At 40.5% G+C, this 72089-nt stretch overlaps 1 protein-coding gene across 1 annotated transcript; it reads left to right on the top strand.

The window, feature by feature from the left end:
* The first annotated feature begins 36097 nt into the window (after nucleotides 1–36097).
* triqk (triple QxxK/R motif containing) lies at nucleotides 36098–68996 on the top strand. The gene is made up of 4 exons (XM_022197822.2): nucleotides 36098–36303; nucleotides 40897–40971; nucleotides 56728–56813; nucleotides 66537–68996. The coding sequence occupies exons 2-4, from the start codon at nucleotides 40911–40913 to the stop codon at nucleotides 66642–66644; spliced, it is 255 nt and encodes an 84-aa protein (XP_022053514.1). The 5' UTR covers nucleotides 36098–36303; nucleotides 40897–40910; the 3' UTR covers nucleotides 66645–68996.
* Nucleotides 68997–72089: the final 3093 nt, after the last annotated feature.

Here is a 72089-nt window from a genome sequence, read left to right as displayed (position 1 = left end):
TACCATCCCAGACTGCAAGAATTCGAAGAACACTCTTGAAGTTTTATTGCCTGCATTCCCACGACAACAATCGGAGGAAAAGATTTCTTTTTACTGAGATACGTTGTTAAAAATGGAATCAGCAGAAGCAGCAGCAGCAGCAATGACTTTTAGAAATAAGGATCCCAACCCAAAGGGGGAATGTTTTTAATGGTTACCCATGTAGCAGGAATACTGGAGATTTTATAGCTGTGGCTGTAGTATGGCCCCGTTTGATGAAGTCTTATCAAGACAGTTAGGACGCATCCTGTTTTAAATGACGTTTACTGCGGCGCAATTCTTCAAGGCGCAGTACAGTTATAGATAATAAAAAGTTTTTCCCTCTCTGAAGCCATGCGTTCAATCGATAAGAGTTACCCAACTTTTCAAACTGTATTTCTGACTCGATCACTCCTCCCTATAGACAAAAATCTCTCTCCACTCTCTGGCTTTCAATCCTCACTTTACCTGCCTCCCTGCACACAAACTTGAATTAATCTCCAAAGTCTTCTCCTCATCGCTTTGTGTGTGTCGTGTGTGTGTGTGTGTGTGTATGTGTGTATGTGTGTGTCGTGTGTGTGTGTGTGTGTGTGTGTGTGTGTGTGTGTGTGTGTGTGTGTGTGTGTGTGTGTGTGTGTGTGTGTGTGTGTGCTTTAATGTTTGTGTTCTGGTGTTCGCGAGGGTGTGCGTATGTGCACATGTCTCCTCCTTTCTGCATTAGAAATTCACAAGCTCGACATGATATTGTTCCCCTGCCTGGAGCTCCGGGGGCTCGGAGGGTGTGTGTGTGTGTGTGTGTGTGTGTGTGTGTGTGTGTGTGTGTGTGTGTGTGTGTGAGGGGGGCTGTTTGCATAGCAGAGGCTGTACACTCACTCATGTAGGCCCCGCAGGGATTTTTCTTTTGACACTGTCAGCCCTTTGAACTCCCTGTGACATCAAGCATCAGGTCACTTGTGTACAACCTCCACACAAAGAGAACTCACACTAATTGGCCTGTGTGCACCTGAGAGACAGTTGGGACATCAAAGTGCTTCGCGGCCCGGTTGATAGCAGCTTTGATGGGGTGACTTTGAGACTGTAGATTTGCGGTTTGTACACTAAAGAACTGTTAGCTGTGCCTTATGTGATCTTTTAGGGGGGGGTTAGTTATGTGTACTGCTGTGAGGTTTTAATCAGCCTCAGTTTACGGTAAAGAGAGACATGAATCCAATGTGTTGTGATCGTACAGTGCTGTCTTCATATCTGCATCCTGCTCCCTGTGCTGCGTCTTTTCCATTCTCTCCTCTAAACGACTCCCAGCTCGTAAATATGTAAAGCAAAAATTATTTGTATACGGACAGAAATGAAATAAAAACTGAGCCCCGGCTTGTGTGGAAGTGTGGAAAATCAATTTAGCTCAGAGCAGCCTCTTAGGATCTTATTCTGCCTTCCAGACTTATGGATGTCCGCTGCGTCTTTGTCTGACCCTTCATCTAATGGAAGGTGGACAGGTGGCGACTACTGGTGGGCCTGGAGGCTCCTGTCAACCCCATACAGTCCAGCAGCTGACCAGAGAGAAAGGGAGAGGGCAGAGGGAGTGGTGAGGCGACAAAAGGGCTCAGAAATTAAAAAAGGAAAATAGACAAGAAGTGAAGGAGAGACCTAAACCGGAGTCCCACGTCCGAGCCTGAGCCAGCTCTGCCCACTGTTTCAACAGGAGGCTACGTCCCCTCTTGACTCCAACAGGCGTGGCAAAGCGATTGGTTTCGCTCCAGTATAATGGCCGGCTATGAATGCTGAGTGCGACTGCGGGGGACCATTAGGGCCACAATGGTCGACAAGACACTAAGCACTCCCCAGAGGTCTGAGGGGCCCTTTCATGCCTGTCCCGGGGCTGGGAGGGCTGCTGGGAGCTGGTGGCCAGCTGGGTCTCTGGCCCCAGTACAGCCCTAATGCCATCAGCGCTCTGTGCTCGTTTTAAGCTGCCGGCCGTATGGAGGCACAGGGGTGTAAGGTCTGTGGGACACATGTGAGCGTATAAACACACATGCATGGCGACACCTGTTTTTAGCATTAACCAGAGCAGCGCTAGATGGTCCTGATGCTGCAGCAGAGGGACTGAAAGAGCATTTGTGCCTCGAAATACTGGTTGAACAGTTTATTTGTGCATTAATTGAACTTGAAATAATCATCTAGATTCAACAAACTCATCCTGCCGTCTTGTGCAAAGAGAAGCAGGTTCATAGGTTATCTTTAGAGCACCATATGGGGAAAAAGATCCCTTGATGCAAATGCTGTCACACTTAATTCGAGCCGTTTCAGAAAGATGCTGTGACTGCCGTGTCTTCCTCCCTCTCAGGTCCTAAATAGCTTGCTACTGCAGGCAGAAAACTTGTTTTGTCGACAGCCTGTTTGAAAGGCAAGCGTAATAAAAGGCTTTTCTTTTTGTGCCGGGCGGTGGCAATTTCACAGAGTCTTTTCAGAGCTGAAAGAGGGCGAGAGAAAGAAAAGTTTTACTAATTGATGCGGTAGCAGAAATTTAGCCGCCATTTCAGTCAGCCACGATGAAAAGCCTATTAAGGAACGTTTTGTCAATTACTTCTGCTCACTTCTATACGCCGTGGCTCTTTTTAGAGGAACTCATTTGTGTCTTATTTATTTCCTTTGCTGGCATGTTTTGCTGGCACAGCACACAATGACAAATTAAAGCTTTAGTTTCATGGCAATGACATGGAAGGTCTTTGGCTTTATTGTGGGCTTTGAAAGAACGCCAGGGAAGTCAATAGTTTAGAACTCGTCCTTGCTTCAGTTTTGTTTCGATTCAATAAAATATCTATTGAGTTATAACTCTAGTCAAGCTTTTTACTCTTAAGTTAGAACACATCTTTAATGAATTACAGTCTAAAGTAAAATACAACTCAAGGTATCTGTCAGTACAATTCATCTTGTTTACTGTCACACCTAAACAAAACTGGTAATCTGTGATTTAAATAAATCTTTTAAGGCAAATAAAAGCATTCATACATTAAAAAAAAAACAGAGTAATTGCACTTGTACACAGCAAGGGAAAGAGTAATAAAACATTTTACACAATGGTGCTCAGGAAGAGAAAAAATGTGACAAATGTGTTAGCTTCGGTTTTGCCAATCCAGTTTAAAGGAGAGTCATTTTTGCAGAAGTTGTCAAAAAAATGAATCTTTGGTAGTCGGCAATAAGCACCGTTGAGATCAGCAGTTTACCTGAAATAGTATCTCGTTCCGTCTGGTTCAGCCTCGTCAAGACCAACTTAATGATATATGCTTTTTTCTACTCTCTCAATCCTGACAAGTATTATTTAACCCCACCGTTCTTCGGGAAATAGTTTCTTGGAGCTTTTATGATAGAGTTCCTTTGAGCGTGCCTGTTTTGCCTTCATCTGCATTGTGAAATCCTTGTACTTTTAAAACACCTCCATACAAATTTGAAATTGATGCCTTGCTCCCCTCACACATATGATTAGTTACCTTCACAAGCCTTGAATACACAAAAATGGCTGCTCGGTGCGGTGAATTTTAGGGGGGAGACTTAAACTGAATCGCTTTAGCTGTGATTAACAAAAAAAAAGTGGAGTTCAGCTGGAGAAAGAAGCTCACTACATGTATCAGAGAAAGCGTCGGCAGACAGAACTATCTGACAGAGGTCAGCTGATGTCGAGGTACATCAATTTTATGAACCTTCACCCCCCTCGCAAGCTCGCTGCCACTCATGTGTTAAATGGGTCTTGTAGACAGAAGAAAATGCCTTTGTGCTGAAATAAATGGTGGGGAGAGAATGGGGTTAAGATGAGTCCTTTGAGGTGCATCAACCTACATCTGCTCATCCCCTCTTCCTCTTTCCTCTCTTTATCTTCTCTTAAAACCGCACGAGACAGAGATATTTTGTTGATAAGAAAACAGTCAGGTGTAGGGGAAATTATACATTTTTTATCCGTGCTATGTAAATTAATCTATTTTTAGCTCCTTTTGTAAGACACAGTTGCCATGGTCGCTTTCTTGTTTTAAAAAATTATACAAGGCACATTCATGTGACACTGACTCTCGGTTGATTACAAAGTGAGAACGAAAGGAGAAAAAAACCATCCTTGACATTAAACATTTAGACATGTGGCAATTTATGAGTTTCTGTACGTGTATACCGCACGCGTAAAATATCATTCTCCTGCTAAAAAGCTGTCAAAAAGGGAATATTTTTATTTTCTTTCCAGTGGAGACGGATCGACCTGAGAGCAGGCTGTTGTGACAGATGTTCAGCTCGGCTAAAGCTGTGGTTGCAATAACACACACTTACAAAGACACACACACGTACCGTATAGACACATATGTATTTCAGAAATATCCTTTTTTTTGCGCACACGAAGGAACTCGCACAAAAACACACACGGCGCTCGGAACAAACCCTCTAATTTACTCTCTCTTCCCACCCCACACATACACAGCACACACACACACACACACACACACACATTGAGAAGAAATTACTTTGAACTTGGTGTCAGGCAGCGTGAATGCAGCTGGGAGCAACAGGGTCACAAAGCTCTTTGAGAGGTGAGATGAGGTCCAGCCTTTCCACTGTCCACTGTCTGTCTCCGCTCTGATGTGCTGATGGCCGACAGGAGTCTGGTGGGTGTGTGTGTGTTTCTGTGTGTGTGTGTGGTGGGGGGTTGGTGGTATACGTTGGATCAGGCCTGGCCATAAGGCTCTCTTTGTTACGGCTGGCTCTTTTCCACTGCAGAAGGCTTTGATGCAGACTATATTCAATGTCACACAGTCTCCACAGACCAACAGCAGATAGTGACAGTTTTGGCATCGTCATGTTTAAAAAATAGAGCTTTTCCCCACTGTCTTTGTTGCATATGACACACTTAAATTAGCTGGTATGTAGTTTAGATATGTAACAATATGAAGCCCATGCCTGATCTTTAAAGCATTTTTGTAAGAATTATCCTTACTAAGTTCTTGATCTGCTTTAGTAGTATCAAAGCATCTCTCCAAAGTGACACCGTTTAATGATGAAAGATGTCGCCGCCGCCGCCGCCGCCTGCAATGGTGACAGTAACAGCGAGCCTTGGCTATTCTGGGACTTGCTATAAATTAACAAAGACTTTTAATTAAAGACGTGTAACAAACAAAAACACAATCAAACTGATGACTTAATTGATTCTAACTGTGAGAAGTTGGAGTGTTTCATTCCAGGGTTGGTTAGCCGAGCTGGAACCGCTGCCAAGATGTGTAATCATGTTTAATAAATTGCAGCAGACAAGACTGTATCTAATCTATTAATAGGCCCACATCATTACATTGTGATTTGCATCTGGAAAGAGTCCAACCGCGGACACACTGCTATTGAACCGAGCTGGAAATTCTGTGCGAAAGCAAAAGCAGCCTTATCTCGTCCAGTAGTGTTATGTTACCTACCAGGGGGATGGAAATGTGATTAAAAATAGCAGACTTTTCCTAATGCATTATCTATTGTGCTCAAATAAGCCCACATTGCCTCCATTTATGCATATGCAAAACTGTAAGCATGCAAATAACCGATTTTTATAGAACAATGTTGTCGAATAAAAACACAAGGCTGAAGATTAGCAGGGCCAAACCAAAGGGAGCGTCAATAAAAAAAAAAGGGAGCATGTGTGTTCATCGGCAACCCCCGAATCACACACATACACAAACACACACACACACACACACACACACACACACACACACACACACACACACACACACACACACACACTCACACACTGATTAATTGTATTCTTCATTCATTGTGAGGCAGCCTGCTGCTAATTAGCTTAGACATGGTTTTGCATATTGTATTTATTTAATTTCTTCATGGGCTGCACCAAAAGAAGGTGTAATTTGGGATGAGAAAGGGGCCATTTCTTGCCATGGTTTATACACACAAAGGGCTGGGAGTGCTGGGGCTGATTGCTGCTACTACGAGGACTGTTTCTTTCTGTGCCAAATGTGAAACAAAACCCAACAACATCCCACTTGTGTTCCACTCTTGCTTCTTTGCGCGAGAACAATACTGTAAATCTAATGAACGAGAATGAGATTAGGTTCACAGTTTCTCTTGTCACTGCATTTTAAGATTCATTTTAACATCAACAATGCTTTCTTATTTTGAAAGTTTCGTCTCCTCTCTTGACATTCTAGAGAAAATATATTGCGGGACTCTTTGGAAGTGCATGAATTCAAACAGCAGCAGGCAGAGCATCGGGAGATGGAGCTTTTTCTCGTGGATATGGAAAATCGGTCCTTAAAAGTTATTTTTCTGGCTGAAGTTGGCAGTTTTGCAGAAGCAAAAGAAGCCACTTTTCAGGTGATTGGGCATCCAGCTGAGTTTGGGTGAAAACACATTCCATATGTATTGAGTCTTATCATTGAGAACAACTCTAAGCCGCTCCCATTTCTACCAGATTGCAGACTTTCGACATCAGACATCAAATCCTGTTGGGACTCTACTTTGCATCTCTGTGTATGAATGTTTACTTGTGTGTGTATCTGCCATATGTGTATGCTTTGCGTGTTTGTGAGCATTGTATGCGCATAGATGTTTGCTGGCGTATAAATATACCTACATGTATCAGTCGAGGGCACAGTTTCATCTGTGGAACATCTAATTGGGAGCCATTTTTCCAGCCATGCTCACATCCTGCTGCAAGCAAGCAACAGATGGCCGGACTGGACGCTGCGGCCGATTTAGTCCAGTCGTGTTTGCTAGGAAGTAATTGTGTTTTAACCTGGAGAGAAACTGAATATTACTGTCGTGCAGGCAAACAAATTATAGTCACCTCACTGGCCGGCAGATGACTCTATTTGTCTCATGTCCAGATGGAGTTTGAAGAAAATAAATTGGCCTGTGATGCTGAATGAGCAGGATGCACTTGTGTATATGTGTGCGCCCGGCTGTTTGTCTGTCTTTCTATCCGTCTCTCTACCTGTTTATCTCCTCAACAGCTGCCTGTCTGTTTCCTCATATATCAGCCTGTCTGTTTTCGTATTGTGGCAGATGTTTCAGTGCTGCAGGTCTTAATATCAGAAAAGAGAGAAAAAAAACTGTTCAAGTGGATTAGAGCGTCCGTACACTCACTTACCATTGTGCCACAGATTGCCTTTTGATGCCAAACATTGCCCTGCGGGGACGTAAATACCTACTAGAGATTGGTATGGTTTCATTGTAAGCATTCATTAGCATGAGCGTCAACAAAAGATCTGCCACGCTGATCTCTCCACAAATTAAGTCACTTTGTCTATTTCACATCTCTCCGATTTTCAACACTCGCTGTTGCTATAAAACATTCTTGAATGAAGTGTTCATTCACTGTCAATTCCGGCACCATGTGCCAACTGTGTGCATCAGAAAATCCCCTGCAATCTTTGTTTTGGCTAGTGTGAGGCAGAAAGTGATTACCCAGAGTGCTTTGGGAAGTTAATGTTCATGGTCTGCACAGCGGGATTCTAGGAGTGATGACAGAGGAAGTGCCTCAGGGTGAGCGTCTCTTCCCTGCCATCTCACTTTCACTGTTTCTGACAACACGTTTACCCCAACAGATGGCTCCAATACTCACTCGGAGACACTGCGAGGCGACGAGGAACTGCGTGGGCTGATACAACACAAAGATGTGCAGAGAATCCAAAACCAACTAGTGTGTATTGAAGTAAAAGGAGATCTTAATAATGACTAATGTGTTGGAATAAGTCGGTCAAACTTCTTCGTCATGCTTAGTTTTAAATGAAAGCAAACAAGGCACTGCATCCATCATCAGTTGGTTATTATATCATCAGATCATTCCCTGCATTTTGCTCAAATTTTAATGCAGAGAAAGACAGCCGGTGGTTTAAAGTCTGCAAAAGTAAAACCGAGAAGAACTTCAAGGACTGAATCCCAGCGCATATGTTCGTAGGAAGAATGTGTGCATGCAGGGAATAAGACTTGGCGACACCTTGGTCCCAAACCGAAGCTCATCATCAAGTATTTTCTTTGCATGTCAGCTTTGCCTCCAGGCGGCTAAAATGACACACAGCGCAGCGTCAAAATATGACTTACTGAGCAGTTCAGCAGAATGGAAAAGTGTATGTGTGAGTGTGAGAGAGACCAAATAATCATACTGCCAAAACCCAAAATTGCTTGTCACATTGGACTGCAACATAGTTAAAGACAAGACTGTGCATACACCAACCATTTCAAGTCCCATTTAGGTCCCAAGGAACATTGCATTCATCTTCTTATTCCTAAAATTAGAAATTTTTGAAATAGCAGACACCAAAGTTTTACATTTTATAAGTCTTAGAAGAGATGATGATATAACTGTGATATCTGTGCAATATGTATTTAGCAATGTCTGAGCCTGTCTAGTTATCTGAATTCCCTGAATGATACAGCTCTCCACCAGAAGAGAAAAAAACCTATTAATGGAAAAAGTACCATCAACTTTAAAATCTGCTTTTATGGTTTGGGAGCAATAAAATAGGGGTGCGTTCAACTATCCGTATTACCATACTATGCAGTACGGCAGAACAAGATTTAGCTTGTCCCAGTACACAATATGTCAAATCTGGTTTGCCAGAAATACACAGATGCTCTACTACATCTGGATAGATTTCGCAGTATGCAAGCCAGCATGCTTTCCTGGCCACTCTGATTAACAATCCTCTGTACAGTTATGTTTCTTACATCACTGTGGCTCACACAAGCATAAGCTAATTTTGTGCTATAGATTGCAACGGTTAAAATTTAAGGCAGCTGCAGTATGAACTGAAAGCATAAAGAAAAAAATATGCAGCTCAAATTTCCTACAATAGTAGATAACAAAACTTACCATATCGATGGTGTCATATTGTTCACCATTTCTTCTATTTAAATCTAAAAACTGCTCTTTTAGCTGTAGGATACAGCGCAGTACTCCACCAAGGCTGCTCAATCGTATCATTTCTGATGGCTGAAATCTTGAAAAAAATCGTGGCAGAAATCACAGCACTACAGAATGTGGCCATTTCATATAAATGTACCTACAAATAAAATGACCTTGCGCTGAGCACAGACATGTGTTATGCATGTATATGTTATGTACCAACCCGGTCTCACGGGGATTCGTGAAACTGTCACGTAAGTTTTAGTTTCGGTTTCGTGCGCACCAACACGATTTCGTCATGTTTTTCGTACCGCTCACCACGAAATGTTTTTCGCTGTGGTAATCACATCTGAAAGTGGTTTATACCGGCGGATTCATGACGATCTAAGCTGTCCATCGGCGTATACTGCTTGTGTGATCGCGTTTGCGGCCGCCGGCCGCCGGACATTCTTGAAATTCCTATGCAAATTGGTAAGTGTACCACCGGCTTATGGTTAGGTTATGGTTAGGTTATGGTTAGGGTTATGGTTAGGGTTATGTTTAGGGACGATGTCATGCAAAATATAGCGTTGGATTCGCCACGGTTTTACATTAAAAATATAATATACACATTCTTTTGAAATACGTTCTGAGTGGCACGAAAAGTCCGCCGTTTAAAATACATTGGTGCGCATTTCGTGGTGAGCGGCACGAAAAACATGACGAAATCGTGTTGGTGCACACGAAACCGAAACTAAAACTTACGTGACAGTTTCACGAATCCCCGTGAGATCGGGCTGTATGTACGGATACTAAATCGCATCACCTAAATATGTAGCGGGCGGCAGGAACCGATGAGATTTGGAAACACCCGAACAACTTAATCAATTGTTCCTTGTATCATTTCTGACAGATAGGTCCCAATAAATCCTCAACAGTCAGTTTGTAGTAGGATCGCAATCATGTTATCAGCAGGAAGCTGGCATAGTCTTCGTAGTTACAGCGACTCTGTGCTGTTTTCAATGATACAGAAATTGTGGATCCAGACTGTAAGCTGCATCCGTGCCAAAATCTAATCAATTGCTCCTTGTGTCATTTCTGACATTCCCTGAAAATTTCATGTAAATCCGTTTGTCCTGATGAATGTTGCTAACAGACGGACAAACCAATGCCGATCATCACATATCTCCACTGCGTTCCTTGCCACAGTGATAAGCCTATAGTTTTCAGATTGGAGCAGGTACCTGGGAGCACAATTGAGCCCTGCTGCCAGAAATTCAATAAAAAAAACCTTAAAGAACCTTGACTTTGTAGTCTTTCTCACTTTCTAGCCCATTACATCAAATATAATAAATGTAGAAAGGGTGGAAAACAACACCTTATGTTTTTTGGGAGGGAGGTTAATCCAGAACTACTTCTTGGTTGAGAACAGTAACTATGATATGTTCTGAGCTCATAAATGGCCATTTTGGGTGTTTCAGATAGGACACATTGTATCTAGGAGATGCATCATCATCCATTCTGATCAGAAGTAAACAGAAAGCAACGCAGATTACATAGGTGATCTCTTGCTGTATTGTGAATAAGTGCATGTAAAATCTTGTTGGTGTCCTTCAGCCCAGCATCATAGTAAACTGTCCAATGCCAGTGTTCTGTATGTTGCTGTTATGGCGTTATAGAGTGAAGGTTTGGGGTAGAGCTAAACTTCTCAATATGCACCATTTTTGTACAAGGGAACACAAATTATCGGGACACCAGTTCATTACAAAATGCCAAATCAGGCCTGAAAACACCGCTTTTTTTAACGGAAAAATGTCACCCTAAACCATAATATTTTCCTAAACCTAACCCAGTAGTTGTATTTTGGTGTCTGAACCTAACAAAACAGCAACTGAAAAGTGGAAAACTAAAGTAATACAAAAGTCTAAATCCTACAAGGGATATGAATATCAGTCTCCTGGGTAAAAGTTCAGCCAGTGACTTATGCCACCACCGACATCAGACTCTAAGGCTATTTCGACAAACGCTCATATACTCAACAAAAATATAAACAACCCTTTTTTTTTTCTCCCATTTTTTATGAGATGAACTCAAGTATCTAAAACTTTTTCCACATACACAATATCACCATTTCTCTCAAATATTGTTCACAAATCTGTCTAAATCTGTGATAGTGAGCACTTCTCCTTTGCTGAGATAATCCACCCCACCTCACAGGTGTGCCATATCAAGATGCTGATTAGACACCATGATTAGTGCACAGGTGTGCCTTAGACTGCCCACAATAAAAGGCCACTCTGAAAGGTGCAGTTTTATCACACAGCACAATGCCACAGATGTGGCAAGATTTGAGGGAGCGTGCAAATGGCATGCCTACAGCAGGAATGTCAACCAGAGCTGTTGCTCGTGTATTGAATGTTCATTTCTCTACCATAAGCCATCTCCAAAGGCGTTTCAGAGAATTTCGCAGTACATCCAAGCAGCCTCACAGCCGCAGACCACGTGTAACCACACCAGCCCAGGACCTCCACATCCAGCATGTTCACCCCCCCGCCCAATAAAACAAAACTGCATCTTTCAGAGTGGCCTTTTATTGTGGGCAGTCTAAGGCACACCTGTGCACTAATCATGGTGTCTAATCAGCATCCTGATATGGCAGACCTGTGAGGTGGGATGGATTATCTCAGCAAAGGAGAAGTGCTCACTATCACAGATTTAGACAGATTTGTGAACAATATTTGAGAGAAATGGTGATATTGTGCATGTGGAAAAAGTTTTAGGTCTTTTAGTTCATCTCATAAAAAATGGGAGCAAAAAAAAAAAAAAGGGTTGCGTTTATATTTTTGTTGAGTGTAGGTTCAGTCTCTGACATAACCCCACTGCACTGTTGAATCATGCCGGAGACTCTCAAGTTTCTGTATTAAATGACAAAAGTTACAGTTATAAATATCTGTTGTTATGCAAATGTCCAGCTTTTCTTTATTTTTAGTTCTGCTTAATTCAGCTCTGACATTCACAAAATCAAAACAGACTGAAAAGACACTACATTTGTTGTTGGTTGCCAAGGAAGCAGTTGTGAGAGAAACAGAAATCAGACAAGGTGACAGTTTCCCTGCATGGTTGATTGAACACTGTACTGTGTGTGTGTGTGTGTGTGTGTGTGTGTGTGTGTGTGCGTGTGTGTGTGCGTGCGTGAGGATGTGTGTGTCTGTGAGTGAATGACCACAGCGGAGTGTGAGGTGAATGTCACACCCATCAAAGTGCACAGGTAATGATGCACTGTAGCTGGCATTGCTACAAGCCAATAACCTGGATGTCCACTTACCTGCCCACACACACACGCACACACACTCATGCACACTGTGTCCCTCGGGCTGCCTTTCACACCAACCTGGCATCCTTTCACAGGGCCCAGTGGAGCGTGCTGGTGTGACTCCACTCTCAGGCTATACTGACGGAAGAAGTTGCTGCAGAGAGGAAGAGAGGTGGTGGGAGGTGGTGGAGTTAAAGGTTATGGGCTGCACACGGAGAAGCATTGGCAGGATAATAATTGCCCATTGGCATTTATATTTAGTCCGACATCCTTTCATTGTCGAGTTCAGTTTCAGTCTACATATTTTCTGTGTTCAGGAATATGAAGTTACCAGCATATTGGACTGCTTTAAAAGCCACATCCAGCTGTTGAACGATATTAAACAAAAAATTGCTGATAAAGGTCAGCAAAACCGCACAAAGGTAGTGAAATGTAAAAGTTAAAGTTCTCATCTTTTCTTTTCATATGATCATCAGCATTTTTAGAAGATTGCAAAAGAGATTTAGACAGTGGTTTAAGCAGAAGAGTGATTTTTCAGTTAATAAGTTTTGGCAGTTTGGAATATCCAGACTGTGAAATATCAACACGCTTACCTCACGATAGCACACTTGTTACATCAGGATAACAAATATTTTTCTCGTGATGATGATAAACCTTTTCATCTGTGTCCACTCTGGATTTTTGAAGAAATGAATCATTTTTTTGAAGTCCTTCTTGGCAGTTCTTTTATCAGTTTAATAACATCTGATTATGTAGCTCACACTGACATCCAAGCAATGAAAAACCGCACGTATGTGTGTTTATAACAGATAAACTTGCGTGTGTTTGCGTCAGTTTTTTTGAATACCCATGTCAACTATGTGACATTTGTGTGTTTGCATGTTTTCAGACGTCTTTAGACGAACTGACAGCTGTCCTTACCAGAGGGTACAGAGAGAGAAACAGCAAACTTGGAAAAAAAAGTAGTTGGACTTGTGTTTTTAACGAAAGCACACGGTGATAAGAAAGAATATGAAAGGAGACCTACGTAGCACAGCGAGTGGACATTCACAGCTGCTATAATTACTCTCCTGTGCTCTCTTGCTGTGAATCACAGTGGGGTCAGTGGCTGCTGTAATTATTGGACGTCAGCCTTATGGACTCGATTCCATTTTAGATCATTATTGTTACTTTGTGTGGAGGAATTGTTCACTTCTCACTAGTCCTTTTTACAGTGGGTGCACATTGCATTATACATTATACGACATGAAAAACTGAACATTCAATGAGCTGCAGAGACAGTAAGCACTGAGTTATTGGAGATTGTTTTTGTTGATTCAACTCACTCATTGCTTCAGGGTTGAATATCTCCTCAGACATATATTTTTCATGCTGTTTGCGTCTACTGTTTGACTGTTTAATTTTCAAACACTGTGGTCAAACTCATGTTCTATTAGTCTCCTCATTCCTGCTTCTGGCATGACTAAATAAGCCTCCGAATTGGTTAACCGGGCTGAAAACATTGCCCATTAAGGTAAACAAGATTGTACTTTCTCCTATCTCCCATATGACTCTGCCTCTAACCAAATTAAGAGAGTCATTTGCATAAGCGAGATGGATGAGATAGGAGGAAAAGACTTTCTCTCCGGAAAATAAGTGCACTGTTAGACAGAGTGGGAATCTCAGATGAGATGTCGCAGCCTATTAGACGGGCCATGCTTCATCATTTTTTCATACAATGTATTCCTGTAATAACTTTTAAGTGTTCGTAGCCGTTGATAAAAAGCTCCAAGTGATAAAAAGAGCCAGAGCGTGATTGTACGATGTGACTTAGACGGAGGCATTTTGTTTCATATCAGAGCAAATCAGAGCCATATGCAGCGCTTTCTTTCTCTGTAAATTTCATTTTCAGCATATTGGAGTATTACAATAATTACATATGTATGAATTTAGCAAAACGGTTCTCTTGGTTTAGTTTCACGACTACACCCACAGCATTAAGTAACATATTTTGCAACAGTTTCACACATTACTCGTGCCATTCGCTAACATAACAAAATGAAATACATACACAACACGCACTTTGCTGCAATTTTTACATTAAAACACTAATAAGCGCCAATATTCTCCTCTGCCTTTCCTCTGCTCTTGACAAACCCACTCAGTGAACGAAGCAGCCAGACGCACAGTGCGGTTTGTTTGTGTACTAAAAACAGCACCACAATTTACTGCAATCAGACACTGTGTATAGGCCAGGGCACCTGGGGCGCTCTGTGTGCGCTCCTACCCTGCGGTGAAATTGCTGTCAACACTTTCCCCCTCCTTTCAGCAGTGGTAGACTCTGGTAAGCAGCCTTTGCTCTGTCCACTATTCAGCGCTCTCCCACTGAGAGGAACACCATGCCATGTTCACAACTCCACATTTACAACGCTCGGATCTCCAGTGCTCATTGAGAAAACTGTTGTGGTTTTCTTCACATTGTGTCTCTCTTTCTATAGCATGCCGTCGTTCATTTCTGGGTTAGACTTGGCTGCACAAAAAAACAACAACCCACGTTTCTGAAAATTGGTCTTACAGCTTGCTTTAGTTTGCAAGTAAATTAGGGAGGGGGGTCCGGCATGTTTGAAACATGATGTCTCTGTTGTTGTCTCTGAATAGGAGATGCACTGCAAAAACGCAAAATCTTACCAAATTTATTTGTCTTATTTTTAGTCAAATTACCTCATCCCACTTGATTTAAGATAAATTCACTTAACAAGTGACATTTCAGCAAGATGGAGGGACTTGTTTTAAGAGAATGCATCTTAAATGTCTTGTTAAGTCAAACAATCTTGAAATGATCTTGTTTTGAGTTGTATTTTGCAAGAAAACTCAAAACAAGTCGAATACATCTCAAATTAGGAGGTTACATGAATGCAAAAATCTATTTTTGAGTGAAAAACTACTATTTTTTTTAAGCATGTTTGGCTTATTCTAAGACACCTAAGCTTGATAATCCTGGTAAAATATAGCTTAGGATAACTTTTTCCAGCTAATTTTAAGATCTCAATATTCTGAATATCATATCTTATTTCAAGAAATCTTACCAAGCCATTTTTGACTTGTTCTACTGGCAGATTTTTTTTTCACTTATTTCAAGGTAAAAGCTCCTTGAAACAAGTTTTGTTTTTTTCTTGTTTTGAGAGGGGCATATTTTCCCAGTGTGCTACTTTACTGCAGGCAGCTGGAAGCAACAATAATTTGCCTAATTTGTCCTGACTTTTTCTCAACAACCTGTACGAATGTGTGGCTCTGACACATGCGAGTGTAAGAGCGACTCATTGATTCGGACCATTAGTGTGATAATGCAGACAGCTGTCATGGAGAGAGAGCTGGACAGATAAAGAAAGAGAGGAAGAGAGAGATCCCCATTTTGCATAACACCCCGGCCCCCTCCCTGAGGAGAGTGCAGAAGTGCCGTCATGAATAATGTATAACCGCTTAATTTATGGCCAAACTTTAAATAGCGCTGAAACAGGAGGCATCGCTACATGAAAATCCATCCTGCTACGTTATTTGCTTTGCAGCTACGCTTTGAAAGCCATCTAAGGCGGTCTAATTAAACAATATCCCCTCATTGATAAACAGAATGATTTCACATGAAGTGTGTCTTGTTTTGACAACTCATAATTGAGATACGGATGTTTTGATTCCTGCATCATTTTATTCTTCATACGCATCGCTTTCTGCTCATCAGTGCTGCCCCAAGTGAGCTGTCTACTTACTGTATAACCACCAATATGGATTGCAGGAGAGTTATTTTGCAGCCTGTCTCCTGGAGTGACAATCTAAATTACGCTTAAAATGGCTGTGATCTTGTGCGCACAACGTGACACAGCCCCACACAGATGTACGGCATCAAGGCATTCATATAAAATCAATAACAAGTCCTTTACCTGTCGATTCAAGTTTGTGGTTCACAGCAGCTTCATCAAACTAAGTGTATTTTTTTTTTTTAAATTGTACTTGTCAGCTCAGGGTAACTTTTATGACTGGAGGCTATGGAGCATGCAGAAACTAAAATGTGATATGCAGTGTGTGGAAAACAGCAACAGGGAGCTGATTGCAGTCTGTGCAGCCTACCTTCACCCATCCTCTGCTCCTCTCCTCCATGGTAATGAGGCGATGAATGGCAGCATGTCTACAGGCAGGGGAAGCAGACGCGCCATGCAGCTGTGGACTCCTACGCATGAGGCACACATACTCGTTTCATTTCTATCCCCGCGGCTCCCACCTGAGGGCCCGCTACTTAAATGACAGAGGGGTGGAGGTAGGTAGGCTGGATTGGTAGAGGCTCTGATGTCCTACAGTGGCAGGATAGAAGAAGAAAAGGAGGAGGGGGAGGTGTGTTGTTGTTGTCGCGTGTTCTGTTGTCTTTCTTGCAGGATAAAACAGTATATTTTCCATATTCTGTGTTTCCATAATGCTTAGCCGTGTGATTATTCTTTACATTTGTCCATGTTTGTGTAAAGGAGCATGAAGGAGATAGATATCCTGCCACCAAACCAGCATTCTGTTACTTTAGTAATAAGGTCGCGTGATCTTATTTACCTCACACTTGAGCCAATTAAAATGATGGATGCTGTCGGAACGTTAGTTAAATTTAGAGCCGAGAAGACCTGCACTGACTGGAACAAACTTACAATCCTTTACCTTGCTGGTATTTGCAGGCACATTAGGTTTTCCGTGCTTTGTGTTCAACCTGCATTTTAATAGAGAGCTTCATTTACTATCTGTTTGATATCTACCAGATCCTGCGATACCAACAATGAATTTCTACATTTGTTCTGTATCATGCTACACAGAGTAGAACATGAAGCGCTCTGGCTGTTCTGCTGCACAGTGGGAATCCTGTCACTACGCTTTTCTAATTGTTGTGGTAGGTGAGCAATGAAGGGGTGAGTGGGTTGCTAATAGAGAATACCTAAAAGGCTTGAACCTGCAGCAAAAACAGCAAAACAGGAAAAATGGAGATTATTGAAAAGTGGGAACTATGACACAGTTCACATGGTGTTTGTATAAAGTGAGACGTGACTCCACAGCATATTGTTGGTGCTAGGAGAACGTTTACAAGATCTTTTTGCCGTGCAACTCTTTCCGTTTTTGACATCAGAAGTAAAACCCATGGAGGTATGTTTGCCCAATTCGGCTTTTTATGTTTTGAGGAAGCGGAAATGTGAGAGTGGGAAATGTGGACGAGAGACCAAGCCAAGAGATCTGGAATTAGAATAACAACCAGGCGGTCTTTAAAGGCGCTTTTCCACTCGAACCTACACAGCTCGACTTGACTCAGGTTGTTTTCTATTACAATTGAGTACCACCTCATTGAGGGTGGAGTCGTCATAGGACAGGTAGCCTGGAAGTCCCGTAACGTCATTTGTTTGCAATGTGCACCGTTGAGCTCTCTCTGTATTCTTTGGTCTGCCACCAAAGGCAGAAAAGTCCCGACCTCTTTATTCGCCCACGGTACAGGTCTGGTTGCCATATTCAAATTTTGCCAACTTCCGTGAAGAGCAATGCGTATGGTCACTGTTGCCAGTTTCTTTCTTATTTTTAAAATGGCGGGTTTGGATTTTGTGAAGGAGTCGCTCTGGTGTGTCGTCACTCCCTGTCCAATCAGTGGCCTGCACTCTGTAAACGTCACATTATCGGCTTGACTCAGCTCGCTTGGAACCCCATCCGAGTAGGTACAAAAATAGTACCGGGTACCAGCTACTACATCCTAATGGAAAACCTCACAAACTGAGTAGAGTCGAGCCGAGTCAAACCAAGTTGGTGCTCGTGGAAAAGCGTCATAATAGTTGTGGTAGCAGTTCTTATGGACTTACAAATTACTGAACTTATACTGTATTGTAGAAGAACTGTCGTCTGCTCCAGAGCTTTTGCTGAAACTCCAGTTCGATCTGGTATTTTGAAATGCATTCAGCTTTGGTAAAAGCACCATTTTTTTAATTTCTCTTTTTCACCCAAGTTGAGCCATGGGCTCACACATGTCTGCTTCAGTTTACCCATGTTGTCTAGAGTAAAATACATTAGCATGAGAACAGGTGCAGGTGCATTGACACAGAATGTACTTTTGATTTTCTTCTAATAAATCAATGTTTTTTCCTATTTCCATGAACCGTTCTGCTGTGCGCATAGAGCAGCCGCTCAACCTGTGGAGGTAAACAGACGAAAACAAATGGTCCCTGAATAGAGGAAGTATTGATGCAACAACAATAAAAGGGTGAATTAAAAACCACAAAGTAAGTGGCAATCAGCCTGTACTCATTATGCCGGTATGTTTACCATTTTTTCCTTTCCGTTGAACAGTTTTGAGTCAAACAAAAGCTGATGAGCTTGTTACAGATTCAAACATGCTCGTTTATATGGATAATGCTGTTTTCCATGCTGTGATATTAATTCAGGCTTCAGATGTGTGGCCATGAGCATGCTTGTGCGGTATTTACAGCAGCTCCAGCTAATGTAAATATATCCCCTTGCACAGGATCAATTCCTGTCTATCTAAATATTCTTTATTGATTAAGTATTTAGTTGCTCAACATCTAAAATGTCTTTCTTCAGCATTATTTTCAGCAACAGTAACAAACCAACTTATATTACACACCATTTTGAGACAAAAGGAAAACATAAGAACTAGCAATGAATACTGTCTAAATAAACACCACCTCGATGGAAGTTTACTGAAACTCATCCCATAAAGCAGGAACTTGTAGAGTATGAACCTGGGCAGATGTTGCATTTAAAATCTTCCTTATTTATATTTCAGAGAGTTGACATTAAAGCTAGAGATGAGACGCACCTTTTTAAGACAAACCCTGCATAATCACGACAACGGCAAGCGATAGGATGATGAGCAAACCAAAGGAACAGATGGAAACTTTACCAGTTCAACAAAGAGTACATTAAAAACAGCACGACATGACAAACCTGTCCATCAGGAATAGAAGTCCTCTCCTTACAAAGGTAAATATTGCATCAAAAGATACACCCACCATGAATCAAACATCTCAGGAGTCATCATATTTTATACACGGCTCTTTTTTCCGCCCCTCTGTCTCCCAGTGATGCATTAAAAACACAAGATTCTCTGAGGGGAAACCTGTGATCTCAAAGAAATATTTATTTTCTCATGCTGCGAAGCAGTTCATCTGAGATGCTTCAGAAAATTGCTTCTATTCCCCCTCAGTGAAAAATGTCTAAAAGACCGTATACATCTTGCTACATTTGAAAATACTTGCTGCATTTGAAAATGTATCCCCTGTGGGCTTTTTGGCCACTCCTAAATCCCTTAGTTACTTTCATTGTTTGTGTTGGCGTTAATATTTCATAAAGATGCTTCAATATTTATTCATCTTTTTTCTCCACATAGATAACCGTCTCACTAACTCCCTTGTATCATGCATTTTAATGCGCTGAGTGATCGCGTCCCGCAAGCGGTATGCGCGAGTTTTTCTACCCCTCCCTCTGTACTACAAGCATCTTCATTAATAAAACATAATAGATGCTTCTGCCAAGAATCACTCCCTTTCAATAAATTTAGTCTACAATATGCTGGCATAAATGCTCTTATCTTTGAAGTGAAAATTACATACATCTTCCGATATTGCTTAAAAAAACTTATTTATAAAAAACTGCTTTATGGTAGAGGGAAATAACACAGACATATTAGGACCTTTTATGGCAATATTGTAAACTTGTTAGAAGAAGCTGACATCAGTTCATGCTAGTTGCTGGGCAGTGTACAGCAGGTTGTTTGATTTATTTATTTTATGCTGGAAACATCAATAGATAGATGCTTTATTCATCCCTTTGAGGAAATTCAAGGTATCCAGTAGCTTAGACATGTTACATTCAAGATGGATAAGGAAAAGTATGTACAGGAGAACATGCAATTAACATGCAAATTGTGGTGGTTGAAGATATAAAGTGCTATTTACAAAAAAAGATGCAAAAATTGTTAATATTTACAATTTGTGGCTTTGAACAAATAGCAGAAATCAACCTACGGTGAGGCTCATAGCATGAGCGACCAACATCCTTGTGCTAAATTAGGAAGGGAGGGATGACAAAGAAGAGGGGCAAATATTAAATATTGCAAAATTGCTGTTGTGTACAATAGAATATTTAAAATACAAAAAGGTGCTATGTGAAAATAGCACTAATAATAAGCATGAGAGGGCTGCGGTGCATGGGTCCTGGTAGGGCAGGATTATTGGGTTTTGTGCTTGGAAACGACGCTGATGTGAGTGAATGGTGAAAATGAAGCAAACAGTTTAATTGTAGCTCAGAAAAGCAACACAATCAGCTGAAAGATGTTAAACTGTTTCATAAAGCTGAGGGGAACTAGGGAGTTAGGCGGTAATTTTCTATCTTTTTATCGTTGTGAATAACCTTTTACACACAACAAATAGACCTTTAAGCCACATTAAAACTATACATAATATAAATACAATATTATTTATAGCAGTGCAGTCAATATTTAATGTATATAGGCATTTACAGACTGACATTCTCGTTTAAAGCTATTCATAATTCCTGTTTCCACTAGAACTAGTTTAGAGTCTAGACATGGGTGTTGCAGCATTGATGCAACATGAAGTTTTTGACTGGACCAGACATTGGTTGGGTGAGGCAGCTGCTCCAGGCGAAGCCAGAGGAGTCAAACAGGGCAGATACTTGTTTGCACAGTCCTGAATTATCTCCCCTTTTTCCTTTGTTCTCTGCTGCTCCTCTCTCCTTCCCCTGCTCCCCCATTATGGCGTGTTGTTTTCTGTACAACACACCTGACTGCTGGTTAAAACCCACCATTCCCCGACACAACACACCAGCGGCACGTGTTACAACAGAGCTTTGCCATCTCTTCAATATTTAACTTCTCGCCTTCATGCGTGGCTTGTCAGAGCTAAATCTTTCATACATACTCGGGAGCTCACACCTCAGTGTCTCACCCAGGTTTACATCCAAATGTGGCAGAACTGCAAGTCATGTGCTCAATTATTAAACCTTTTAATACCCGAAAAGTGAAGCTGCATCCTCTAAAAGTGGACGTCAAATACACTTTTCTTTGCCACACTGAACTGCACAGTGCAAGTTTAAATAATGGAATTTGGACAAATTTTAAATTAGGTCTGAATAGGTAAGGAGAAATACCTGCCCTTTCTAATTGAATGGTTGTCAACGTCGCCTAAGAACCCTTTTGATCACAATGCTTATTAAATCTTTTTATAAAATCACGATCACAATGACAGGCTTATTGTTAAGAATTAATCCTTTTAATGCCTAAGCACTAATCACGCAGGAAACTTTTGACACAAATGGTCACTCTCTTGACGCAGTGGTTAGTGGAAAATTGAAAGGGAGCTGATTGTAAATTATCTGCGGCTACTAAGGCTTAAATCAAAAGGAGCTCAATCACCATGTCTGCGGTGTTCTGTGCTCCTATTTCCACGGCCATTAGCCGGAGAAAATCGGCTCTGACCTCCTCCACTCTGTAAAAACTTCAGGAAACTGAAGTGTGAACATTCAAGGTGGACGGAAGTTTTCTGCAGCATGCCAGTTAGACAGTGTCAGGGAAGGACAGGCCCTCGGGGGCTGCAGGCAGCAGCGCTACCCTGCTGCTTCCTCCAAATAATCGGCTGCCGAGGGATTATTTTGTGCTGGAGATGGATTGTTGAACAGGTCAGTCTAGTGTATATTCTTTTCAGATAAGTGAGCTTGGTATTTATTTATTTATTGCTTTTTTTCAGATTTGACCTTTGTTTATAAGGAATACTCCCCTAAGATCAAAATCTGTTTTTTGGTGAGTGTTGAACATACTGGCAGCATAAATCTGCTCGTTTCTGCACAAGCAGATCCAGAGATGACGCCAACGTAGAAAACAGAACTGATAAATATGTCTATAAAATTAGACAGTTTAGGTTGTATGTACACAAATGTGCATGTTTATTAAAAACAGTTCCGTTTTGTTGAGTAAATGCTGCAGGCGGCTTCATAGACATCAAAATAATTTCTTACCAGCAGGCACAAAAAAATAGAGATAATCGAGTGCATTGTCACTGCCTATTCTGTGTCTTTCTGATGGATTTTTAATTAAAATACCATTATTGCATTCATCTAATTTTCAATAGTAGGGGAGACGTTATTTTGGAAATTGCACGGTGCAACCAAACAAACGTATATAATAAAAATAGTCAACAATCTTTCACTCTCTGTGAGTCCATAATTAACCAAAGTTCAAACCAATCAAACCGAGACCCAGTGGAAAAAAAAGGACATTAATATTTCAATTTTTCTCTTATTAATTTAATCACATTTCATATGCTGATTTGAATTGGCCACGCTCCACCACTCAGAGTTGACTCTAATCCCAATCTAATTACTAATTATACGGTTGGAGGTTGATTGGACCAATCCTCCCAGCCAAGGCCAATTTGACTCCCTCTGATGTCGAGCACCTTTCATGTGCGATGTCTCCCAGGTTTTGAGGACACTGTGTTTTTTTTTTATTTCGTACATGGATGTGTGTCTGTGTTTTAATCAAATCATTATTCAGCACCCTCAGTCAATAGAAAGGGTTTCCCACTGCGTGTAGCTGACAAAAAAAATTAAAACGGCAACCCGAAAGTCCTGACCCCTGGTTGATCCTATTAATAGTTTGATGATAGAATACCTGTTAAATATATATATATATTATAATTTGGATAATTTTAGATAAAGATGGTGAGGTTACTGTACATAAATATATTTTGCATTTTGTAAGGAGGAGTTTTGAGATCAGTAAATAGTGACACTCAAATTAAGAACAGCTGAGAAGACATGAAGTTTTCAGCAGGAAGATGTTAAAAAATCAGTATTTTGCAGATCCGTAAAACACAATTGCCTCCTGCTTGATAAAAGTACTATAATTTAAATATTGTTTTTTTTTTTTACATTAGTTATTCAAGAACTATTGACAGTGAAGGATCATAACAGTTGTGTGGGCCAATCTGCCTTTCTCATGAGCACAAAAAGTGTTTCCTGGTCAGTTTTCCAGGACATGACTTGTCCTTTAGGCAAATTAGTGTTGGGATTAACTGTTTTTTGATGCATCAGATCATGGCACAAGTGGCAAGACCACAAATTACACAGTTCATTGTGTGTGCTTGTAATTTATTTGTTTATGTGCATGTGGAGTGTGTGCAGTCTTTCTACTATCTTTTCTGCTGGAGGTTTTTCTGTTTCTAACATACTCATCGCTGTGCAGTGAATGAAAGCTTGATCATTTTTTTCTGCTGAATCCAGCAAAATGTGTTCTAAATGTTGGATGTGCACGTTAAAATTAACACTGAAGATTACACTTCAGTCTGTGTTTGTCAAGCTGGGCCCCCTTTGTCGTGCAGCTCTGCAATGATTGATGCTCATTCAATGGAATCAGAAAAACACTGATCAACACTTCACTGTGGGGTCCCTGCTAGACAGCATTAGGCTGGGAAACAAAGGTAATACCTGAGAGGTTAAATATGAAGAAAGAAAGAATTAGACAACTGATGGCTAAACTCTTTGTTTAACAACTTACTGCAATCAACAAGTCAAGACCCAGAACATGACCTGGTCTCCATTGAAGGCAGTTTGCAACAGTGTTGAGCAAGTTTACACTTCACAGTGAACTAATTCATGTTTGCTGTTCACAATTTATAATTTTTAACTAACTTTACAGTCTCAAAAATGTACTCATTTCCTCCATTCTTTAAAATGAACTGTTCCTCGTCAGTAGAACCTCTTTCTATTTATCAATCTTCAACCCCCAACGGACTCAAGAAAAGGATCATGTATTTTGCAGCCACACAGAATAATGACACCTTTGCATTTGCTGAGCAGGCAGATGACCACAAACACATGGAAACGGACAACACAACAGAACTGAGTGTTACTTTCCCAGAGCGTCAGGTTTCATGGTTAGGGTGACTTTAGTCAAGCTGGGCTTGTAGCTGCCAACTAGCCTGGTCCAGACTGATTCCACAGTAATAAGGAGAGGCAGAGAGACACTGTCGTAACTGAGGCTTTACTTCCACTTCTGGTGCAGCAAACATTAGGATAACTGTTATACTGGAACGTGGGCCTAGTAGACACTTATCGACTAGTTACAGTAACTTAATCTCCGTAGCCTTTCCAGTGTCTGTGTAGTGGTAATATTACTTGTCATACTGCATTCTCAATCATATTTTGATGGAAGTGGTTTTTTTTCCAGCCAGATTCCTTTTTTATTATTATTACAAATATGTTTTAAGTCTGCATATCTAGCCCTTTATTTTATTGCTTTACTGTTGCTCTTTTCAGCCAACCACTCATATACTAAAGGGGGTGGAACTCATCATCCTCATAACCAGGATAATTGAGTAAAAAGTCAAATTTTAACCTTATTTCATGATACTTTCCATAGCCTAACAAAGTTACTTTGGTGCCTAAACTTAACCAAACATATGTTTATTGCTGTTAGTGTGTTAACCAAAGAGTAACATTGTCTTAAACCTAACCCCTAGTTCGAATGAGGGAAAATTAAATATGTGAAAATATTATGGTCCCACATGTTGTGGGTGAAAGTTATGGGTCAAATTCCAAACTGGAAACTTTCATTACAACATCCGAGGATGTTTGTTTCAAAACATAAACAAGAAAGCAGCTTAGCTGTGCAGGAACATAGTATTATGGAGACAGTGCTGCACAAGGCCACCAACCTCATTATTCTAGCTCGAATGTAAAAACATTCTGAGAATGTTCTGCAAAGTTCTAGTAAAGTTTTTAAGGTCCCAGAATGATATTCTTAAAAGCAGGATAAACTTCTCCAAAGACATTCTAAAAATGTTCTTGCCAAATGTTGCATTCAGAACATTCTTCCTCTGTTTTTCTATAATGTGTTTACTCAACAATATTCCCACAACCTCATGAGAATACTGGAGAGAGAACGCTTTTCCTATGTTAATGTTATCACATTACCAGAATATTTTAGGCAAAAAACATTCTGCCATCTTATCTTGAAGATATTTTATGAAAACATTCCCTATTTGTTATCGTGACAGATCATCTGATAACATCTTCCAAGCATCCTCTGAATGTTCCAATCAAAACATTCTGTCTGAATTAATATTTGAAATAAGAAACATCATTGTTGCATTAAAAATGCTTTCTCTAAAACATCATTTGTACACTTGGAGGTAATGCTAGTCAATGTTGTGGGAACGTTCCCACTTGCTTGGATGCTGGTTTCACATAACACACAATGTAAACAACAGCAGTTCTCATGATTTTGGAAACAACATTCACATCAAGGGCTGTAGATCATCAAGAGTAAAAGCTACAGTGTTTGTGACTGCTTACATCGCTGTTGGGTGTTTTAAACATAATCCACACACTAAATTTCATTGATTCTAACAATGGATGCTGAGGATGTAAAATGAAGGCTCATCTAAAACACTGCAGTATCCATGGTGATGTCATTTTTAATCCTTCTACAGCAAAGTAAACACAGTAATTGAAAACGCAGCTGCATGAACAGTGATGACCATCTGAGCTTTAATTCTTCTTTGCCCAAATCAGTCAACCCGTACCATATTATAGAAAAGGATCTCTGTTTTCATTTTCCAAGAAAATACCTCAAATTAAGCTCCAACCAAGAATATCATTTGATTTTTTTTTTCTATTTTTAGTTTTGAGTCAAAAAGTTAAAAGAACAAACAATGACAACACGTTGCCTGAGCCTTGTTCTTAGCTTTCTCTAAATGCACGCTGCAGTATGATCACAGTGTTTGGTTTGGCTTCTTTAAAACACATCTGAACGTCCACACACAACTTCAGCACCTCTGAGATGTGGTCAATGATAGCAGGAGGGCAAGGGAGAAATAAGTATTCTCTTTTTCTTAAAAATATTTAATAAATGTGAACTATATTAACACAGTCTCTGTCTACTTTAGTGTCAGACTGCACTGATAATTTCAACAAACGTCTAAATAAATGGGAGAGAATAATCAGTAAAATGAAGGTCTGAACAGTAAAGTCTTGTGAGCTTGTATTTCTGTATAATAGTTTTGTTCTATCAATGAGCTCACACTGGACTGGATCTCATCTATGGACTTACAGTCAACTGACAATGTCTACTATTTCTTTCCAGCTCTAAATTATGCTGTACTAGATTTATACGTACACCTATTAAATGACTAATAAATGTATGATAGCCCATCATCTTTGCCATACAATTGCAAACATAGCAGCAGAAGCACTGAGCTGTAAAGGTAGAACTGAACTGAAATTACTAAAGAAAACAATAGTAATTGTATTAATTTTCAGTAATTTTCAGGGCAAATGAATTGATCTTCTGTCTGTGTTTCACTCCCGTGTCCTCCTTTCGTAACTCAAAACTTACTTTTCGAGACAGCTCTGGTTTTTGTCTCGGTATAGGATCAAAAGGGCACATAAAATAAAGAGATCCCAGCAGTTTCAGAAATACGGACAGGAGAGCAGTGGAAAATAATGTAGGTGCAGCTGCACTATGAGCCGACTTTGTTGACATGACCTCTGAAAAAGGTTCTACATCCCTGTTTGAGCGTATGCGGCTCGGTGGGCTTGTGTGTGCGGCTGCAGCAGCTCGTCGCTCGTAGCGGTGTGTGTATTTGAAAATGTCATCTCAATTAGTTGTTGAGCCTCGAGTCGTGAGAGCTCTGACAGGGCAGTAATGACTGGCACCACACCGGGACTTAAAGACACCACGGCAACAGAGAGGAATGACTAGAATATTCTATTTCCTCTTAACAACTTCTTACTCCAGTGATTGTGTGCAGGACAGAATGATAACTGTGTGGGCGGCTGCTGAATGTGTGTGTCGCTGGGAAAGAGGAAGGAGGGCAGCTGTTGTTGCCGTAAAACCAACATTATATCTTCATCACCTTTTATCTTCTCTGTTGAGGTTCAGTCGCCCCATCCTTCCCATCTCCAGCTTCAACGCGGTGGCTATTTTTAAATTCTACCTACAAATCCTCTGTGTTGTTTGCATCTTGTCACATTTTAAGGAAGCCCCTAATATCTGCAGTCAGACAAAAGACTTCAAATTATGCCCATTCCCTTCTCGATGATGGTATAGATTTGAGGCTGCTGTAATGGAGGCTTTGCATGCAGACAATTAGAGTCTAGTATAATTACACTGTCTTTTATCTGTCACAGTCATTACTTAGACCACATCTGAAGACAGAATATGGACATTAGGCAAGTCACATTAAAATGTAATTGACTGGTAAATAAAGTAAACAAATAAATTATCTCCACAGCTGTGCAGCTCTAGTCAAACAATACGCAAGAAAAAGACTGTTGCCATGGCCTTGGCTGCAGATGCATTAGTATTCAGTTGTGATGCTTGTTTTGGAATCAACATTATACCTTTCAAGCATATTTCTTCCGAGAGTTTCTTATTGCGGTGATCGCTACCTCTTCCGATTTTATTTTCCCTTTCTTTTTCTTCTTCAAATGAGACGATGGTCTGAGAGCATGCATCTCTTGGCTTTATCCCCTGCAGCTGTAACCGGCGGTGACGTCAGCACGCGAAGCAAAGAGGCTGTCAGAGGGAACTGTCAGTAGTGACTTTTGACAGCCTGCGTGATGGAGGCTTCCAACAGAGTCATGGTCTTGTTAATGACTGCACCTCACAATGGGCCTGATTTAAATGCACCAATCAACCCTTATCTAAATATCAGACCTGATTATTAAGCAGCTCCATATCAGTGGCACTGATTGAACACACTTTCTTATTAATTATTCCAATAGTTTTAGCTCGGGGAGGCTTTGGGTTGCAAAACATCTCATTTTGAGGAGTATCTTTGTTCGTTGTTTGGATTTTTGGCTTTGTTTGCCATGGTGGACATTCACATTTACGCTGTGCTGTTATCCTAGTGTTAATGGACACCAGTGGAGGTTTTATATATTTGGTAAAATTTTGAAAATAGGAGAAACAGGAGAGATTTAAATACACAACTACTTATTACTATATGATCAATAATTCGTCTGCGTTCTGACCTCTATATTGCAAATTTCAAGGCGTTGTAATTAGTTTTAATAATAATGCTCAAAACCTCTTGTTACCCAGTAAGTTACCACTATTTTGGCCAAGCAGCCAAACATCACTTACAGCGAATGAATTCCATCAGACATTTATTAACATGACTGACTTGTGACTTTTATGGTTCTCTCACAAACCATTTTTATTCACCCTTCTCCATGAGATATCCCAGGTTTGGTGTTGCCAATAAAAACAACATCTGTATATTACTCATTCCTCCTGTGGTTGTGTTTTGCTCCCCTCATACAATGCCGGCCCCTGCAAAGCTGATCTGACATCTCCAAATTGCGTGGCGATGAAACCATATCACAGTGTTCAGATTTCAATTCGACTCCTTGGGGAAATATTGTTTCAAGCCATTACTCTTCATCAAGGGGACGTCATACCCACTCGGCGGAGCTATTGTCCTCCACGGCCCGTGTTTTCAGCTGTGCCCCTGAGACGATGCCATACGTGATGTACAAGCTGCTGAACTCCTGTCATGTAGCCACAAAGGACCACAAGCGCAGTGATCAAAATCCTTAAACGACGCTTGCAGAGAAATTTCATCATTATTCGGGGGACTGAGATGCATCAAATGCCATTCACTTGATGAGATGATCATATGCCGAAATGGTGTCGCTCACAAAGTATTTATTAAAAAGCGGAGTGTCGTGAATCCGTCAGATACTGTGATCTTCCCCCACCGTCTGTGTTGAATATGCTCAGTTGCAGTGCGACTGGCACGGCACCAATGATCCGTGCCTGTTCCCCATTCATCTTAGCTGCTCGCTCTGTGTACAGAACGCCACAAATTACAGCCCTGGTGGATTCACGCTGCTCTAATCCTCAGCAAAACTGCGAGGGGTTATGTGGGGAACCCTGCCAGTTACCTTGGGGGGCGAATGATCTCGCCGACCTACCCCTACTAACCCCAGTGGTCGTACCACAATGGGAAAAGATCTATCTCTGCTTATTATTACTCGCACCTCCCACCATGGGCACAGAAGATGAATCATACCTGTCAATCTTTATCCCTGGTGCAGGGAGGCCATGTTTGTTTATATTGATCAGCAGCATATGTGGCACAGCTGTTGCTGGAGGAGGCTGATGCTGGCAGAGGTTTGTTCACGCTTTCCCTTGGCAACAGTACAGTTGGCAGGCAAGACAGCAAACAGTACACACTTGACTAATCAATACAAACAATGAAGCAGCAAATCAAGAAAAAAATTGGAGCAGACAGAAATGAGGGAGAGGTTTGATTATTTGGGGCTCAGATTTTTTTTTTTTGCGTTGAGATCTGGTAAAATGTCTTTTTGTAATGTTTAACTATCCTTCTCTGCATGTGTTTCAGTGAATTTAAACAATGCATGCAATATATTATTTGCATATATTTGCTAAATCATCTCTAGATTCTTTGGAGAAATAGGAGCCCCGTGATTGTCTGCACACTTTATTTTTCTCTGCTTTCATTCTTAGTGAATACATGATGTAATAGCTATAATATTGTCCAATTTGGACTATTGTCAAGTTACTCGAGATTTTCAAGTTTTGTTATCACCTCAGATATAAAATAGCCTTCCAAAAATATGTGTGGGGATGTTACATATAAAACAGTTCAAGTTTAGATAATCACAAATGCACAAACCTCGCTGTTTAATTCTCGGTGCAACAGTTCAACAAACCTCAGAGATGCAGAATCACATGAATGTATGAAATTGTAAGTGCAAGTGTAGGCAAATTACTCAAGGTGCAGCATCTGGCAATGATTAGTGGCCATTAATTGGTGTTAACTGGTGCTACTAGTGTTTACAGAGTTGAAGGATAATTAGCTGGGGGTCAGCTCAGGGCTGAAATTAACATGTCAGAACTCTGCAGCTGTCTCATGACAACTAGGCGAGGTAGTGGTGGGGTGCACCTAATTTTGTTGGCAGGGCAGCGTAGGATTATGTGTATGTGTGTGTGTGTATGTGTGTGGGTGTATGTGTGTGTGTGTGTGTGATGAGGATTATTACGAGTATTCGCTTAGTGTCTGTTATTGTGTGTTTATGGAAGTGTGTGTATTTTTTGGGGGGACAAACAGATAAAGAAGTTGAGTGTTTATGCTGCATGAGTCACAGTGACAAAAATTAAGCATCTCAAGAATAGCTCTCAGCAGGACCCAAAGTTGAAGTGAAAGAGTAAACAGCGAAAAAGAAATACTCTTGCCCAGCCAGCCGGTCTGCAGTATGACCATAGGGGGACTTATTTGAGACCCAGCTGCAGCACCTGTACAAACACCAGAACTAAAACTCAGTGTGGGCAGTTAACGCACACAGCTGGGGACATGGGAAAGCAGTGTGTAGGAAGGAATGAAGCAGACAAACTGCTCTCCGATTGGAGTGTGTTGTGAAAACCTGGTGCTTCATTGAAGGGCAGGTATCACTTAAGTAACTGTGGATGAGAGAGACATGAATAGCAAGACGGAAGCATCCCTGGTGATGGTAACATTCATCATAATGCAAGTGCTGCCAAGGATGAACACTTTACGGACTCTCATAGGGATCAAGATGAAGAATTAGAGCATAAAGCTGAATGTCAACACCAACACCAAAGAGACATAAGATGTCCTTTATGGTCTCTGGATGCCTGCTCTGAAATGACTGAATGAATGAATGATAGTGGAAAGACCTAATCTTGTTCTTAGCAATACAATGTCACGTTTTTTCTGACACCATTGATGTCCTCTGTTCTGATATATTATCTAATTTTGGTGACTGTGAAGTTTAGAAGTTGATCGTTAATACATTGACGCCTACTGTCGCGAATTCGCAACATACCGCTTTCATTCAGACTGCCGAGACAGCATATCCATTCCCCCAGTGCTGGTTTGTGCATATTCAGTACGTACCTCGGAACCTTTTGCAAGCACTGGTTTTTCGCGGGACCTATCAGTGTGGGACCTAATTATTATATATCTGTTATCATTGTTATATATCTGTTCTATAAATAAACAATCTTCATCCATATGAATGCCAGGACCCAAGGTTTCCCAACAGAATATTGCATCGTAACAACATGATCAATGTTATTTTCTTTACCTGGTAATGGTTTTAATGCTGTGACTTATTGATGTATGTGTTCAGACAAACCAACAAACAAAAATCTTCACCTACTTCGACCTAACGTATTATTTCTTTTCTTCACAAAGACATTTAACACAACAGATTTGTATATACCAGCTAGATAAAGCATCCGTTTTCTGTATTTGATGATTTTTTTATTTTATGATCGGCTCCATTTTCTACCTGGAAACCATTCTTTGTCAAGTCTTTGACAGCTGCTGCAGATCACAAAGGGATGTCTGGTGTGATAGCCTTGACACATCCAAACCCTCCCCACACTAGAGGATATAACTCCCAGCCATCAGAGTCACCAGGCTCTGATATAGGATAATGACTGGAGCGAAACGGGACTACATCCATTGTACGATAACTTATCTCTTTAGGTCTGTGGGACTTTTTTTCCCTTATATGAGCCCTTGCATTTCATAAACCCCAAATTCATTTCAGTCTGTGTCTGTGCTGATACAGTTTCCCCGTGAACGAGAGGGGAAATTCTGGAGCTGGGAGATAGAGAAGGGAGAGAATCCGCCACACACTGCAGACATTGCGGGAAAACTGAGATAAGAATATTAAACAGGAGAAAGAATTGTGTCTTCTCCTCCAAACCAATAACATGACAGAGAGGATGGAAATGAAAAGGGAACACTCAACTCCAGCCTCTAAGAATTCATATGACAAATTTTAGAGGGCAGAATGTGTTTCTGAGACACTGTTTTATGGAACACTATTTCAGTTCAATCATGCAACTTCCTTTGATTCTATTAAGGCAATCTGAATAAACTAAGACTTGGGTTCCAAATCAACCTTGTGATATGGTCCAATGAAAGCAAAAAAAAAAAAAAAAATGCATTAAAATTTTGCCACTGCCAAGTAGATATGACCAAATTACTGCTGCAACAAACCACAATCTAGAAACCACCCAAGCTCCTTACAGCATGAGATGTCGCAGAACGCAGAGTGCATTTTCAAAACATCAGATACTCATATATTATAGGATCTGTTAAAGTGTCTTAATCTCATATTCCTCAGAGTTAATGCTGTATAATCTGACAGAGATTGTGACTAAAATTCTATAGATCTATCTCACATGGGCTGGCATACAATAAACCTTTCATATCTCTACTAGTATGCAGTGTGCAAGGGCCTTAAGCTCCTTTTACAACCAAGACCCCAATTAACAAGATCTTAAACAGGTGGATTATTGTCGTGTCCACACGAGTGCTTTTTGTTGACTGTTAATCATCACCTTGCTTTGAAATATTTAAAGTAAGACATGAAAATGTGGAAAGACAAGTTTGCTGTTTACAACTGACAGTCAGAAAATTAATCAGTCCCCCTGATGATGACTGCAAATTGCCCAAGATTATGTTGACACGTCTTCATTGCTTCATGTAGGAGGAGGCGATCGCAGCAGAGCTGCCATTTAGCCTGCCAATGGCCCCGGGGATTCTTCTTCTCTAGCATTCTTTTTAATGTCTGGCAATTAAAGGCCGACTAACTGCCAGAGAGGAGGAGAGATGGAGGGAGAAGAAGAGGAAATGATCTTGGTGACTTGGTGTAAAATAGTGAGGTTCGGAGAGACGGAAAAGAAAGAAAGAAGTGAACACATAGAGTCTAGGACACACAGACAGATTAATCTTACTACAAACAAACTAAAAACCACAGGATCATGTCAGGAACACAGCCAAAGCTTAGCTCTATTTTCTGCTGTCTGTGTAGTCACTTAGAACAGCAGCCATTTGTAAGCCTGAAATTCCATTTGATTTAACAAGGATTATTCAGTCATAGGTGAAATTTTTCACCTCACTCCAACACACCCTGGGGGAAAACCCTCTCATCTCCTTTAAAGTGTTATCTATACATTTCAGTGTTATACACAGGCCATACACTGCTGCTGTTGATCAGGCAAATCCATCCTGCCTAGTTTTCATTCACAGTAGCAGTTGATGCTAATGCTTTCCATATCTATCAGTGTGACAGGCACAGCACGTTGGTTTGTTTCACTCAACGGGAGAAATTAATCACACACATTTAGTATAACAAGAGAACATTTGAGCTCTGCATTAACTGCACTCACGCTGCTTTTGATGGCCATATTAAGACAATAGTTTCAGGCTTCTCATTGAGGCTATTTGTTAACAGGTCTAACCTAACTGTCACAGCAGCTTTTTGGGTAACATGCGTCTGTATGTCTCTATGCATTTACAGTGTATAGTGTGAAATTATGAAAGCTAAAGAACAGGCCCTAATGATATGGTGTGATTTCAGTATCATGCTTTGAAAAGCCTTTTAGGTGAACATGCATTGCAATTTTACATTTTGTGGGCAATATTCCTCTGGATAAAAATATCATCCCTGACAAATGTCATTCAAATACTTGTTTCTCCATCAAGGGCATTGTTAAAGTGCTCACTGTGAATGACAGTTTCATGTAAAGCATAACACAGCCACATTATAGACAGATTACATCTATTAGTTACTGCTGTGCTGCATGCAAATGGCATGCCCATGGGAGAGCAGAAAATCATTTTAAACTTCAATAAGTTACAAGCGGTGGCAAGTCTACTCATAATCTGCACAAAGCCCCAGGCAGCAATGAGGCTGGGTGCAATTAGGGGGAAATAAAATTCCACACAGTAAACAAAGAAAAAAAGTTAAAAAAAACAAAACAAAAAAGAACGACTGATGAAAGAGAAATGAACATTGTCGAATAAGATTGCTTCATCTTTGATGAGGTCTGCTGTTGCTTCATTTTAATTGTCACAGCACAAAGCTATTATTTTCAACACAGCTAACTGTGCCATTGGTAATAATCTGACAAGGCAACAATGACTTAAGGCCAACATGTCAGCTGAATATGACTATTTAATTAATTTAACATGTGCCTTTGTCACTCTATAAACACATTTTAGGAAGATTCAAGGATGCAGTCACCCTTTCATGTAACACACAGGTGTGCACAGTGTTCTTATTGATCATCTTTTGCAGCGGTGGAGGATTCAAACCATTTCAGTGAAATATTTTGGGTTGAAATTCCTCTCAGTAAAAATATTCTTAGTTAATATTAGCACAAGTAAAAACAAGTGCTCCAAACGTTTGCATAAACACATTGGCAACAAAACTATGCAGAATAGTCCAAGTCTGTTTTTTTATGTTATTAGATAATATTTTTGATGTAGTCATTTAATTAAGATAATTTTGTAGTTTCTTTCAATTTAATTAATTTGTCCTAACTGACGTACAGCTGACAGTTTAATCTATATGTCTATGTTTATTATGATAACTATAGATTCACAGAGTAACAAACAGAGGTGGAAGAAAAATTCAGATGCATTCCTTAAGTAAAAGTACCAAAAACATTCCTTTACATACAAAAACCCTACATAGAATAATGAAAAGCATTTAAGTATTAGCAACTACAAATATTAAAGTAGAAGCAGTTCTTTGGTAACTCTGACTGATACACTCTATGCCAGTGGTCGGCAAGTGGCGGCCCGTGGGCCAAAACTGGCCCGTCAGGAATAATATCTGGCCCGCCAGATGATTTTGAAAATTTGATTTGGCACGGAGCCAAGCCAGTCCGTCACCGCAACACGAAACTCGCGTGGTCGGCTGCTCCCGGGCATTTCCGCGTTTGCGCTACTGGTCGGACACGGTTGTACCAGCCAGATTTCACTGAGCAACAGTGTGTGCAATCGTCTCGGGACTCGGGAGTCATTTTTAATACATCTGTGATCAGAATTGAGACGTGTGTCCCAAGCAGCAGCGATCAGCTGTAAAGGCTCCGCTGCTCGCGGTATCGGAGCGCAACCGCTCGCAGGTTGGCCCGCTGTTCCATTGTTTACAAACATTATGTCCCGAAGCCACATCTACTGACCCCTGCCCTAAACAGTGACATTAACCGTGGCACCTCTGCTGGCATCTCCAGAGGCCACTGGAAATGCCGCTGCGGCAGTGGCATCTCGCCCAAACAGTGGCATTAACCGTGGCACGGCGGCGGTGCCACAAAAAGTGTCACTGCTAGCTGCCAGTGCCACAAAAAGTGTCACTGCTAGCTGCCAGTGCCACAAATCGGTCTTGCCCCTACTGCCGCTGCTCGCGGTATCGCCCCCCCGCTCGCGGAATCGGAGCTCACCCCCCCCGCAGGTTGGCCCACTGTTCGATTGTTTACATTTTGTCCCGAAGCCACATCTACTTGCCGACTCCTACTCTATGCTGATATACAGACATCATAACATTATTACCAGATAAACATCTGTAAGCAGCACATTACTGTTGCAGCTGCTTGACATGGAGCTAGTTTGAACTATACGCAGTTAACCTTAAGGGACAGCAGATATAATTGAAGGGTGGTCTTATGATTATTGGAGAGGAAAGAACAAAAAGTTCAGATACAAAAAAATATGGACTTTTTTTTACATTGTTTATTTAAGGTGACAAATTTGATCACTTGAACATTTATGGGAATTAAACCATGTGTGCATATTTTACTCTCTTTTACTGTGTAGTATGACATTAAATTATTTATAGTGACAGATGATTTGAAAAAAAGAAACTATCTCTCCATTTTATCTTTCTCTGGTCTCTTTCAGCTTTGGCTTTCTTCTTATTTTATCAACACCGGAGTGGGAGTGCCCGACATGTCCCTCCAGTATTTTTGTCTGATTGTCCCACCCTCCTTCCTGCTATTGGTCAACTTGAGGAAAGCCCGCCTCTGATTGGATAAAAGAGAGTGTCTGTCATCGACGTCGACGTGTAAACCAGGAACTGTCTGTGCAAGAAGTGGTGTGTTGGCATTCTGGAGAAATTTGGATCAAAGTGCCAAATAACGGTCAACTTCGTGTTCCTGCGTGTCCAAATACAGCAACCAGACGTTTCCCAATGCAGAAATACTTCCACTGAGCGACACTTTCTCTCGAAAAACAAGAACAGCGTGAGTATCTCCGTGAATACAATGAATGGAAGCTGCCTGCAGACTACTACATCTCCACGGGGATGTTTTTACGTTTTATAGAGCTTTATAATATGTACATTGACTCAAAAACTAACATAGGAGGTCTGCAGATTTAGGTCTTACAGAAATTTCTAGAAAAATATTTCCTCTCCGTGTCCTACATAGAGAAAAAAGTGAAACTGCATGCACAGATGATGATCAGAAATCTTACTTGTGTAGTCCTTCAATAAACTGGTGTAGCAGGTCATTTGCACAATACTACCAGACAGTTGTACTAAATGTATCTGTTGTACAAATCAGTTTATGGTTTCAAATGTTCTGTTCTGCACAATTATCTCCCACACATAGTAGAAAACAATTGCAGTAACAAGTTTTGTCCAGAAAATTTAATCAACATCTCTCCAAAACAGTTTAAACACACACCTGATGTGTAATGTGTTCCGTTTTTGCAGAACACATTACTCAGCTAGAGCTACCTCATGTGTACTTATTCATTGGTTATGTCTGTTTGTTCTTCAGGAAACTGTATACTTTCAATGCACTTCATTTGTGAATTTTTAAATACATTTTTTAAAAAACATTTTTAGACATAGTTGTGTACCCTTGTGCCTAGCAGATGAAAACTTGGGACTTAACCCTCTAAACCTCATGTAGTTTCTGTTTTTTTTTTTTTTGCTCCTGTCTTATTTTTACTCATGCTGTGCTCATTTTTCACTGCAGTATAAATTCCCAAACTTCTATGGCTACAGCACTACCATGGTTAGAAGTAGACTGAGCTCAAAAATGTCTTCTGTGCTGTATAACGAATTTACTCTACCAATCATAAAAGCACTAAACAAAAAGTTGAATTCCTCAAAAACACCTGGAATAACCATGCACAACATTTTCTCTGGAAAAAAAATTGTGGTTCTACATACTATTGATACTGTACTATTAGCATTTTCCATTTGTTTCCATGCTTGTTTCCTATCTGCTCTGTTCACACACAGCCTGCATTTCAGCTGAATCGTCCCTGATGTTTAGTCATGTGACTGTTGATTACAGCCGAGTCTGTGGTGGCTTCTCAGTTCCCGAGAATCTTTACTTTGCCAAGGAGGTGGAGCCTCGTGATAGTTGTGTGAGGATCGGCGTTGGTTTGTCTGTTTGTCTGTTCACAACATTACTCAGAAACGGACTAATGGATTTTGATGAAATTTTCAGGAAGGCCAGAAATGACACAAGGACCTAATTGATATGTGGTGTAACATAATATTTTTAAAATTTTAAAAATATTATGTTACACGGCTGAGAAAGATAGGCCAACTCTTCCTTGGTGCGACACATTTATTTTGCAGGAACTGTAAAAAGATGCAAAATTAAATTTGCTACAGGAGCTTGATGCTGGGCTTCTTCTACGGTGTCAGCTACTGATCCCCAAAACACCACGCGCCCTCTGCTGGTGCAAAGGAGTATTGCGTCTTACCTCAAAATGCACTGCGACGTTTATAATGTTGGGAACTGCAAACCGAAACAGTAGTCAGTCTTGCAGTTCTCAACCTTAGATAAAATTAACTGGGGGGGCAACTATTTTAAACTTGAACACATGGTGCCACACAGACATATTGGAACTTATCTGTTGGGAATGATCCAAGCAACAGTGGATTAAATTGTGGGGGTGTTTCTGAGTCCCATCAATCCCCGCCATTGGCTACATATTTAGGTCACGCGATTCGGTATCCGTACATAACGTACACACGCGCAACACACACCTGTGTTCCACACAAGGTCATTTTGTTTGTGGGTACACATCTATATTAAATGGCTGCATTCTATAGTGCTGCGATTTCTGATGTTTTTCAAGATTTCAGCCCCCGGAAATGATACGACTGAACAGCCTTGTCCTCTGAGTGCTTTTCTTGTTTATTTATGTTTTTATAGGGGCTGGTTTGTGCAAGAGCTGTACAGTAGCTTGGTGGTTAGCTTTATCGCCTTGCAGGTAGAAGATCTCTGGTTCGCGTTTGTGGGATCTTTCTGCATGGAGTGTGCATGTGTGGGCTTTCTCCGGGTGCTTCCACCCACACCTCAGGTTAATTGGTAACTCTAAATTGTCCACAGTTGTGAATGTGAGTGTGTTGTTTGTCTCTATATGTAGTCCTGTGATGGACTGGTGACCTGTCCAGGGTGTCTCCTGCATTCACCCTTAATCAGCTGGGATAGACTCCAGCCCCCTGTGACCCTAATAAGGATTAAACAGTGTTTTGATCATGGATGGATGGTTTGTGAAAGTGACTTATTTTTGGAATATTAGAAATGAGACACAACGTATAAAATGAATTTCACAAGATGTCACAATTTTAGGCTTAAATTTGTTTTTTGGACAGAACAGCACTTCACACATAATTAGATCAAGGACTGTTGAAGAGTTGAATATCCAGTGATTCTTTTAGATTTTACAGTTTCTGGCTGATAAATGGTGCTGTTTTGGATTTTTGTTTTCTTTAAGGTACCATGTCTTTCAAACCTGCCTGCAAGCTTAAGCACTTTTTGCTTAAATAAATTCCATTGATATCCTCTGTGCCAGTCTGAAGCGTTTCAGTGTAAATTTTCCACGATTGGTCAAGAGCTAGATCATGCAGTTTGTCTGTCTTGTCATTTCACAAGAATGGCTACTGAGGTTCTGATTAATGGTGCTATGGTTCGTTCTAAACCACCTGATTATTGCAACTGTGTTTTGTTTGATCACTTATCTTCCTTTATCAATTGTGATGATTCTTGTGGATGGTGCAGACATTAACTCCAAATTTGTGATAGTTCTGGGGATCGCAAGTAATTTTATAACTATTCATACCGTTCCACTATTTGGAAATCACAAGTGTACTCAGTTTTGTTTCAGTGATCACAAATTTTCTAACTTGTGTGTCGGCTACCATGCGTGCATTGAATTTTGTTGCATTAAGTTTCAGCTCTGTAGCCTGTATTCTCAATACAGCCTCTCTAAAGCATTTAATTTTGATCATTTCTAAGAGGAAATGCTAATTGTCAACTTAGAAAAATAAAATATTGAATGATTTACTGTGTAAATGACCCAGCACAGTTGTTGTGTACTATGACATGTCTGTGTAAATTCCAGAGTAAGTGGACTCCATGCGATGATAAAGGCTTTAATTTAGTTGTTTTGGCATTTTAAGGCCTATACTACTCTACTACTGCAATGTTACGGCACAGTACAACATAGCTCTGAGAACCTACTGTGTCCAACTGTAAACATTTCATTTGGATAATTTCCTCGCTTCCTTTTGCCTTTCTCTCGCTTCCTCTAACTTGCTGACTCTGGTTTTCAGCTTATGGAGAACAATAGCCGTGCATACATCCTCCTTCTCTGCCGGCACGAACAGTGTCTGAAATGTAGCTGAAAACAGTGTTTTTAGTGTAAGGTAAAACTCTGGTATCTCAAGACAGCAGCAGTCTCCCATGAGAAAGTATCAGTCAGCACAGGCAGCCGGCCACGCTCCTTGAACATGCTAATTCAGTCTCCCTCCTCTATTCCCCAGCTGCACCTCCAGACTCTCCACCACTCTTGTTCTTCTTGGATGCACATAAATATATTTCTTTTCCTATTCACCTCTCTATTCTCACGCGTGCACCTGCATACACATTTTTCTCCTTGTCACACTTAAACATCGTCTTTTTGGGGATAATCAATTCTCATCACACAAGCAGGGCGTGGTGGATGTGGAGTATTATCCATCGAGGCATATGGATGGGAGCAGGTCTTTTCTTTTTCTTTTAATCATTCTAAGAAATCTTTTAGCCAGAAAACAGACCAGAATCATGAGAAAGCACAGTTATGCCCCTCGATTTATGCTTACTTTCCCCACTATTTTAAACAAAGGGCTACATTATTGATTGATGCAGTATGTTGTGAGGGAGCCTGTCTGGAATTTAGAGCAGAGAGTTCACTGGAGAAACAAATACGTTGGATGGATGCAATGAAACAAACACGCTGAGTTTAAGCACTCTGTAAAGACAAAATCCTTCACAGATGTAATTATTCTGGTGACTGTACATCTATACATGCTTTGACATTAATGCACTGCCTCCATGGATGGATATTTATTCTGTAACGTAAGTGTAGTTGCACGCTTGCACAGCTACATGTGAACCCTAAGGATACTATTTTTATCGTTCCTAGCGCTTTCTTTCTCTTTGTATCTTACTTCCGAGCTGTCAGGGTAATCAAAGCGAGCTCATGGTGTGAAGGGAAATGGTGTTAGACTAAATGAGATGGATAGGAAGCACACATACTGTGAATGTAACACAAATGGAAGGTGGTGAGAATTAATTTAATTATGTCTAGCAGATGTATGTGAGAGATAAACCATCTGCCTGATCAAACCTGACTACTTCTCTCTATATGTGATTGTGTATTAACTTGGATTCTTCCTGCAGCTTCCACAAGTTATCTCATGCTACAGTAACAGGAATGGAGCTGTATCTGTATTTGATTAAGCTAAATGCTCTGCTGTAACACGGACACCGGCCTGTGAAAGTTCTCTCACTTAAGTGTTTGTGTTTCTTCTCATCTCCTGTCAGGCCGAGGAAGGAGAATGGGGAAGAAAGATGCCAGCGCAACCAGATTACCAGTCGATCAGTACAGAAAGCAGATCGGTGAGTCTTCTGCCATCCCGTCGCATCACTTTGTCGAGCAACAGTAAATCAAATAACAGATTGGTTTTTGGCTGCTGATTTGATGTTGACGCTGGTTGGGAACGGATTTAAAGAAATGACTGCTTCTCTTTGTTTCATAACATAAAAGAAATTCTCTGGGCATGTGCCGTTAATGTGTCATACTGGATGACTGATAGTTTAATCAAAAGGATAATCAATATGTTAACTGACAATTAAAACAATAAGTTCTGTTAATGAGTTCCTGCTGTTTTTGGTGACAGCTGAGGTTGATCTTATACATGTTGTGTAACTCCGTTCTGACAAAAATCATAACTCACTGCTTGATGTGGGCAATCTTACCACAATGCAGTAATCAATGCCCCCTCATAGAAACAATCATACATAATAAATCACATATACTATGGTATTGGGAAGTTTTTGAGGGTAGTTAGTTTTACATTCATCCCAAACTGCGCAACAGCCCGAATCTTAAAAACCTTTGTCAGTGTTGGCTGTGTAGGAGTAAGTATCATCTTTTTTTGCGCAGTACTGGAATTCTTTGTGGTTTGCATTGGATTGAAAAGAAACTTAAACCAGATTCACTGGATTAGATCCAGTATACAACCTGTGGAAGTAATTAGAGATGAACAAGGAGCAATCTCAGGTGACAGACATTGAATACCACGCTTTAAGAACTGCCTCTTTGATATTACGTCAGAAGCTGTTTTGTCAAACTTTAATGCCACTCTAATCCTTGAGTATTTGGTTTTCCCATCTTTCCTCTTACATCACAAAGGCCTAACTAAAGCAATATGGCTGAAATCAATCAAAAGGTTGGTTGCCTTTAGCGTGCCAACCGTGGCTGTTTGAAGATCACAGCACAGCTCATATCATGTCTTTTTGTTTTTGTTTTCCTCTTATGGAGCAAAACCAAAAGGTTGCCAGTGGCAAAGCTGGATAATGATGCAAACACAAAGAGAATCTGTGTTGGCCTTTTGGGCTTAAAGGTTTTATTTCAAATCCCAGGAGTTGTATTGTTGACATTAAATGTGAACTTAGTCTTGTTAGACACTAAAGTTGTCCAGTTCCTGATACAAGGAGGATATTTTTTTTTACATAATGGAGAAATGGAGTGAGACAGTAAAGCATCTTAGTAAAGATCCTGGTGGTGATCCGTATCATCATCATCATGATGAAGGTAAAACATTTGCAGCTACACTATAAAGGATGAGCTGAAGAGTGACATAATCCATATTAAATTTGCAAAGCGAACAGTTTTATTTTGGATAGGATTGGGTAGAGTTTGTATTTTAACAATTTCCATTCAGATTTTGCTCATCGATTCCAGTTTGTAAGGAGTCCCGATTTCAAACCTTTGAGGGGCAGACTTTTGGGGTTACTGTAACAGTGAAGTCCTGCTTTAATGTTATTGCATGAGTAACAAGAAAAGCACTCAGAGAGCACAGCAGTCCACTAAGGCTGCTCCGTCGTTGTATGACTTCCAACGGAGAGATCCCAATAGGTCTGCAGAAGTGGATTTTCAGTAGGATCGCAATCATGTGATAGCTGACATAGCGTCCATTTGTTGTCATAGTAACAGTGACGCTGCACCGCAATCTCGCAATGATACAGAAATCTTTAACAAATCTGTGGATCCAGACTATAAGCCACCTCACTGCCAAAACCTAATCAAGTGGTCCTTGTGTCATTTCTGACCTTCCCTGAAAATTTAATCCGGATCTGTTATTCTGTTTTTGAGTAATGTTGCACACGGGAAGACAGACAGACAGACAGATTAACAGATGGACAAACATACGCCGATCGTCACATAGCTCCGCTGCGTTCCATGGCAGAGTAATAATAATGTCATGATTCAACATTATTTATGTATTACAGTTTAACAGTCATCTCAGATATTGTTCTACATTGAGAACTTCAAATTTTATTGCTATAGTGAATTTTCTTGGTTGTACTTGTATACTTTCACCTTAAATAACATTTTCCATGCAAGACTTGTACACCGTAGTACTGGTACTTTTTTTCACCAATGCCTGCCTCTGTCTGTCAGGTTAAACAAACGCGTAATAATTACATAAAATATTATAGGTACTATGTTTCGTAACTGGTGAGGTTTGCACAGCCACAGCCTGACTGCACATCCGCTTTATTGAAGGTGGCAATGCAGACCAGTGGGTTTGTTGTGGGAAGTGAGAGGTATCAACATGGTGCTGTAGTCACAGTGATGTGTGGCTATAATGGTAGTAAAGTTACTTCAGTCAGCTGTAACATGTCTGGATACACAGAGTAGTTACTGAAAGTCTGTGTGTGGTTTTTGCTGCATCAGAAGAGAAATAATGAATCCCTGTTTGTGTCATGTTAATCCCATCCTTGTAAAGTGTTTTGTTGCAGCGTTTGTGCTGTACATCTGCTAATCAAGCAACCCAGAAACGGCTGTGTAGGATAACAGAATAATGCTAGACTCATGATTTATTGAGACAAATGCATTAGGAGAAGGGAAGACATGCATGCGTTTGACTCGCATGACTAATTGCGCAGATTGAAAGCAATACATACATGGTAGGTGTTTGCAGTACACATCTTATAAAGTAGTACAATGTGTTTAGGAACAGATAAGCAGAATCCAAATTAAGTATTCTGAGTAATTTGTTCAGAATCAGAACTTTGAAACTGACTCCAAATTGAAACCAGTTCCCGATGCCTGATCTTGGATTTATGTACATCTGCACATCCCCAAGTCTTTGAAGAAGTGGTTTATATCTCTTGTTAACTGTCACTAAAATGTTCTGCATTTGGCAAACAACATCAGTCGGAAGTCATCCAGTGCCAAAATGCAGAAGACTTGCGCTCAAACTATTCCATCAGCGCGCATCATGATGCCAAAGTATATCTACAATGGGGTGAGTGCCTACATTTTATGGCCATGGAAAGTCCAACAACCACATTTGTTTTCAGGTCCCTTTTTTTTTCAAGTCATGATTCAGCTTTGATCACAAAGTTTACTGTGACCATTCTCTTAAAAGTCTGAAGAGGGAAAAATTCTGAGAACTTTCCATGAATCAGCAGACTCAAGACACAAAGAAGAATGATGCAAATCATTTTTAAATGCCAACTGAGGCCAACAAACAAAATAGTTACAAGCTTTTAGCCTCTTTTGTGGAAAACAAGATGAATGTTAAGGTGTGAATCAGAAGTATTCTAGAACCAGAAAAAGCTTCATACTGTATACTTCTTGTGTAAAATGCCAAATAATGTTCAATTTTATTTAGTTGTAAAACTAAACACACATGTAATTTTTGGTCATGTGATTCACAACCACAATATGTATTACTGTACACTGTATTGCAAATAGGAGGCAACAAGTAAAGTTCTGCCATGGCCAAGTACTCTCTAGATGTCTTTACTGTGTAGTTATAGCGTTGCTCTGGTTCCCTTCCTCCCAGTGGCCGATTGTTTGTTGGTCCCTGGTGATTCACATCCTCACAATATTCCAGGTTTTATGTTTCCTGGTGTTACTTCTATGTTAACAGGATTCACAGCCGTCTGATGGTCTCTCAGGGCTAAAGGTTTTCTGTTGATCCATGTTTGCATTTTGCCTCTTTTCAATTGCATACAATTACTTTTCAATTGCTTATTTTCTTTTCATGTTATTTTACCGTCAGTCTGACAGCAATATTTGTCAAAGTCAGCCACATTATAACCTGTTATGAAAATTCCCTGTCTTTATTACTCTACCGGGCTATAAAAGAAGGTTGACTTTTGCATTCGTTTTCACATTATGATAAAGAGTAGGATTATTTAGCCTGTAGATTTCTCTTAACCATGTGCCATTATGTAAAATCCGCCAGGTTCAACAAATGAGACACAAACGTGTAGTAATACAACAAGCTCATCTCCCACTGTCACATCTCCTTTCTGGACTACAGAAAGTCAATTTTTTTTTCACCCATTTAGTTTTTTCCCCTTTTACAGCACATCCTATCAATTGAGAAATATGTAACACAGCTGTCAGGGATGCTCGTCCCATCTCTATGGCCACCTTCTTCCAACCCCTCAATTTCAACCGTTTTCCCTTCTTTTTCGAGAGAATGAGACCGAGAGTGGGGGGGGGGGAAGGTGGAGAGAAACGAAGTCTTCTGAGATAGCATGGGGCTTGTTCTTCTGAGAGCTGGAATGGGCGCACACGTGGTAATTTGAAATCGTAATAGGTGGCTTTTTCATGGCACATCAGCAGTAGTCCACGCTGGTTGTTGAGCTGGACCATCATCTCTGCTGGAGTGCTTTTGTCTTGTCAGATGGCCATCAAAGGGCTACTTCTGAGTCTCCTCTTTAAATACCATTATTAAGCCTGTTTTAACTGACTGCCTACTGGATAGGTAAAGCTAAAGTGTTCTTACATAAACGTGCGACTGTTCACACTGCTGCCTGCTGAAAACTAGAGGAAACTGCAGGTTAGGAATTAGTAGCTTCAGATGGTGTAATTTCAAACTGTAGAAGATCACACCTGCAAACATTTGTGCTGGTGTAATATTTCACCCCTGTCTGTAGGCCTACTACAGCATATCATTAAGGTATGTCTGTTTTCCTCTTGTCATTACATCATGCATAATCTTCAGTGTTTTACTTTAAATCTCACACAGATTGCAAGATTTTACTGCCCTTCTCCTCCACTGACAGAACAAGGAATAAATATTTCCCATGTGTCTGGCATCAGTCCTCCAGTTCTACCACCCTTCATTCTGGCAGATGCCAGCGATCCGCACCATGTGGTCACTGACTATTTGGCTGCCATGCTGCATAGACACAGAAGCAAAGCAAAGCACGAGAAACTGTCAGACACGCTGTCAGTGTGTTTCCTGAATTGTCCCAGGGCGCTCAGAGAGTACTGGATGGTGGGCTGTCTGTCCAAATCACCCCGTCGTTCTGCATTTGGTGCATATGTAGGATGGTCGGTCCCCATAGACGCAAACATGCACACATATTCCACAGTTAGTATTTTCTTTACGCATTCACACACCTGTTTGCTGCCGTTTCACCTTTATGACAATTGTTGTATAAATTTTAAAAACCTTAGAGCAGGGGTGTCAAGCTCATTTTTACTTCGGGGGCCACATGCAGCCCAGTTTGATCTGAAGTGGACCAGACCAGTAAGTACATTCTAAGATGTTCACATTTCAGGAATTATCTTTTCACAAAACATTATAGACAACCCGAAACACAAGTGAGACAAAAAAGAAACCCAAAACAACAAAAACATGAGACAAATGACAAAAGTCAGACAAAAAAAGACAAAAGAAAGTTAATTTTTTCAAAAATGAGACATAAAATGACAAAAGAACAATGAGCAATCTCGTATTTGACTTTATGATCAAAACAACTTGTCAAGGTCTAGACATAATTTTAAATTTAAAGTTTTGTAAATTTAAAATCTGCAGTTATTGTCTTTGTAATTCTTACAGTTTACAAAGTCATCATGTGGGCCGGATTGGACCCACTTGCGGGCCGGTTTTAGCCCGCGGGCCGTATGTTTGACTCCCCTGCCTTAGGGCCTGTTAACATTTCAAATATTTACTATTGATAACATTGCCTTTACCTGTTTATAGCATACAGATAAGGCTCGTGCAACAATCCAACCTTGAAACATTTTTCTTTAAAGCTAACAGTCAACCTGCCAATACTTCTGACTCGACACCTTATGAAGATGTCCCACGCACTTAAGAAACTGAGAGTCCAGCAGCAGAAACTGTGAGAGCCCACTTTAAACCCAAGTGGCAGAAAAGACATTCACATGCTGTAAATGTGAAACTATCGATGGAGTGGGTAAAGTGCTCCTTTTTTGTTAGCTCAGGGAGGAAAAGTAGCTCAACAAGAGTCCCCAAATACGAGCAGAACGGCCCTCACAGAGCACAGCTGGAGCCAAGATCACATTTTCTCTGTCAGCAACAACTGCATGTGAAAAGTCATATCGGCGGGGCCAAAGAACAGACCGGCCAGAAGCTGCATTCCCAATTACAAGTTGTTCCACGTGGCCAAAAATGACATTTCAGGTCATCGGCTGAGAGGAGTGATTGATTTACTTCAGGCAGATCGTTCTCCTGATTTTGAAACAGATGATGGCATCTCCAAGCATGACAAATCCTTGTGTGATATGGAGAAGACACTGGGGGGTGTTTTTACGAGGTGGCTTGATGAAAATCTGAAGGGCAGTGAATTCATTTGAATCATTATTGATGAGACTGTCAGCATTACAGTGGAAAATAAATTAATTGTGCATGCCAAGATTGGAAACAAGGGGCGAGATCTAGACTTTCTCTGTGGGCAATTACAACGTGCTGAAGTGAATCTGAGAAAGCAGTAGAGGTGCTGGGAGGCAGAGGAGTGGAGGTATCCAAGGTCGTGAGTCTGAGCCGAGATGGAGGCAGTGTGCTGACAGGGAGGCATGCTTGAGTTTGTGCTCTGTTGAAGAGAGAGAATCTATTCTTGATTTTGATGCACTGTATCGCTTACCAAGCTGGAGATGCAGGTTTGCACATCCAAACCAGGGTTGTGCAGTATACTGTCACATTGTACCTACCACAACTACTTTTGCTGCTTGATACAAAAACAAAACTTGCACTATTCTAATTTTTTCAAGAATAATGTACAAGAAAAGTTTGGCTTATAGAACATAGTGTACTCTGACTTAAAAATGATTTTAAAATAAACCTTTATTGGCAAAACATGGAGTTTGCTCCCACGCAGGCTTCACTTGTGTACAGCAGAGTGAGCGAGGAACAGGAGAGAAACACTGTAAAGGAAATGCAATGACAGTTGTATGGAAATACTTCAGCTACAGAAGGGATGATGCTGACCAAAAACAGGTGCTCTGTCTCACAATTACTGTTACCACACGGCCCAACGGGACTTACAGTTCGATCTTTAAAATCAGCAACATGAAATTTTGTATTATAAGTGCAAAACCAGATCTGAATTCCATCCAATTTATTTATTTTTTTAAGTTATTTTTTTATTTTTGATGCAAATGCACTCTACAAACTCACTTAATTCATTATCAAATGAGTAATTGTTTTCAAAACAGATTTATTCAAGCTATCCGACGAAAATTGCTGTATTTTGTTGTCCTCTCATTCTGTTACAGAACAACAACATATTGCAATGTCAGTTTATTTCCAATGTTGTGCAACCAATTCATTCATTTTTTGAGAATTATGTAAGTAGAGAGAGAGTTGCGTTTGTGACCTGTCGGTCACTAACTGATGAAGGTGCAACCAGTTCTTGTACAGCGCAGTTGTTGAGGAGTTACTTAGTTTTTATAGGTTTCCACTTACCTTTCATTAAACAGTCAAATTGATTTGAAGTTATTGTTTTTCGTCAGCCTGTTTTGGTGTATATTTGCATGTGCAACAGAGGCTGTCATTGAAATGTGGTTTCAGGTTTGTCTGGTTGTGCATTTCAGACACTGTCTTCCAAGGTGAAGCGCTGTTGTGTGCATCAGCTTTTCCAAACATTACAGCAGTGGCAATGTAATTGCTTGCATCTGTAAAAGTGTTTGGTTTAATTAAAACGTGTATCACTTTACACGATTAGTTAATTCTTTCTTTAGAGAGCAATCCTGGCTTGAGGTCACATATCTGCATCCAACAGAGAAGCACCGGTCTTTTTTGACATTTTTGAAACAGAGCACAATTTAATCTAATGAATGGATAAGTGGCTTTAGGGTAATTATTGTATTGCTTACTGCTTTCAGAACCCAGAACATTGCATTTTTAACAACCGCACAAATAGGCTAACATTGAAAATTAGGTTTTACCGCTTGCCAATCAGAAAGAAATGCCAATCAGAAAGAAAATGTATGTTGTTATATTTTCACAGTCACACAGAGGTGAAGAATTTTATATTTGTGCACATGCTGCTGTGTGGCTACAGCATTGGATGAAGTTATTCAGTGATCTGCCTCATGCCGGTCTGATGATGAATAAGCTTCTGTTTTAATCAATTTCGCTATCTATGCATATGCAACACACATATATATCACCTGCAAAGATGATATTGATTAAAATGCAGTGATCTATGCATGTATATGTGTTCTGCAGCATATTTGTCTGTTTCAGGTCTATATCCTTTTGTAAGCTTTCTATATAGACACACACTTAGCATTAAAGCTGCTGCTATTCTGCTAATGTGCTGCTCACTCTTTACCTTTGTGCAGACATGGCTTTTTGACTCATTAAAGTGTTTTTAAAGTATGTGGTACACTTGTTGTTGTGTTACTGTAGTGGATATTTCACATATCTGACATATAATTACACCTACAAATGTAAAAAAAAAAAAAAAAAAAAAAAAAAAAGACAGGAACTTGATAAAACCATGCCCTCGTATGGTTTAGAAACATGCTAGCGTTTTCATTTTCTTGCGATCCCTTCAAATGTCTTCATTACGTGATGCATGACTGAAATGTAGGCAGCTGAAGTGTACGATTTTGCAACACGAGGTAAATTACAATACATCACAACTGCTTTGCTCTGGCCTTGAATCATGACTTGCCATGAGACATGTGACAGTTTTACCATGATGCTGTCGCAGCTTGTTTCCTGCCTGACAAGCCCATCAGAATTTTAACATTGTGTAAGGAAATATTTTAAACTCTGTAAAGTAAAGCACATTAACGGCAAATAAAATGCTATCTCTGGGATGCCAGCATCTGATCCAATCTGACCAAAAGGCATGAAAGAAAAATTTGATTGTTACCAGGAAAAGTAGTTTATCTAACAGGTGTGTTGTTGACTCTATCCTCCATAATCTATCTCTTCCTCCTGAAACAACTGTCAGTTTACCTTATGTTATAGATTGTCTTATATATTCTGTTATGATAATGTTATTTGGACCAGTGTTTCACTCTGTAATGTTGTCTTTTTTCACCCTTCATCGCTTTTATTATGCAGCCTATCTGACAAGAATGAATTTACTACCATACTGTGAAAAATTTGTATTTATGGTCTACAGTTAAGTGTTTATCATATTTTAATTTTTCCCTGGGTTTGAAATATTTATAAACACAAGCGCTTTTGACATGTAAAGAGGATATCTTCTGAAACTGAAGCATATTTGTGGTATTAACTCAGTTATACAAAAGGTCAGATTTCCTTAAGTTCTATCCTTTTTAGCTGACACTTAAGTAGCTGTTATCTGCTTATGAGAGGCTTGTTAAAATGATTAAATTCCACCTATTGTTCACCTGTTATAAATGTCAAAATGTTTCCAACAAAAATGTAATATGAAGCAGCATAGTGATGGTGGGAAACAAGATACAGAAAAGATGTCCAAGTCTAAGACACCAAAATTTCACAGTAGATGACTGAAGAAAAGTCGAAATTATTGATGAATTCAAGGTTTATTTCTCTGGCAGCAAGAGAAGGTTGTAGCTAAGGAGTTGAACAGAAGAGAGAATTACAGCGCTCTGGATAAACCCTCAATAAAACATTGTGGGAATATTGTGTCTAAAGGGTGTTTGGGCTGTTTCTAACAGAAAAAAAGTAGCCTTCATTCTTCACAGACATGCTTCATCGTCAAGTTTGCATCTTTGTGGAGAGGGAGCAGCAGGATCTTGAGCCCAAACGCACCTCAAAGCTTTGCAAGAACTACTTGATGACCAAGGAAGTTATGCATTGACCTTAGTCCCACTGAACCTTACAACTACCCCATATAACACGGTTTATTGGGTTTTGCACAAAGTCCTCACAGAGTCCTTGTAGCTCGAATGTCTGCTGTCATTAAAGCAAAAGAGGGTCATGGACATTTTTCAGAGATTGAACTTTAACTCCAACTGTTTGGATAATATAAAAAAGCATTAACGTGGTATTTTTGTTCAAAACAAATGCATAAAGAAATATCTGTTGAGCTCACACTTTTCTACCCCACTGTATGTCACAGGAACTATTAGTTTTTCTTTATTTTAACTGTGGAAGTTTACTGTGATATTCTTAGATGTCTTACATCTGCCATCTTCAATTTAATGGCCAATTTCTGACACAAATCACATACCCTTCACCCCCTTCTTCCCCTGAGTGCTCAATCACATGTAACTAATTTTAGCTAATACCCCCTACCTGTCTCATTATGCTAAGCAGAATAATGGCTCAAGATAAAAACTCATTTCTCGTCTTCATCAGACACCATTTAAAGGTAAACGCAGTGACAAACAAGCAAGACAAGCCCTCGGAGTCCCGTGAACGTTCCATCTAATGGAATGCTTTCTAAGTGGTGTGTGGGAAGAAGGCCACTTTCCCTTTCCTCATTTCCTCTTGAAAAAAAATCAGTGATGACTTCAATGAAAGGCCCACTCAGGGAAACCTCCCAGCAGGCACTCTAGACCGTCTTACAGGGGTTAATGCTCCTCTGAGACGTGGCATTGTTGTTGCTGTACAGGAGGACAGTGATGCCTTTTCAACATGGCAGGCAAAGGCAGGGAGGGATGCGTATAGCCCAGCGTAGGTAGATAATTGGTGACAGAAAGTGTCTACAGCGCTGGTGCAGCAGGGGGAGCAGCAATGACAAATAGGAGTGCTCATAAGCCCAGTGCAATATCATCAGGGCCATGTGTGTGTGGATGTGTGTGTGCAGTCTCCAGATCCACACAAACAAGCCACAGAAGAAAGACCAACGTGAAGTCATAAGAAGCACAAAATAACACTACAATACCTTCCACAGCCTGATGTAATTCTCTGGCATAAATACTTTATATCAACTCTTCATACTCTGACTTGGTGTTCTGATTTAGCTCCAGTTAGTACTGATTCTTACCAGATGGTTATGCGTGTATTGGGTTATGATGAATTTTTCCATGTTAGCATAATTTCTCCAAGTAGACATGGAACAAGTTTCTCCCTGCGATTAAGAAACAAACCAATACAGGTGTTTTGGAAGAAGTTTATGAGAAACATTTGATATACTGAAGACATATACATATGCTTGTGAAATTTAAACCCAATCTTGTTCAAGTTTGGACATTGTTCAGACTTTTGAGGATTCTCAGGTATTTTGATGCAGAAAAAGGCACAAAAGGAGCGAGGTGGCTCAGTACTTAAAGAGGAACTTCGTTTTTTTTCAACCTGGGGTCTGTTTTCATGTCATTTCATACACGTGAGTGATGGAGAAATGAATTTTCGACATAGCTCCAGTATTTAGCCAGGCAGGCAGCTCAGCAGCTCAGCTAGCGAAAAGTATGGGGCAACTTGCCCCCCGCGTCAAAGTCTACCCTAACATGCTTTTTTTTCCCCCCACACTGACTGGCTCGGATAGTCTCAACGAGTGTCCCACAACATACTAGAGATGAGAAGTGAACGAAAACCTCCACATTACTTGGCGATCGCTATTTGTTGTGGTCTGTATCCAAATCTCGGGACGCTAGAAAGCAAATGTCGTTCCGAAATCGCGCGATAGCTCGCGCCAAAACACCAGTGAGGGAAACAGCTGTTTGGAAAAAAAGCACATTAGGGCGGACTTTGACGCGGGGGGCAAGTTGCCCCATACTTTTCGCTAGCTGAGCTGCGAAGCTGCCTGCCTGGCTAAATACTGGAACTATGTTGAAAATTCATTTCTCCATCACTCACATGTATGAAATGACATATGAAAACAGACCCCAGGTTGGAAAAAAAACGAAGTTCCCCTTTAACACTGTCGTCTTGTACCAGAGGTGTAAACCCCAGCAAGGGTCAGGGTTTTCCTGTATGCAGTTTGCATGTTCTCTCTATACATCTGCAAGTTCCTTCCATGAGCTGTGGTTTCTCCAGTCATCATAAACATGCCAAGTGCCCTTGACCAAGGCGCTGACTTAGAGTTGAGGTTGAACCCCAGTGGCTGACCAGTGCTCCGAACAGGATGGGTTAAATCGAAACAATAAATTTGCCAGAAGAGATGAACAGCAGAGTTAACTGGTATCACAACAGGAAGTACAACTGTTCAGTGGTGGTTTTCAACTTCAATTCCAAGTGTTTTCTTTCATGAATTGGATGCATGACACGGTGCAAAATAGAGATCATGGATTTTCTGCTCCTTTTATTTTGGACTTATACCTGGTTTGCATTCTTGTTTTTTTTTTTTAACTGTATATTACAAATGACACTTCTCAGATATGCTGGATGTGAAGTATAGCACAGAAGTATTTAATTTTGTGATATTTTAAAGCACAAAGGCTCAGACACTCGGTCATGTAAAATCGTGAAATCAAATTATTTCTGTAACCTGTAGATTTGCTCAAAGCAGAAGGGAGAAGTAAATATGTGCTTTGTATTAATTGTTTTGCTCTATTCATTTTCATTTACCACCTCTATTAAACCATTCTACATTAGAGGAATGATTTGCAAGCAGTTTTTAAATAGGAGTTAATTGAAGAAAGGCATCTTTTAATAAACTCTATGAATTTTTTATTCTGATAGCGACCAAGGTAACAATCTTGTTAACTGAAAATTAACAAGATCGCTGCTTTGCACAGCTTTTTTCTCTCTCTCAGCCACTCTGTAATGAAAGATGGACAATCCTGAGAATGAAATGACAGTAAACAGGCTACTAGAGAGAAAATAGAAGTAAATCGGGCAGCTATGGTAACAGTCAGCGCACCAGCTTGTGTACCTCCTACCTTCTGGAGTGACCGAGTTGTTCAAAAATGAGATATTGTGCCCCTTTCAGAATAATACTACAAAGATGGTGCATTTTACTATGACTGCATAAACCCTGGTTTTAGCCTGATTCTAAATGGACTTTCCAGTTTTGTGAGTTAATCTGCTGATGAATCTGCCCCCTACAGGAAGAAAACTCTCTGCATCTGTAATTGATGGTGCAGAGCAGAAGAGTTCACAGCACAGCAGCAAATACAGACATGGCTAAGTGTGCAAGATCTTTCTATTGCGTTTAACTTTCTCTTTGAGCGATCTTTTTATATGGAAATTGTACTAAATTCATAGCACTGCTGTTGCCTCTTCATGTGTATTGTGGGTTTGTCTGACATAGCTGGGGTAATAAAAGCAGGAGTTTAGCAGTACAGAGCAACAGCTTGGATATGGCTTTGAAATTACTGCTAGTTAACAGCACGCTTTAACAAGTTGTATTTTAGTCACAATTTCAAACTCATTTCAGTGTGTGACAACAGAAAAATATCTCAATAAGAAATAGATTTTTTTGGGATCTCAAGTGCATTTAAATGCAGTATAAACTACCAGTCAAAAGTTTGAACACACCTTCCCATTCAATGCTTTTATTTGTTTGTATTATTTTCTACGTTGTAGATTAATACTGAAGATTAACACTTTTTTACAACATAATTCCATATGTATTTTTTATAGCTTTGATGTCTTCAGTATTAATCTGCAATGTATAAAATAATCAAATAAAAACCATTGAATCCAAACTTTTGACTGGTAGTGTATGTGAGAACAATGTTTAGGATAAACAAATGGATGTAAAAGACAAGATAATGGTAACATTAGCCACATTAGCTGAACAACATGCTAACACTAAGGATTTTTTGTGGTGAGGCTGCCATGAATAATGTAACTAATCTACTTGGTCTTAGTTCCTCAGATGCTGGGAGTGCATGAAGACTCTTGTGTTCCCTCTTGCAGCCAGAATGTTTGCGGTCATTTAGCTATTTTAGAGTTAACAAAGACAGCTGTAAAGCAAACAAACCTGATGGACTGTGAGGCAGCTGGCCATTCTGAATGGCAGTGGGCAGTTAGGGGGAAAAATTATGCAAGTTTTTTGGTTGACAACTGTTGGTTCCTCAGATCTATGTAAAAATCTGTTTGGCTTATAAAACTGGGAGGCTATCTGCTACAAAAACACAAAGAAAACAAAACACCCTTTTTAGCAATCTTGTGCAAAATGTGTTATATGTTCTAATTATCCCATGTGTATTTATCTTTTAATTTTTACCCTCCTCACTACGTACCTTGTTTTTTCCTGCAGTGTTTGATGGCGATCCCTGTAGTTTTCTCACATCCGGCCATTTGCAGTCTGAAAATCTTTACGCCATTTGTGTGAATGGTGAACAACCTGAGGTGCCCTCCAATCAAATTTTCCCCTCTCTACTTTCTGACAAGTGGAGGAGACATCCAGTAGCCCCCTAATGAATTCCCACTAGCTTGCTGTCTGCTCCTGGCAACATGCTCCCCATTTCTATTAGCCTTCCTCAGAGTCAGTGGGAGGTGAAGGAGGAGTTCAGAACCAGGAGGGATGGAGGAAGAGAGAAAGCGATAGGAGCTGAATGTGAGATTTTACAAAGGAAATTGGGGGGGTGGAGGGGGGGTGAGATAGCTAAAAAAGAGAGAATGTGTTGTGAGAGACAGCAAATACTTAACACCGGGATAATGGTCATCTCCTGTTTTCTCCATGGCTGTCGCAAGAAGAGAAAAATCTCTCCTTGTGTTATTCAGCGGAATGTTGCACTGTCTGTTTGTTGTTCACACACACACACACACACACACACACACACACACACACACACACACACACACACACACACACACACACACACACACACACACATCTTTACTCGTCCTTCCTCCTTGCTCATTTTCTCTTTTCTCTCCCACACCCTTTCCAGATGGATATAGACAGTTCCTTTCCGTCTACTTCTCTTGATCCCACTTCCAATGTAAATGAGGCTTAATTGGCTGGGAGTTAAAGCTCCAGGCGTCCTCTGCATGTCACATCACCAATTGAGACAACCTTGAAGCTGACCCCAGGGCCTTGCCCATTGATTTCCCAGTCTTTACATTCAATGTTAACACATCATACCTAACCTCAGCTCTCACAGTAATCTTGCCTTAATCGCATCGAGATTTGACCCTGCACCGAAATTCTAAAATAACCTCTTTTAATGACTTGCCACTATATGTTCATAACCTGAGCATATGAATAGGTTCTCACAAAGGTGGAAGAGCCAGGGCACACACACATGCACGCACACACTGTTCAGCAAGCTGTTGCCTTTCCACCCTATTGTTAGCAAAGTTCCTTTTCCTGCAGTGTGTTGTTTCTAATTAGACCAAGACAGCCGGCTCTGCCTCATGTAAAGCTCACACATATACACACACATAAACACACACACACACGCTTTGCCAGGTGGCCAGTTTGCCCACAGGACTCACCCTTGAGAGTTGAGCCTGTGGGAAGTCAAGTAAGCACAGGTGAACTGTGTGCAGCTCAGGCCGGAAAAAGATTTATTGCATTTTGTATGTTGTGACGCGAGGGTAAAATCAGAGCTTATTTCCCTTGTTTTGTGAACTCCCCCATTCTAAGCAGGCTATTTTACTTAGGAGTTGGAGTAAAACTTCCAGCAACAATGCTTGTATGCTTTTCTAGCGGATAGTTATATGAGAAGATCAATACATCTCTCACATCAGCCAAACATGAAGCTGCAGCCAGGAGTTGCTTAATTTAAAGACTGGATACATGGAAAAAGCAACCAGTCTAATGGTAACTAAATCTGCCTACAAGCTCCAAGCACACGCTACACCTTGTTTACATAATCTTCACAAAAACTGAAGTGTAAAAATGAAAAATGGGCTATTTTGGGGCTAAGTGAGAGTCTGTTTTTTGGTTGGACACAGTAACTTTGTGCAGTCTCTGCTTGCATGGCAGCAATAAATAAAATCTGTTCCTCAATATGAACCATTTTTCAGTCATTTGATTGAAGTGTGTGATTGTTATTTTATCATTAATTGCATTATTTTCTTTTTTCAGGTAAGCAGGACTACAAAAAGACGAAGTCCGCCTTAAAGGCCACTCGGCTCAAAGCTGAAGCAAAGAAGAGTTCCTCTGGATTCAGGGTGAGACTGGCCTGGAGTCTGTATCCACATGTATTCTCTATTTTCCCCTTGCCTGTCTGTCTCAGCCCATCCCCGATTCTGCTTGCCTGTCTGTCTGCCAAGCATCTTTTTTCCATTTGTCTGTCTGTCCAACTGCCTGTTTGAGAGTATGTCTCACTACATCATTTTTAATATCCCAGACACTAACTGTAGCATCTCACAATGAAACAATCTACAGTAGATCTACGTATAAATAAATGACGTGACCGTTTCTTTGAAGTTCGGTACAAATTATTAAGGAGAAGAAGGAATAATTCTGTCCTCCGCAGAATGGAAAAATTCAACCGTGTCTCAAAAAAGATGGAACTGGCAGCCTTTCAAACACATTATTGTAGATTTACAATTCAAAGGTTTTGCAATTTTTTATTTTTTTTTAATTGTTGAAGGAGCAATCGAAGGGGGACGAGAAAAGAAAAGGAAAGTGTGAGATAGATGGAGTAGGTACTGTGAAAGTAAAGGGAGGTGAGAGTGTTGCTAGGGTGCGTCTCTGTTTTTTTGCCACACTGCAGCGATTAGGAGCTGTTGTGCAGGCAAAGATGAATGACTCCATGTTTATCACTCTAATGGCAAACGCGGCACTGCTGTTTATGCTTTGGGCTTACCAACTGAATGAGGAAAAGGTTCCTCCATGTACCTCTCGCCTCTCTACCCGCCTGGGTTCTGAAGTCCTCTTTGAAACTGCAAATACCGTCAGATGTAATCATGTCCGCAGTGATTTTAAGGGAGAAAAATTTATAAGAAAGCATCATTTTGACATAGTCAGTGTTGTTTCTTGTTTGCATATTTATTTTCTTTTGTCGCATTGTAATTTGGTTCTGTTTACATTGAAATCCAAAAGGCTTCGCACCCTCATTAAGCCTCAGTTGCTACGAAGTGCGCAGAGATGAACAAATCACAGCGAGGATTAAACACTGGGTGAAATGGTCAGGTTTTAAAATATGCATCTCTTAGACATGCAAGGCCTCATTAAACACGTCTTTAATCCAATTAGATTAGTCCATATCTTGAAATATTGATATTGGTCATGAATAATTCATGTTTTTCATACCCAAGACGAGGGGAATTTTCAGAGGTCGGATTAAAAATACCTCTGGGACGAGGATATTAAACTGACTTAGACCTCTTGGCCCTGAGTTCGATTGAAATTCAGCCCAAATGTAATGGATATTTGGTCACGCTTGCTTTCCTATCGAGCCCTTTTAGCACGATATGAAGTTGAAGAAGTGATTTTTACACAGCTCTGTGATTGCAGTAAAGCAAAAAAAAAATTCTCTTCTCTTCCTGGTTGAGATGCTGGTCTCTGATGCAGCTGGCATCTCAGAAGGCCAGCAGACATGCGGGCACAGAGAATCTGGCAGCTGCCAGGGCAGGCTGTCTCGGGGCTGTCCTAGTAACAGCCCAGTCTGGATAAGTTGGCAGAGAAAAGGACCGAGACACTGCGAAAGCAAAAGCAAGAGAGGGAGAACTTCTGTTCCCACAACAGCGATCAATTGTTGGGGTTGCTCAACAAAAAAAGAAATGAAAAGAGAAAACCAGCCACCTGTTGTATGGATGCAGGTTCAGTCACAGTGTGTTTAGGGAAGTATTGTGTTGTTGTACGAGTACTAGTCCTCCAAACACTGGATGGTATGGGGGTCATGACAGCAGAGAGGAAGAAACTGGCAGGAAGTGCAGTGTGCAGCCTCTCCTCAGGTTGTCTAGAGAAGGAGCAGCGCCTTCAAAGTAGCTCCAGCACATTATCTTGCAGCACAGGAAACAAGCCTGCTGCCTCGTCTAATTGGCACACTAGCCTTCTGTTCAGTTCTGCACTGTTTTCCCTCCGTCTTATTTAGCCGCCGAGTCTGGAAAGTTGGGGGGGGGGGGGCATTGCTTATGGAATTGGCAGAGGATGGAGACTACAGAAATGACTCTGGGCTTCTTCCAGCTGTCATTTGTGAATATGTGTTGCTTGTGGCGAGGACCATATAGAACAGGATTTTTAAGTATTAATTTTGGGGCGTTTTTGTCTTTATTTTACAGTAGTAATGGAGAAAGACAGAGGGGAGATATTCAACAACAATCCCTATGTTGATCAGAATTTGACTGTAGCTCACTCGATAGTGACTTTATAGCTATAAAGAGGAGCCACAAGTCTGACAATTCGTTCGGTTCAGAGGCTAAAAACTGGAAGTACTTCTTAGCTGAAGGTTTACAAAATGATACTGAATGGAGTGAGGAAGTATGAGAATGGTTCGCTGTCTGATGTATTTGTTGATTGCTACACAACAAAGTACGGTTCACAAAGTGCAGTCGTGGATTTTTCGCTATATCCCGTGATTTTTGCAGTGTATTGGCATTTTTATATATTGTTTTAATTATTTTTACAATAAATAAGAATTTTCTGCCCTAAACAATTGAAAACAATGCAAAAATATAAACTAAACTATAATTAAAACATATTAAAAGAATATTAAATTGAAATAAAATGCATGGCGTACAGCGCTGGGTGCTGATTGGCTCAGCGACCGTAGCATCAGTCTCTTCTGTCTCCCGTGTATAGCATGCATTCAGCATCTCGCCTTGTGCATTTTACATCGACATCTGATGTGTTACTCTGCGGTGTTGCGTTTTTGTGAAATTTTCGTAAAAAAATTGAATTTATTTTTAAGCCCTACGATGTCGATCTAACATTCTGCACCTTTTGATGTTAATAACAGTGTGGGAAATGTATATAAAAATGTAGGGAGGGTTTCAAAAGCCTTAATAAATATATATATATATATATATATATATATAAATAAATATAAGGTCGCTACTTTGTGGATTTTCGCCGATCGCAAGATGTTCTGGACCCTAACCCCCACGATAGACGAGGGACCAGTGTGTTATGGCAGCGAAATCTCAAGTACAAAACACGCGAAAGAAACGTGCAAAGTGACGAATTCTACATTTAGTGGCTGGTATTTATCGCTGTAGCTTCTAGACATCGGCCGCCCACATAGACCCACACACCCACTGAACCTAAGTTACTTAGCACATAGGCACACACAGACTGACATGCACACACATAAACGCACACAAACAAACCCAGGAGGAGAATAAAAATCGGACCAGATGAGGGGATGTCTGCTGAGCTGTGGCTTGTCGCCAGGGTGACAGGGACCAGGCTCCCAGCATGCCGAGTGTGCTGCAGCTGCCGTTGGTGCTGAGAGAGCCACATGATGAAGATGATGATGTGTTTGGGCCCCATCCAGAGGTCTCCATCAAAATGTGGGCAGAGAGGCTGTGTGTTTGTGTCTGAGTGCATGGCTGTGTGGGCGCACATAAATGTGTTTGTGAGACAAGGCAAGAGTCAACACAGTGGGCTATACTCTCCTCGAAAACAATGATCTCAATCAAGTGCAGGTGCTTTCTACAACTCAAGTGTTTTCACCGAAACCCCTCCAGCTTGTTTTCATAGACAAGTCACTGTAACCAGCTGTTCTCTTTCTCTCTGAAACCTAACGCAAAGAAGAGAGGAGGGGGAGAAAAAAAAAACAAAACCTGAATTGCAATTTAGTTTGTTTTGTTTCACCGGCGATTCAACGAGACGCTTACCTGTGTCAGAAGCACAACATTTTCTTTGTGATACTGTCAACAGAATTACAAATGCTTCTCTTTGTCATATTTTTCAAAGCTGCCAGAGAACACAAGGAAAAAAACGGGAAAACAATCAAGCCTCCGTGATTTGATAACGGCTCTCTTTTCTCTGAGGCCTCGGCAAAATAGAAAAGTAAATCAGGCGGTGGAAGCCTGGCGGTTAATATATGAAACTAAAGTGCATGAAATTTAAAAGTTTTCCAATTAAGCAAGGACTTTAAGCTGTTTGGAGGCTGCTGGGATGTAGATAAATGTGGGCTGAGGCTAATGAAGACCAATGCTGCTGATGACTAGGCACTACAACATGTACACAGATAGCTGTGGATGCTGTGACGCCTTTTAATTGTCACCCACAACCCCCATCGCCTTCGTCACAGAGGAATTATTATTAGCCCCCCGCCACCCCTCATTTATGCAGAGCCTTATCTCTCGCCTGTTTTCTCTTTCATTGTCACTCTTGTTTTTCATTCCGTCATTTCTCTCTGCTGTTTGGCCGGTGGGTTGAATTCGCAGTCTGCTCCGTGCACGTGTGCTACATATTGAAATTATTTGTGTTTTCATTGCGATTCTTATTTGTCTTTGCTTCTGCCACGTCAGCTTAGTCTTGTCTTGTTTGTCATTTTCCCTCATCGCAACCACGCTCGTGAATACGCAGCATAATCTGACAATATAGACTGGTTTAGTCTAACATGGTTCAGGTAGCTTTTCCCCTAAATCTACTGAAATAAACCCATGAATAGAGGAGTGAAATCCTAAATAGCTGCAATGATTGGATGAGTGAGTTTGTGTATCATATGTTTTGAATTCGCTTGTCTTGTCACCTTTGTTGTCGTGGCCCAGTTTGCAATTTAAAACTCATTTCCACATTCAAATCAAATATTTCTTTTTGAATAACCTCCAATCAGACTGTACTCGGCACTCTTTTAAAGCTCTCCAAGCTCTCCAGTGTTGATTAGAAAGTTTGCTGCTAATGAGTTCTCTTGATAAAGAATAACTGGCATTGTTCAATACTCTGAGTGCCCCTAATGAAACTCCAGCTGATGAAGATTGTAATCGTGAGAGCGCCACATAATGAACACGCGCTCCAAATTCCCATTTTCAAGTTGAATACCACTCCTTTGGAAAGCCTCAATTTGTTTGACAATTAACCAATAGAAAAACTAAAAAAAAAAAAAGAGGAAAAAAATAGGCCATTTTGTTGAAGAAAGTTTAACTTCTCGGTAAAACTGGCAGAAGGCTCTTGAGACTGATTGCAGGTAGATTGTAGTCCTGCGGCCACTCGGCGCCTGGCTGCTGAAATGTGATGCTGGAAGGTGTTTTTATTCTCTCTCTGTCAGGAGAAAACCTAAAACACTGATTGCGTTAAACTATACAAGCCCCCAAATAAATAGTTTGAATAATTTTCATCATTTTTGGAAAAAGTGCCCATAGGCGTTTATTTAAATTGAATATATAATCCACAGCATTTATGCTCTTTTAAATTATTTTACTGAGGTGTATTTATTATCAGTGTCACCTACTCCTACTTTCATTTCAATATGCAACAATTTCCCGCAGTGACTCTCTCAAAGACAGCTGTGAATGTTTGTTTCATTAATGTGCAGATGGGTCCATCAGAGGTAGAACACCTACTGTGGGGGCCTGGTTTACTTTAAAGAGTCTGAAAGCATTTCCACACAAATGCAGGTAAATTGGAAAACACACCTGTGTGTCTGTTTTGGCCCTCCATCAGCCCCGAAGCTTGTGTTTTCCACAAAGTTTTCAAAAAAATGCTCTTCTGTGTGAATAGCTTTAAAGAACAGCACTCTTGAGATGATTATCTGCTATTTAACCTTTCCAAACAAGGCTGCTGCTTTCTGCATGATTGCTTATTTTTCTATGTAAATTGTGTAATGTGAGCGTTTTTCTGTATAAAATGAATGCACATAGGTTTATGAAATGGCCCGACCTGAAAGATGGAGAGTGTAGGGACCAAAAATGGGCGTTGGGCCAGAAAAATAATCGTTTTGTCCTAGTAATCTCTTACGACAAATCATGCAGCCGCTGCGAAGTCTCCCAATGTCCCAACTAAAAGACCATCTTGTTCCATTGTGTGACATTTTCCAAAGTGTACTTTTGATGTTCCTATCACCCGTGTACACCAAGGACAAAGGATGATCTAATTAGATGATTTAATTAGACTAAATTATTTGTATGGGTCAAGTTTTGTTCGTTCTACCAAACTCCCTCAAAATTAGTTGTGATTGATGTTTAATTTGTGCTGTGGTACATGTAGGTTGTGGTTTACAGTGTTAGCATTACTAAGAAGAACATCAAAAGGCCACTATGACTAAGGTTTCTGTTGCGATCAATGCCCTCGAGCCAGTGTTTATGTCCAGTGTGTGGGAAAACTCAATAAAGGAGCATTTCTTTTAACGGCAGGATTTGCAACAAAAACTGTGATCTCTGTCCCCCAACACTCTTTGGCTTTTAGTTAAATAGGCCTGTACTACACTATATTTGTACAATGCTGCTATACCATATTATATATGTACAATACACCTGTACTGTACTATACATGTATAATATACCGCAGATGTCCGATGGTTATTTTTGTTGTACAGCACATTACGCTGTTGATGCTCTATTGCGCGTGCCAAGCGCGGAATTCAATTACTCGATTAAGCCCCAGAATAAGTGATGGAATACTAGATTACTGAAATAATCGATAGCTGCAGCCTTAATATTAGCAATACTCACTTGTAAACTTGCAAATGTGGGTAAATATAACTTTAAAGTAAGACACTTGAAGAAAACAAAGCAGATCCTAATTTTTAAAAAATTAAGTAGATAATGATAAAAATAAATCAATGTTTGAAACTTCTGAAGCTGGGCAAATCACATAAAAAAACATCAATGCAAATGTTACGTTGACTTTACCTGTAATTCAATTTTTTTTACATACAAAAAATGCATACACAGACTAGCCTTGTCTACGTGATAATCTTGCGCAAAATAGTCATTAATACTTATATATCTCTATATTGTGCAGGACCGGCACTAGTTTTTCTGTGAAAAAACTTGACAATATAAAACATCTGGTGTTGTAGAATTTCTGTAAGTTTATCTATACAGCTTAATGTTATCCATGCTAATAATCAGTGAGCAAAGTAATTGCCAGCCACTTACCTATTGTCTCGTTTGGAGATTTTTTTTTTTGTTAAAAGCAGTAACTTTCAGTTACTTCTAAATGCTGCTGCCATGTCAGAAGGTTTAAATAATGAAAGTCCTACCCCCACACTATGCTGGCTGTGCACAACAATGTAGGAGATGTTTAAATGTGCGCTCCTGCCAGTTGTCTGAGCAGGCAGAAACACAAATAAATATAATCCAGTGTTGGGTGCAGCTGCTGGTGGTTTCCCCCCCCTCTCCCCCTTCGTCTCTGATCCTCCAGGGGTGGAAGTCAAATTTATTTATTTCCCTACACCATTGTGTGCCATGATGCATGGCTGCCTCGCACCAGCAGTCGGCTCTGAGTTTATTTCATAACGGGTAGTTTATCGGTTGGATAATGGGTCTGCATTAACAGACAGGTCTGGAGTTTATTTAGATGTGTTGCATTTTGATGGTGTGGTCCCGCAGAGTTTGTTAAATTAGATATAAATACTTTGCAAAAGCAAATCGGTCATGCACAGAGCATCAAAAAGGGAGCAAAATGTAAAACTATAGGCTAGGGGTAATGGTAATTAAATGGATTCATTGTAGACTCCACATGTGTAGTAAAGGTGAAAAATAAGTGGTCTCTTTTGATTTACTTAGAACAAAAAGTAAATAAAAAGACACATGCAAAAGAATCCTGCATCACATTCATCTTTCCACTTGAACCTACAGTATCTATGTTGGGCTGTTAGAACACATTTGGATGGCAGCTGAGTGTGTTGGCACCTAATATCAGTTTTCCATAATGTAACCATAATTTGACACCGAGATTTAAAAGCTTTGAAAGCTTACTGCAGCGCTGCCGGTGCATTTCCAGATGCATTTCCCGAATAAACTATATTTAGCTCAGACGTAATATCACAGAGCAGCTAAAATAAAAATGCGTTCAGATTTTAAAATTGGGATAAAATTTATCGTTGTATGCAAGTTTACTAATACCAATATATTAACTAGTCCATACTTAAAGATGTGAAAGACGAGGGGAGCTGACAGCTGGGTATATGGCCCATAGACCCTAACTATTTGACTATTTGCTGGAAGTCATTCCCCCTGCTCTCTCTCCCAGTTTCGTGCTCATCATCACTGTCCTAGAGGCTGTTAAAGTCCCCAATTAAATTTGTATATCTATATTAAAAAAAATATTGTAGAGGAAACAGAAAACATGTTTAAGCTAGCAACCCAAGCATGGTATCTGTGCTAGATGAAATAACATTTAGACACTTTGCTTGTGTAAAAGTACCAAAAGCATAAAGCAAAACATACTCCCTTAAAAATGCAAGCATTACATTCAAAATGCAAAAAAAAAATCTAGAGTTAAGTATAACAGCACCAACAATGTACACCACAAGTCAAAAGTTTGGACATATCTCATTTTATGTTTTTACTTTATTTTCATGATTATTTCCGTTGTAGATTCTCACTGAAGGCATCAAAACTATGAATGAACACCTATAGAATTATGCAGTAAACAAAAGTGTGAATTAAGCCAAAACATGTTTTATATTTTAGATTCTTCAAAATAGCCACCCTTTGCTTTGATTACTGCTTTGCACGCTCTTGGTATTCTCTGAATAAGCTTCATGAGGTAGTCACCTGAAATGTATCATATTTGGATGAAAATGATCAAATAATACATGACTGGGTAAAGCTGCTTTCTGTTATTCCAGTACTAGGTTTCATCAACCACTATACGCTCATATTGAAATTGCAATATGTGTGTATATCTACTATGCGGATTTGAACTACTTCCAGTAGGGCTGGCCCGAATAGTGGTTTCTGGCCTCCGAATATTCGGGCCCAATTAAAGACGAATATCCGAATATTCGCTCCGCCCCCTAACATCTGACTGGGGGGGGCGGTTAGTGGCGGTGGCAGCGGCAGCTTGTGGCGGAGACGGCCCGAATATTCGGATCCGTTCGTCTGGTCTCCCAGGTCCAAATTTTGCCTTCGTTTTGCCTTCAGTTAAACTGAAGAACTTCCAAACAGCGGAGGTCTTCAGCATCTTGTCTTGTGTTTATACAACGAAGTGAAGCGTGACGTCAGAGTCGGCAGCCACCCGGCCATTCGGGTGGTGGTAAGAAACACGAATGGCGGAGCCGAGATGAGCCGAACACGACGGGATGAGCTGAAGTTGGCCGAAGGCGAAGGGAAGAGACGAGCTCCGAATATTTTCGTCTGGGGGGAGGAAGGGGTGATCACATACACATATGTGTATATGTCATAGACATATGTGTATATGTTTGTGATCACACGACGAGATGAGCCGATGTGGGCCGAAGGCGGAGTAACGCCAAAATTAACCAAAATTAATATCTGGATACCACCGTAGCGAACGAATATTCGGCTATTTGGGTCCAGCCCTAATTTCCAGTTTGGAAGTGCTTTGTAAAATTGACAGCAGATACACGTACAGATATAATTGTGAGGTTCACAGACACAAATAATACCTTTGTGTTACAATTCAAATGGAAAAGACTTAGATGAAATTGAAATGTTTGCTTCTTTGTAGCATTTCTTTTCACACTAATGTCTAAAAATTTGCTTGCAGTGGTTGATGGTACAATAGCCAGATCGTCCTTTAAGCGCATCAACATTACTTAAACTTACAGTGTAGTTCAAGTATTTATTTTCTGATTTTTAGACAAGCTAGGGAACAACAAATGCAGTGAATTGAGATGAAACGAAAAAGACTGCAGGGACTTGGCAGACACAGATGCATCACAAATAAAAAAGAGTGCAATTACAGAACATTGCAAACACATTGAAACAAAGCAGAGGCAGACACACGAGGGATCAGGCAGATATAAAAACCGTCTATAGAAGAACACTGAATATGACATCTTTAAACCTTTTGTTCTCCCTTCTCAGGATGCATTCCTGGTCATCGCAGCAATTCTCTTCTTTGTGCTCTGTGTTTACGCCTTCTTCTACCTCAACCTGAGCACCGAGCTTAACCTGGATGTGGACGAGGATTAATACGAGATGGACTCTGCGCTGGAAACTTTCTTGTTTCTTGACTTAATGCTCAAGGGCAAGAGAAGGAAGAAGTCAAAACAAAACTTAAATAAAAAAACTGTGCCCTAAAGGGCATCTCTAAGTCCAAATACAAACTTTGCTCAGCGAAGTTGACACAGACTGAATGTCTTTTCCACTCTTGTTGACTTGTTGGCAGTCTCTTTGATAGAAAGAAGTTTCAGGCTATATATAAGATAATGTTTCTGACTAGACATGGAGAGATTTTTCTTTTCAGTAATTTTCTGTGCTAAATTTGTTCAATGCAATTCATTCAACTCATTCTTTTGCTCTCATATGTGCACTCTTATTACTGCTTGCTTCTACTGATAGCTTTTCCCCGAGTGCAGTTTTGAAAAATGTCACTGACCTCCAGCTTCATTCGCTTGTTTAACATTCTGCTGCAAAATCTACATGCAGCCGAGAATACAAGCCTCTTTTTTTTTTTTTTTTTTAAACACAAGTAATCCAAACTACAGTCGAGACTAAGCGCCGTTAATCATATTCTGCAGAGTCACGTCCCACTGTTTTCTCCGCTAATAGAAAAATGTAAATCTCTTGCTGAGGCTCTCGTCACATTGAGACAAACACTTGCCTCACATTCCAGTGCACAAACCTCTCCTCCTGGATATCTGGAGATCACAAAGTGTGAGATTAGAATCCACAAAGCCCTCGTCTTGATTGAACATGTGTGCAGAATACAGAGCAACACATTGCACCTGCCGCCGCACATGCATACTTGCAACACGGAGACGTATATCCTCAGGATAAGCATTTTAAATATGATCAGGTTCTTTTCATTTGAATGGAAATTATGGAGATGAATGATTACTGAATAGAGGTGAGCCGACATGTTTCTCATCAGGAACACCTTGATGGTTTTCCCTCTTTTGTATATTGTTGTCTTCTTAGGGATGTAATGTGTTTCTACAGAAAGGAATATGAAGGTTTGTCAGTGCTGCTTTTTTTCTACTGCTTTACTCTTTGTGCACCAGACCTGCAAGGTGCAAGGACTGACCTTCTATCAACCATTTCAGTACAAGTGCTTCCACTGTTTGAGAGATTATTTGTTAGCGAAAGAGTACAGATTGAAGGGTTTTGACTTTTTCCATTTACCACACAGCAAAAGCAATACTGTCATCTATAGGGAAATAATTTTGCATGTGAAGACTTTTTAGATTAACGAAACCGGGGATGCACAATATTGGACTTTTGCCACTGTGCCAATATTCTCCAGCTCATTTTGGCAGATTGCTGATATCGATATATGCGAATAATTACCCCACCTAATTGCAGCGATCATCAAGTCTCTCCTCTAGTGGAATTAACATGTTATCAGGCCTGCTTTTAGAAACTGGCAATAGAGTGCTTTTTTTTAAAATGTACTGGGCAAAAAAAGAGGAATTTTACTTTTATGTAAGATCTGTAACAAAATACTGTAAACTTTAAGCCTGACAGGCATTATCTGCCTGCTGATGTTCATTTTGGACCATTGCCGATATTCCATTTTAATGCCTTTATCAGCTGATAACCGATGACGTGCTGATGTCGTCACGTGGCCCCAAACATAACAAGTAAAAGCCTAGATACCAATTACACAAGGGGCCTTGTGACTTCTTTCATTCCTAACATGTTTTTTTTTTCACAAGTCTTAAAAAAACCCCACATAAGTTTTATGTCTGTGCTGTGGCTGTGTTCCAACGCTGATATGATTCCTGAAATCTGAGACCGATTTTGAGCTTTCAGTTTCTGCCTTTTCTCCTCTTCTCTCCCATGACCTCCCGACCTCTAGTAAAAGACTACACGTCAAAGAAACCATTATGATAAGCATGCACCCGTACCCTCACCCAGCAGCTTTTATCTCGGCTTGGTACATCCAGAAACCCTCCCCCCAGCACTGTGAGTCACTCACATGTGTAACAATAGATAGCCGGCCTAATAGACCTTCATACATGACACCTGTTATCTAAAAGGTCACCATGACATCAGCACAATGCTAAGGATCTGGCAGCCTCAGCCTATTTACTTAGACCCATGTTTGGCAAAATGAGATATTTTTCACTACAGTGTAATTGTTTATGCAATTATTGAATCAGTTTAAATGATATACAAACATTTTTTAATGTGTTTTGTTTGGGGTACTGTCAGGCGTCTGAATTGCTTTTCTGTATTTCTTTTGTTAAATTGCATTTAATATGAAAATGCCATACCTGTTTGTGAAGGAATATGTTATGCATTGTACAAAAGAAGCTAAAAAAGCCTTTCAGTTTTCAATAAATTTATTTGAATAAATTTCTTGGTGGTGTTGAGTGTAAACCGAAATGCATGTTATTCTGCCTGCATGACAAAAAAAACGATGTGCAAAATTCAGAAAATGTGTCATGTGCATGCGGTTAAGAGCTAACAGGAAGCCTTTCTGCAGTAAAATGATAACTTTAATAGTAAAAATTGGCTAAATCGAGGGTTGCAATTGAATGCAATGACAGCGGATCAGGTGGTGTATGCTCTGGACAACGCTTCTGCATTATTACCAGTCATGTTTTATGCTTCTTATCCCAGAGGGTTTATATTTAGCTGTTAAATGTAGGTGTAGTCATTACTTTGAGTCTTAAAAGTTAATGAATAAAAAATCCCAGTGTCGATTTACTTTTATGGGGTAAAAGCTCGCCGTTATTTCTCTCAGATTGCTTTAATTCTAAGCTGTAAACAACACTGTTCTATCAGTAACGGGTTATTAAACCATATTGACTGCGTCTTTGTCGGTCTTCGTGTGAGTGGCTCAAACTGTGAGGACAGTGACCCCGACGAGCTACATGAGATCAGATGCTGCTTTAGAAAGGAGATCCCGTTTATTATTGCGCGTTAATTCACGACAATGACAAAAGGACAGGAGTGTAACGTCGGCGCATGTTCATGTGGGGCATCTCTGCTAATTGACGTTGTTCATTGGCTTGTGTTTGCACAGGAAATTAATCAGGCGGTAGCATAGTATGAGCATTTAGCATGACCTTAACAGCATTCCACAGGAGTCGAACGCACTAAAGTTTTACCTACCATCCGGTGACAAATGAGCTCGACGCCATGCACCCAAACTCTGCTCATTAGTCATGTAAGGTATGTCACCAAGAGTAATTATACTTTGCCTGAAACTTGCACATGCACACCAACACACACACACACACACAATATGTAATGTGCTGCACTTTTCCCACACTTTGGCCAATAGGAAATGTTCTCATACATGTATGGCTGTTTACAGAGACATGAATCATAATTATGACTGCTGCTGAACCAGACGCCGCACATACAGAGCACTCTAGGGCAGGCTTGCATGGTATTTGACATATACAAACACATGCATTTTGTCACATTTTCTATTTGCGCCATGATGTCATGTGAACATACATGCACATTGACCTCAATGTAATTCCTGTTTGGTTTGTAAGATGGCGTCTATCGCTGTTTCTGTGCCGTTATTTTTCCGTCTGTGCATTTGTGTGTATGTGAGCGAACTGAGGGCTTCTGCAGCTGCTTTTCTCCAGAGTTTGTCCATCAGTGTGTGTGTAGTGTTTTCAGTATTCAGCACCGTGCCTGTAGCCATGCTCCAGTGAAGCGCTCAGTCTCTCTGACGGACCGGGGAGAAGTGAGGAGGGTCAGTCCCACCAGAAGCTCATTTAGTCCCTATCTCTATCACACACACACACACACACACACACACACACACACACACACACACACACACACACACACACACACACACACACACACACACACACACACACACACACACACACAGTCTCTCTACAAGTCACTCTGACAAGCAGCCTCATCGCTGCTTCTCTCCCTCACACATGCATTTGCACACAAGCATCCACCGCTGTGCTGCCATTAGGGAGATACTGTATAGTGAGAAGACAGGCCTGATGATGCATGTCACAAAGTACCACTGCTAGTCTCACACTTAATGTCTCCCTCTCTTTCTCTCGCCTCTCCTTCCCCTTTTTTTCTCCTCCTTCTCATTGATTTGTAAAGGGAACTTCAGTTCTGCTGAAAAATAATAGATTTAAAATCATACCAATGTGAGAAACTTTACATCCAGTCCGAGGGTCAGAATGCCAGAAGAGATCAAAACTAAGAATTCTCTATCTCTAACTTTTACATTCTGTATTACTCCTTATGCATTGAGTGATAAATAATGCTATGCAGAATAAATATGTGGATGTATTCTGCTTTTCATAATTCTGTATTCTTTTTCATGCAGGTCATTGTCTTACAAGTGATCTTCGAACGCATCTAGCCACTATGCAGGTATCTGTCAACTTTAATATTAGAGACAAATGTTTCAGCCCTGAACTTGACAGTAATACTTCTGGTGTTTAATTCTCAGTCGACCTCAGTTGTCTGTGTGTCTGATATGAATGCATTAGCAGGATTGTGCTGTGCGGTGGATTAGAAACTCCCCCGTGCTTTGTGAGGTGTGTGGTAATGCAAGACTTAGTGGATTCTGCTGCAAATCACATCCTCCCATCGCCCTCTTAATCCCTGATGCGCTGCCTAATGACACAGAGACCGAAGAACTCAGCGGGAGATCAGAGAAAGGCAGGGAGGGCAGGGGGAAAGTGACAGAAAACTTGCAGAGACTCAAAAGTAGTTGGATGTCTGAGAGAGTCTCTCGATGGAAAGCCGCGACTTCTTCTCGCTGACCGACCGCGTCACAATGTCGCCAATTTGAAGGAAATGTGCATGTGCAAATTCTGGCTTTCTCAGTGTGTGTGTGTTTACAGTTGCTACATCTTTAATCAGCGTGTCATGAGCGGATAGGGCAGGTGCTCAACAGGTGTGCTCTCTGATACCAATCCCTCTCCATTTGCCTGTCTGTCCCTCCATGTTTGCACACGCTCATTGTGTTCTTCACAGAGGAACACCTGGGCTCTGCTGCACCTGGGCTTGTTGCCCAGTCCTCTGTCTGATGGCGCACACACACACTGGAACGCAGCCAGTTCCTGTTACTGGCTAAAGCAGGAAGCAGCAGCTGACATCCTATCCTTCAGTTCCCAGGAGACGCAACACCCTGAGTAAACCATCCAGCTCGGACCCACTTGAGACTGATTTACCTGGAAATCGGGCCCCTTATACAGCAGTTAAATGGAAAAAGAGCACACTGAGGACTCTGTTAGCACATTAAGCTAATAACTAGTGGGTGCTTCTGTTGGATTCTCTAAGGCGGATGGATTGTTTTGGGCATCCATTTGTTTTGCCTTTCAAACGTGGTTTATCATGCCAACAAAAGCTGCTGTATGCATCAGAGCTTCCTGAGCTCTCAGTGAATAAGCTTCAGTGGCAGATGCCAGATTTGGCTGTGGCTTGTCTGTTTTGATCACATACCTCTCCAAGCCGCAGCGATGACTA

This window comes from Acanthochromis polyacanthus, chromosome 11 (assembly GCF_021347895.1).
Source record: "Acanthochromis polyacanthus isolate Apoly-LR-REF ecotype Palm Island chromosome 11, KAUST_Apoly_ChrSc, whole genome shotgun sequence".
NCBI lineage: Eukaryota > Metazoa > Chordata > Actinopteri > Pomacentridae > Acanthochromis > Acanthochromis polyacanthus.
This window is presented reverse-complemented; position numbering and strand designations above follow the sequence as displayed.

Bases quoted from the DNA above. Each gene is read 5' to 3' on its own strand.
- triqk (XM_022197822.2), top strand. From the start codon at position 40,911: ATGGGGAAGAAAGATGCCAGCGCAACCAGATTACCAGTCGATCAGTAC. The intron at 40,972-56,727 runs GTGAGTCTTCTG...TTCTTTTTTCAG, and splicing joins TCAGTACAGAAAGCAGATCG to GTAAGCAGGACTACAAAAAG. The intron at 56,814-66,536 runs GTGAGACTGGCC...CTCCCTTCTCAG, and splicing joins AGAGTTCCTCTGGATTCAGG to GATGCATTCCTGGTCATCGC.